A 72,089-nucleotide genomic window follows, 5' to 3' on the forward strand; every position below is an offset into this window, starting at 1 on the left:
AAAGAAACGGTCATAGCGCGGCGAAGTGTGAGGTCTACGGACCAGGGGTTAATAGAACGAAAGGAACAAATGGTGTCGAAACGAGTAATGGCGGAGCAAGTAGTGTCGGAGTAAGTTATGCCAATGTAGTTTGTTATAAATGTGGAAAACCGGGCCACATTATTAGAAATTGCCCGAACCAGGAGAACACGAATGGACAAGGCCGTGGAAGAGTTTTCAATATTAATGCGGCAGAGGCACAGGAAGACCCGGAGCTTGTTACGGGTACGTTTCTTATTGACAATAAATCTGCTTACGTTTTATTTGATTCGGGTGCGGATAGAAGCTATATGAGTAGAGATTTTTGTGCTAAATTAAGTTGTCCATTGACACCTTTGGATAGTAAATTTTTACTCGAATTAGCAAATGGTAAATTAATTTCAGCAGATAATATATGTCGGAATCGAGAAATTAAACTGGTTAGCGAAACATTTAAGATTGACTTGATACCAGTAGAGTTAGGGAGTTTTGATATGATAATCGGTATGGACTGGTTGAAAGAAGTGAAAGCAGAGATCGTTTGTTACAAAAATGCAATTCGCATTATACGAGAAAAAGGAAAACCCTTAATGGTGTACGGAGAAAAGGGCAACACGAAGCTACATCTTATTAGTAATTTGAAGGCACAAAAACTAATAAGAAAAGGTTGCTATGCTGTTCTAGCACACGTCGAGAAAGTACAAACTGAAGAAAAGAGCATCAATGATGTTCCAGTCGCAAAAGAATTTTCCGATGTATTTCCGAAAGAATTACCGGGATTACCCCCACATCGATCCGTTGAATTTCAAATAGATCTTGTACCAGGAGCTGCACCAATAGCTCGTGCTCCTTACAGACTCGCACCCAGCGAGATGAAAGAACTGCAAAGCCAATTACAAGAACTTTTATAGCATGGTTTCATTCGACCAAGCACATCACCGTGGGGAGCTCCTGTTTTGTTTGTCAAGAAGAAAGATGGTACATTCAGGTTGTGTATCGACTACCGAGAGTTGAACAAACTTACCATCAAGAACCGCTACCCACTACCGAGAATCGACGACTTATTTGACCAACTACAAGGCTCGTCTGTTTATTCAAAGATTGACTTACGTTCCGGGTATCATCAAATGCGGGTGAAAGAAGATGATATTCCAAAGACTGCTTTCAAAACACGTTACGGTCATTACGAGTTTATGGTCATGCCATTTAGTTTAACTAATGCACCAGCTGTGTTCATGGACCTTATGAACCGAGTGTGTGGACCATACCTTGACAAGTTTGTCATTGTTTTCATTGATGACATACTTATTTACTCAAAGAATGACCAAGAACACGGTGAACATTTGAGAAAGGTGTTAGAAGTATTGAGGAAGGAAGCATTGTACGCTAAATTTTCAAAGTGTGCATTTTGGTTGGAAGAAGTTCAATTCCTCGGTCACATAGTGAACAAAAAAGGTATTAAGGTAGATCCGGCAAAGATAGAAACTGTTGAAAAGTGGGAAACCCCGAAAACTCCGAAACACATATGCCAGTTTTTAGGACTAGCTGGTTACTACAGAAGGTTCATCCAAGACTTTTCCAGAATAGCAAAACCCGTGACTGCATTAACGCATAAAGGGAAGAAATTTGAATGGAAGGATGAACAAGAGAAAGTGTTTCAGTTATTGAAGAAAAAGCTAACTACGGCACCTATATTGTCATTGCCTGAAGGGAATGATGATTTTGTGATTTATTGTGACGCATCAAAGCAAGGACTCGGTTGTGTATTAATGCAATGAACGAAGGTGATTGCTTATGCGTCTAGACAATTGAAGATTCACGAGCAAAATTATACGACGCATGATTTGGAATTAGGCGCGGTTGTTTTTGCATTAAAGACTTGGAGGCACAACTTATATGGGGTCAAAAGTATTATATATACCGACCACAAAAGTCTTCAACACATATTTAATCAGAAACAACTGAATATGAGGCAGCGTAGGTGGATTGAATTATTGAATGATTACGACTTTGAGATTCGTTACCACCCGGGGAAGGCAAATGTGGTAGCCGATGCCTTGAGCAGGAAGGACAGAGAACCCATTCGAGTAAAATCTATGAATATAATGATTCATAATAACCTTACTACTCAAATAAAGGAGGCGCAACAAGGAGTTTTAAAAGAAGGAAATTTAAAGGATGAAATACCCAAAGGATCGGAGCAGCATCTTAATATTCGGGAAGACGGAATCCGGTATAGGGCTGAAAGGATTTGGGTACCAAAATTTGGAGATATGAGAGAAATGGTACTTAGAGAAGCTCATAAAACCAGATACTCAATACATCCTGGAACGGGGAAGATGTACAAGGATCTCAAGAAACATTTTTGGTGGCCGGGTATGAAAGCCGATGTTGCTAAATATGTAGGAGAATGTTTGACGTGTTCTAAGGTCAAAGCTGAGCATCAGAAACCATCAGGTCTACTTCAACAACCCGAAATCCCAGAATGGAAATGGGAAAACATTACCATGGATTTCATCACTAAATTGCCAAGGACTGCAAGTGGTTTTGATACTATTTGGGTAATAGTTGATCGTCTCACCAAATCAGCACACTTCTTGCCAATAAGAGAAGATGACAAGATGGAGAAGTTAGCACGACTGTATTTGAAGGAAGTCGTCTCCAGACATGGAATACCAATCTCTATTATCTCTGATAGGGATGGCAGATTTATTTCAAGATTCTGGCAGACATTACAGCAAGCATTAGGAACTCGTCTAGACATGAGTACTGCCTATCATTCACAAACTGATGGGCAGAGCGAAAGGACGATACAAACACTTGAAGACATGCTACGAGCATGTGTTATTGATTTCGGAAAACAGTTGGGATCGACATCTACCGTTAGCAGAATTTTCCTGCAACAACAGCTACCATTCAAGCATTGAGATGGTGCCGTTTGAAGCACTTTATGGTAGAAAGTGCAGGTCTCCGATTTGTTGGAGTGAAGTGGGGGATAGACAGATTACGGGTCCGGAGATTATACAAGAAACTACCGAGAAGATCATCCAAATTCAACAACGGTTGAAAACCGCCCAAAGTCGACAAAAGAGCTACGCTGACATTAAAAGAAAAGATATAGAATTTGAAATTGGAGAGATGGTCATGCTTAAAGTTGCACCTTGGAAAGGCGTTGTTCGATTTGGTAAACGAGGGAAATTAAATCCAAGGTATATTGGACCATTCAAGATTATTGATCGTGTCGGACCAGTAGCTTACCGACTTGAGTTACCTCAACAACTCGCGATTGTACATAACACTTTCCACGTCTCGAATTTGAAGAAATGTTTTGCTAAAGAAGATCTCACTATTCCGTTAGATGAAATCCAAATCAACAAAAAACTCCAATTTATCGAAGAACCCGTCGAAATAATGGATCGTGAGGTTAAAAGACTTAAGCAAAACAAGATACCAATTGTTAAGGTTCAATGGAATGCTCGTAGAGGACCCGAGTTCACCTGGGAGCGTGAAGATCAGATGAAGAAGAAATACCCACATCTATTTCCAGAAGATTCGTCAACACCTTCAACAGCTTAAAATTTCGGGACGAAATTTATTTAACGGGTAGGTACTGTAATGACCCGAACTTTTCCATGTTTATATATATTAATTGAGATTGATATTTACATGATTAAATGTTTCCAACATGTTAAGCAATCAAACTTGTTAAGACTTGATTAATTGAAATATGTTTCATATAGACAATTGACCACCCAAGTTGACCGGCGATTCACGAACGTTAAAACTTGTAAAAACGACATGACGATATATATATGGATATACATATGGTTAACATGAGATTATGATAAGTAATTATCTCCATAAGTATATTAACAATGAGTTATATACATATAAACAAGACTACTAACTTAAGGATTTCGAAACGAGACATATATGTAACGATTATCGTTGTAACGACATTTAAATGTATATATATCATATTAAGATATATTAATATATCATAATATCATGATAATATAATAATTTAACATCTCATTAGATATAATAAACAATGCGTTAACAACATTAATTGAGATCGTTAACTTAAAGGTTTCAAAACAACACTTACATGTAACGACTAACGATGACTTAACGACTCAGTTAAAATGTATATACATGTAGTGTATTTAGATGTATTAAAATACTTTTAGAAGACTTCAAGACATATATCAAAACACTCATACTTAACGAAAATGGTTACAGTTACTTTCCCATTCTTTTCTTTCATCAAGAATTCTAGTCGTATTCTTACCCGTATTATACACAGCTTCAAAACGTACTTACTATGGGTATATACCAATAAGAACTAGCATGGGATTCCACTCTTGATTATGTCATGTATGACTAATCAATTTTAACTTCTACCATGAGCTAGTCAACTAACTAGAACTCCTTTTAACCCCACTCACCACTCACCAATTACCACTCATCATTCACTCCATTTCACTTCCAATTCTCTTTCTAATTCTCTCTCAACACACACACACTATTATGAATGTATTTTTCCACTAGTTAATCATCATCTTCATCAAAAATCACTTCAAGAATCAAGCTATAATCATCATAGGAAGAACACTTCAAGAACACTTCAAAAATCCCTTCAAGTTTACTAATTTACTTCCAAGCTTTCTAATCCATTCCAAGTAATCATCTAAGATCAAGAAACCTTTGTTATATAAAGTAGGTTATCTTTCTTATTCAAGGTAATATTCATATTCAAACTTTGATTCAATTTCTATAACTATAAACTATCTTAATTCGAGTAAAAATCTTACTTGAACTTGTTTTTGTGTCATGATCCTACTTCAAGAACTTTCAAGCCATCCAAGATCCTTTGAAGCTAGATCATTTCTTGTCACTTCCAGTAGGTTTACCTACTAAACTTTAGGTAGTAATGATGTTCATAACATCATTCGATTCATATATATAAAACTATCTTATTCGAAGGTTTAAACTCGTAATCACTAGAACATAGTTTAGTTAATTCTAAACTTGTTCGCAAACAAAAGTTAATCCTTCTAACTTGACTTTTAAAATTAACTAAACACATGTTCTATATCTATATGATATGCTAACTTAATGATTTAAAACCTGAAAACACGAAAAACACTGTAAAACCGGATTTACGCCGTCGTAGTAACACCGCGGGCTGTTTTGGGTTAGTTAATTAAAAACTATGATAAACTTTGATTTAAAAGTTGTTATTCTGAGAAAATGATTTTTATTATGAACATGAAACTATATCCAAAAATTATGGTTAAACTCAAAGTGGAAGTATGTTTTCTAAAATGGTCATCTAGACGTCGTTCTTTCGACTGAAATGACTACCTTTACAAAAACGACTTGTAACTTGCTTTTCCAACTATAAACCTATACTTTTTCTGTTTAGATTCATAAAATAGAGTTCAATATGAAACCATAGCAATTTGATTCACTCAAAACGAATTTAAAATGAAGAAGTTATGGGTAAAACAAGATTGGATAATTTTTCTCATTTTAGCTACGTGAAAATTGGTAACAAATCTATTCCAACCATAACTTAATCAACTTGTATTGTATATTATATAATCTTGAGATACCATAGACACGTATACAATGTTTCGACCTATCATGTCGACACATCTATATATATTTCGGAACAACCATAGACACTCTATATGTGAATGTTGGAGTTAGCTATACAGGGTTGAGGTTGATTCCAAAATATATATAGTTTGAGTTGTGATCAATACTGAGATACGTATACACTAGGTCGTGGATTGATTCAAGATAATATTTATCGATTTATTTCTGTACATCTAACTGTGGACAACTAGTTGTAGGTTACTAACGAGGACAGCTGACTTAATAAACTTAAAACATCAAAATATATTAAAAGTGTTGTAAATATATTTTGAACATACTTTGATATATATATGTATATATTGTTATAGGTTCGTGAATCAACCAGTGGCCAAGTCTTACTTCCCGATGAAGTAAAAATCTGTGAAAGTGAGTTATAGTCCCACTTTTAAAATCTAATATTTTTGGGATGAGAATACATGCAGGTTTTATAAATGATTTACAAAATAGACACAAGTACGTGAAACTACATTCTATGGTTGAATGATCGAAATCGAATATGCCCCTTTTTATTAAGTCTGGTAATCTAAGAATTAGGGAATAGACACCCTAATTGACGTGAATCCTAAAGATAGATCTATTGGGCCTAACAAACCCCATCCAAAGTACCGGATGCTTTAGTACTTCGAAATTTATATCATATCCGAAGGGTGTCCCGGAATGATGGGGATATTCTTATATATATGCATCTTGTTAATGTCGGTTACCAGGTGTTCACCATATGAATGATTTTTATCTCTATGTATGGGATGTGTATTGAAATATGAAATCTTGTGGTCTATTGTTACGATTTGATATATATAGGTTAAACCTATAACTCACCAACATTTTTGTTGACGTTTAAAGCATGTTTATTCTCAGGTGAATATTAAGAGCTTCCGCTGTTGCATACTAAAATAAGGACAAGATTTGGAGTCCATGTGTGTATGATATTGTGTAAAAACTGCATTCAAGAAACTGATTTCGATGTAACATATTTGTATTGTAAACCATTATGTAATGGTCGTGTGTAAACAGGATATTTTAGATTATCATTATTTGATAATCTACGTAAAGCTTTTTAAATCTTCATTTATAAAATAAAGGTTATGGTTTGTTTTAAAAATGAAAGCAGTCTTTGAAAAACGTCTCATATAGAGGTCAAAACCACGCAACGAAATCAATTAATATGGAACGTTTTTAATCAATAAGAACGGGACATTTCAGTAGTGGCTATAAGTTTGCAATCGTTTCACCATTTTTGGCTTTTACTTCCTATCTTAAACAAGTAGTCCGATCTCAAAATTGAGAGCAGTTTAATTATTATTTTAAGATTAAGTTTAGTAAAAAGACAAAAGCTTGACTAAAAATTTATACTTCATAAAAAAAATTTAATTTGTACCCATTTTTGCAATTATTTCAAATTTTTGGGAAAAAATTGTAACCTTTATTTAAAACTTTCAAGTGATTCATCACTTCCCTCCCCACACTTAGATTATGCAATGTCCTCGTTGCATTTATAATCAAAATCAAGAATAAATGAAAGACATGATTGAAAAATAAGGGAAAGAGTGATGTTACTTGATTGTAAGATCATACAATGATTGCGGAACACTTTGCGGATTTCTTTGAATTCAATATAAACTACTTGACAAGATTTTGTTAAACAATGCAAGATATAACACAAACATAACATTTTATTAATAACTTCCATCACTTTATCACTTTAACACTTAGGAACTATATTGTTCTTACATTCATAAACAAATAATGAAACATTTATAAAAACATTATCCTAATAAACATATAGGGATATGTAGTTTTGATTATAGAGTCGACTGCGCGACTCATCCTTCCATCGGGATCACTCCTTAGGCTTATTCTCCCCACATTTGTTCTTCTCAATTTCATTTAACTTTTTAATTTGCTCTAAGAAACTCAATGTGGTATTAAGACCCTTACGAAATGACATTTCAAATTTAAAATTCAACTCACGGATTTGTTTCCTCACTTCTTCACTAATCTTATATTGTTCTTTTTTGAATTCCGTCACTATCTTATCAACGGTAAGCTCATCATCATCATCCTCTTTATCTATCTTAACCATCTTCACATTTAATCGCGAAACTCTAGATCTAGGCGTTAGCGGAATGGATTCGATAAGAGCACCATAACGAATGATTAAAGTATTATTTTCATAATTAATGGTAGCACGAGCGGTAGCTAAAAACGGTGATCCTAAATTTAAAGGAGTTATCGGATCTTCTTTCATGTCCATAACCACAAAATCAACCTTATAAAAAGCATAACCAACAATGATTTCAACTTCTTTAACAATCCCCAACGGCTTTTGTAAACGGCTATCGGCAAAGCAAACAATCCCTTGAATAGGTTCCAAAGATGGCAATCCTAAGCAATTGTAGACAGAAAATGGCATCACATTAATACTAAAACCAATATCGGCTAATCCAATGATAGGAATGGGATCACGTATCAAGCAAGGAATTTGGAATTCTCTAGAATCAGCTCCCTTAACAAGAAACTCGGGTGTTTCAGATGGTTCTAATGGCTCAAAAGTAAATGAATAAAGAGGGCGGAAACCTTCCTTTCTTCTTTCTTCTAATTGCTTTATAGTTTCAGCTAACCAATCATCTTTATTATCACACTTAAATTTTTCACTAGTAATCTCATCACTTTCATTAGCTTTCTCATTAACTTCTTCATCAAACAATTCATGCCAAAAAAATAACATCATCATGATCAAGACCTTGAACTTTAGCATCTTTTGACTTATCTTCTTCATCAGCAGTTAACTTCTTAATTTCTTGATCATAATCCTCTTCTTCCATTTCATACTCTCATAAGAATCTTAAACCAGGTTCATAAGATTCACCCCTTTTTACTTCTCTAACCATATTAACTTTCTCAAAACGAACCTCCTTAGAAATTTCAGATTCAGCTGAAACTTTTCCTTCGACAAGTTTTAATAATTTAGTAACATTGCGTTCTAAGTTTTGAATGTACGCTTGATGATTATTTTGCACTTGGGAAAATTGAGCTTTTATGTTATCATTAGCTTCATTTTGATTCTTGATAAAAGTTAGGATGCTTTCTTCAAGCTTGGACTTCTTTTTGGATTGAGCATTAGGAGACGAGTTTGGAATGAAGGGTGCTATAATAGGAAAGAAACCAGGTGAATTCTTATTATTATTAGGATAAGGTGCATTATAATTATTACGGTAGTTCGGATTTCCTTGATATTGATTCACATAAGAGACGTTTTCAACCTACTCCATAGTAAGACTAGCAACACAATCTTTCGTAGCATGAGGACCTTGGCATTTTTCACAACCTACCTTAATGATATGCATTTCTTTCGTAAGATTTTAAATTTACCTTCCTAAATTACCCAGCTACGCATTCATAGCTTTAATCATATCCTCCGAATCGTAACTAACATATTTTACAGAATGGGAAATGTCTAAGTCTTGGTGTCATTCATGGGAATGAGCAGCTAACTTATTAATTAATGTTTCAGCTTCTTCGGTAGTTTTACTCACGATATTCCCTCCAGCAGACGTATCAATCTCTTTCCTCTTAGCTATATCACAACCCTTGTAAAAAGTAGTTAACTTTTTAAACTTATCCAAACCATGTTGTGGACAACCCCTAAGCAAATGACCAAATCTAATCCAAGCATGGTAAAGTGTTTCATTGGATTTATGACGAAAATTAGCAATTTCAATTTGAAGGGTGACATTTATTGGATGCGAGAAAGAAACGAGTTAAAAAAATTTCAACCCTAGTATCCCAACTAGTGATATCTCCTTCGGGCAACGAATTTAACCACTCTTTAGCTTCATCTTTTAACGACCATGGAAACAAGCGAAGATAAATTACATTACTTTCAACATTAGAGATATTAAACAGGTTACAAATAAATATCCTTGAAGTTTAGAATGTGAGCATTAGCATCTTCTTTTTCAGTACCCCTAAATTGATTATCCTTAAGCAAGTGAAAGATAAGACCCTTAATGTCAAGATTTTCTTTTATAGTTAGCTGAGTAATAGCGTGACCTAATCCTTCTCGACCCGCTTTCATTAACGCTTCCATTGAACTTTCGGCATCCATTTCAATGTCTGAATCAAAAAGAGTTCTTAAATAATTAGAATTAGGACTAGATGGTGTACTAGACAGTGGACTATCATTAGTGTGAGAAGTAGTTCCTTCATCGAAATTTAATTTCCTAATAATATTCGGCTCTTTAGAATTTTAAATAGTATATCGGGATTTGGTAACATGTCTTCTAAGACGGATTTCTTGAATCGGGTATTCATGTGATCTAAAATTATAAAAAGAATTATTTTAGAAGGAAATGTTTTAAACTTAAAGGGATATATACAATTTAATTTTCAATTAATAATTCTTTTTCTTATTATAAATTTTATGTTTATGAGGATATTTCGGAAATATGTTAGTCTATTAATAAAATTTAAATTGATAAATATAATAATAAATATTAATGACATAATTATAATTTTAAATATTAAATAACAACTTTTATCGCATAACAACAAATAATCAAACATAAACGGCCTATTGAATCCTTCAATACTTAAATGACCTGTCAGCGTCTAGGTTCCGACAGAGCCCTTTAAATCGGAAGCCCATCAAACTTTCCCTAAAGGAAGACAGTCATCACATGTTTTAAGAAATATCAATAACCAAAATATATTCAATTTTCGTATTTACCGCGCTCCCCGACAGCGGCGCCAAAAAGTTGATGTGTCAAAAGTGTGTGCAATAATGTTTAATTTGAATTTCAACTTTTAAATTTATTAAACCTTTATTTAATATACTTTAACACCCTAACGAGTAGCAAGACCCGATCAGATGTAGTATTTTAGGTTATCGTCCCAAGAGAGCGTAGATGCGTTATAAGTTGTTTTATTCTTTAGTCTAACTCTTATTAAAGAATAAGAAATATATATTTATGTTTTTTGTTGTCGTTTAGATTTTGAATATTATCTCTTAGGAAAGAGATAATTGAAGGTACGTTATTAATGAATTGAATAACAAAATATAAAGCAAGAAATAAAGATTAAAATAAACAATTATAAATAAAAGTAGTTACATGGACAAATAACTTGCACGGGAATCATATTAGGCAAGTTTCATAACTTATATTAACACATGGCAAAATAATAATCATAGACCCATTATTATCCCTAATCAGGTTAAGGCAGGCATTGCATATTATTCAATAAGCAGGACTTAAAGCATATGCTAGATATGTGATGTACATAACTAACATCTCAATTTTTCATGTTTAATTCAATTATATGATACATATTAACCTTATGATGCGGATCAATATGCAAATTGTCTGAAAAATTATATAAGGTATTAAACATCAAGTAGATCAACTTAAGTTACTAGCTTAAAGTCAATTAATACTAAGTTTTCATTCAATCATTAACTAAACAAATCCAAACAAAGGATCTTCGATTAAGCCTAACAATATTAAACTCTATTATATAAGCGTATTTCAAATTAAACAAGTTTATCACTAGTATGTTGTTTAACATAATTGCATGTAATTCAATTTAACAAGTTTGATGGACTAGATCTAAACTGTAAGACCCTAATATTGATTGTACATAGATTATTAGTGATGTACGTATAGTGGGCGAAGCAGGATATTAAATTAATGCTGACAGACTGTTTTGGGCGTCATGTGCGCCGCGCACACTTGTGGGAGCGCGCCGCGCACGCCACCTGCAACAGAATTCCAGCCTTTTTCTATTTTGACTTAAATGATGGGCATTTTGGTCATTTCACTTGGGGTCGGTTTGGAGCCTTCAAAGCTGATCCATTGATTATCTTACCCCATTTCTACACCACAAACACTCTCATTTTCAATCCCTAGAGAGAGAAGAGTTTTAGAGAGAGGAAGCTTCATTTGGAGAAGAAGGAGTTGGATTCTCACCAAAGTTCAGGTTTTAAAGTTGTTCATCTCGTTCACGGCTACGTTGTAGTAGTATTGGTAAGTTTAAACTCCAAATTTCATTGTTTGATTTTGATATTTGAAGTTAGGGTTTGAACTTAAATTGTTGAGAAACCCATTTAAACTCTTGAAGTGAGTTCTTTGATGCTAATAATCGGGTTTATTGTTGTTGTTGGTGGGTTTTGGGTTGGAAACCAACTTGGCCATGATTTTGGACTTGGAATTGGGTTTAATCACTAGGTTTGGTGATTATGGAAGTGTTGGAACCCATTTTAGTGTATTTGAAAGACTAATTGTGAATTGAGTCAAAATTAGGATTTATGGGTGATTTTGAGAATGATAAGTGTTTAACACTTGTGTTTGGGTTTAATTAGCGTATTAGGACCATATTCACTTGTGTTAGTGATTATTGGTTAGGTTGGGCGTGGTTTGTGCTTGGAAGTGCAATTGGTCGAAATTGCACTAAGTGTCTTTTTAAGTTGGTTTGTAAATCCACTGTAAGTGTGTTACTTGTGTTGTGATATTGGAATAGGTACATTCCATCGGCGAGTTATGGATTATTCAGTAGCATTCATCAAGACGATAAGGTGAGTGTTAATATCCTATGTGCATATGTATGTGTAGAATGGGTGCGGGTCGGGTGAAGTGAGTCTCGTTTAGTTTGGATTCACAATGACGCATCTAGTTCGGTCATCTTATTGAGGTAGTGATCTCGTGTGGTTCCGGATTCACTAAGGCTCGTATAGTTCGGCCAACCTCAATGTTATTGTGGTAATGAAGATAGTAGTCTCGTCTGGATGCGGATTTACCATGGCTTGTGTAGTTCAGCCAATCTTCATTGTGGTAATTGACTTTTGGTATTGGGTTAAGGGGTTAACCTTGGGCGTTGTACGCTTTATTGTTATATATCGTTGTATCATTGTGATGTAGCTAACCCTCCAGGTGTAGCTTTTTGGAGTGGTTCATATCGTCGTTGGTGAACTTACTTGTTGATTATTAGCTTGTTATATAGCGGTGGAACGGTATGCTTAGTTTGCCTTATACGTGGATGCTCCGGTATGTGTTATTTGATAATTTGTGTGGCGTGTCATTTTATGCACATATATGTACGTAGTATATTCTCACTCACTAAGCATTAGCTTACCCTCTTGTTGTTTACATTTTTTTATAGATTTGCATGGAGGCGGTGGCTCGGGTAAGCGTGGGGACTAGTTGACTTGCGTAGTTGCTTTAGAAGACGTGCTTTTGGATTGATTAGGATTGGGTAGCATATCCCCAATCGCCATGCTCGGCTTTTATGTTGTGTTAAAAACATTTAGTCGAAAATTGTATTTCGTACTTAATTCGTAAAACGGGCCGATGTGGGCCCGGCATCGTAAAACTTGTTTTATTATAAAAACGTGTGAGTTTTACCTATTATAATGTGTTGCGAAAACCGTTTAGTCTAAAAGCGTCGGGAAGCGATAGATCTTTAACGCAAAAACGTAAAATCCGGACAGAAGCTGAATGGCCTTGTGCGCGCCGCGCACAAGGAGGGTTGCGCGCCGCGCACCCTATCTGTATAAAAAAATAAAAATTATTCTGCGTTTTTAGTTGGACAACGGGTTGGGTTGTTACAAGTGGTATCAGAGCATGGTCTAAGGGATTTAGGCGACTTGAGATAGGTGCCTAGACTTAGACTTTTGTGTGTGCTTATTTGTTGCGGGACTTGTAGGAGTACGGGTGGAATGGGAATTTGGTTAGTGCCTTAATTTGTAGGTGGACTAACGGTTATATTAATATGCGTATAATATTAATATATTATTACGTTATGTTTTGTTTACATTTGCGTTGCGAATATCATCGAGCAAGATAGTCTTTGTACTAACGAGTTGATACGGCGTGTGTGCGTAATAAGGACTTGCAAACCTTATTACGGGTGCAAATTGTGTCTAACAAGTGATGTACCACGAGCTTTGAGCAAGATGGGGTGGTGTTGTGCGTGTGAATTTATACATTCTTGGACTAATCATTTTTGCATTCTTTAGAATGACGATGTGAAATGAGATCGAGACGTACGACGTGGAGTTTAACACTAGAGTTGATGCCACCGTTGCGAAGCAAATGAGTGCGTTTCGAGAAGAAATGGATAGGAAGTATTCCGAACTTCAAAGTAGTGGGGAAATGGAGTGTTGTCTTAAGAGCTTCATGAGGACTAAACCCCCGATGTATGATGGGAAACCGGATCCTTTGGTTAGCACAACTTGGATCTCGGATGTCGAAGGGTGTTTTCGCACTATTGAATGCCCCTCCGAGAAGAGGACAAGACTCGCTACTAGTTTGTTGCGGGGTAGGGCGAAGGATTGGTTGGATGGTAAGATTGATCTTGTCGGTGGTGAACCGTTTATGGCGTTATCGTGGGACGAGTTTAAGAAGGAATTCTTCGAGGAGTTTCGGACGTCAGCTGATTTGTCAGAATTGCGTAATGAGTTGCGAAATTTGCAACAGAGTTCTATGGATTTGAATACTCTCAAGACGCCCTTTATGACGAAGGCTCATTTTTGCCCGGAGTATATGGGGAATGATCGTTTGTTGATGGAAGATTTCTATCGGACTTTGAATGATGACTTGAAGAATAAAATTAGCCGGGGTTACGTGAAGTCGTTTGCGGAGTTATTCACGGTGGCTAGGGGTTTCGAGTCATATTCGCTATCGAAGATTGGTGAACCTTCAAGTGAGAGAAGGGTTGTTTCGTATGGTGCTCCAAGTAAGAGGACTAAGGGTCCGAGTGTGAGCACGGGTGGTACACGGACGGGTATATCGGATTCTAGTGTGTCTAGGTGTTACAATTGTGGCGTGAGGGGTCACAAGTCTTGGAAATGTCCGGTGCCAAAGGGTGATGGCACGGTGTGCTTCAATTGCCAAGAGGAAGGACATCGTAAGTTGGAGTGTCCCAAGTTAGCGGGGACGGGTGCGGCAAGGAGACGTTAAGGTATGTTTCATTTTAATAAATATGTCCTTTGATTATTTATTTCGTGCCGATGAGTTCGGGTTTGTTAAATGCCTTGTGTTGTGCATAATATTGTTATGGGTGACATTCCTAATGGAATTACCCTACGGTGGCGTTTTGATTGATGGGCGAAGGGCATAAGACTTGGTGCAACCAAGCATTCCTTAGTGTTCGGGAAATGTTTCTACCAAGCCTTTGGAATGGGCTTTGGTGTTCGGTAGCTAAGAGCGTGTTCGCTTTCGTGTTGAAGTTGATGAACCATGAGGTTTGACGGGTGGATAGAACCCTAAAGATCGAGTGTTTGATCTCGATGTGTGTTGGTAATGGAGTCTACATGATGAGGTGTTAGGTGCCTCTTTCATACCTACTAGCTTGGTATTCGACTCCGATGGTATTGCGGTTACATTGTACTTAGGGTACCGGAGAGAAACCCTTAGGTACATGAGTGACTAGGTGAGAATTTGACAAGCTAGGACAATCGAAAGATTGCAAGAATTAAGTTTGTGTAATTGTGGCAAACTCTTCATTCGAAGTGTTTAAGGATAGGTTAAAATCCTTCGTGTGCTCGAGGTTGGAGCAAGGTATTGTGATGTGGTTATGGAATGGAGTTCTAAGTGGGGGAGTTTGAACTCTCGAACGAAGATATTCTAGTGTATTAATATTGGACGATGCTCTTATTGATTCGGAGCTAGTGTTGAGACCTACGTTGGTTGATTTTAGTAAAAGTACGATTTGGAATAAATTATACTTATGGTTTTGGATTTAAATTATCACCGAGGTGGTAATGTGATGAATCTCATTTAGAGATAATGGACGTGTTTGACGAGCAAGTGAGATCCCTCGGTTAAGGGATGTGCGTGTCGGATTCTCTTCTAGAGAATTTTTGTTTTGTGCCTATGTGCGTTATGGGCGGTTCTTTCTCGATTGTGTTGGCGTTGTGTACGCATACGTATGATACGAGTACGTGTATGATGGATTTTACTTGGGTGGGTTAGTCGCTGTGTTAAGACACCAGCTGGGAGTTAGTGTTACGCGGTGTTAAGTACTCTAATGGATATTCGTTCGGGGTGATAGTTAGTGAATTTCCGTTAGGATTCACTATGGTGTAGCGGTGCACAATGTTACACTGCTCGTTGTATGAGGCCAAAAGAGCGTACGTGATTGGTGGGTTATGACCGTTGACGTGGTCCGCTAACTTCACCTTGGGAGTAGTGTTATATCGGTATGGTATAACGATATCGGGAAATGCGAGTACCGATGGGGAATGGGAGTACCATTCTTGTGTTGAGATTTGGGAGGTGGATCACGTGTGGATGCGGATTTACGATGACACGTGTAGTTCGGTCATCTTATTGTGGAAGTGAGTCTCGTGTAGTTCGGATTCACAATGACACGTGTGGATGCGGTCATTATATTGAGGAAGTGAGTCTCGTGTAGTTCGGATTCACAATGACATGTGTGGATGCGGTCATTATATTGTGGAAGTGAGTCTCGTGTAGTTTAGATTCATAATGACACGTATGGATGCGGTCATTCTGTTGGGATAGTGACTCTCGTGTAGTTCAGATTCACTAGGGCGGGTGTAGTTCGGTCAATCCCGATTGTTAATGCGGTGGAGGTGGTGAGTCGCATGTAGTGTGGATTCACTAAGGCGCGTGTAGTTTCGGCCAGCCTTCATGTGGTTTTGTTGTGAACTATTGGTTGTTTATACACCAATGGTGGGGTCGTGAGGACCATGTTGTGTGATTAGTGATGCGATAGCCGTGTTTCGCTCACATGTTGTTGCGGGTGTGACAATAGTCGATTTTGTACACCTTGGGATTTACGTTGCCATAGTCGTTTGGGGCGCTAGCGGATTTAGTCGTTTGCTTACGACTTTATGATAGTTGCGTATTGGTCGTGTTGCGCACTACAAGTGATATTTAGTGTTAAGTGTTATCCGTAAGGATTCGTTTTTGTTCGGTCTTCATCGTTTCGGGTTGTTGACCTTAGATTGAGACTTGGTTGCTTTTAGCATTGTACTTGGTAAGGGTACGCTAAGGGATTGATATCTCGGTAAGAGATTGGTTGAGTTTTTCCCGATGTGAGGGATTAGGCAAGTTTTAGTGCTCGAATTTGCGGATTTGATAAATCGCAGATGACGATTTAGTGTTAAAGGCGATTCATTGAGGAGAATTTTCTAGAGAAGTTGGAAGGAATCATGATGGTTCCGCGTGTGTTAAGCGATTGTGGTAGATTTCGGGTGTTGTGTGCATTGCATGTTTCGGAATGCGTGCATGTGTGTAACGAGTATATGGAATAGTCTTCGAGTTTATGATAATTGTGGTATAAGTCGGATTGGAACGTATGTTTAAGGACCATTGAGTGTGGCTCTGATTGGTTAAGTGACGAGGATCACGAGGACGTGATCGATTCTAAGTGGGGGAGAGTTGTAAGACCCTAATATTGATTGTACATAGAGTATTAGTGATGTACGTATAGTGGACGAAGCAAGATATTAAATTAAAGCTGACAGACTGTTTTGGGCGTCATGCGCGCCGCGCACGCCACCTGCGACAGAATTCCAGCCTTTTTTTATTTTGAGTTAAATGATGGGAATTTTGGTCATTTCACTTGGGGTCGGTTTGGAGCCTTCAAAGGTGATCCACTGATCATCTTATCCTCATTTCTACACCACAAACACTCCCATCTTCAAACCCTAGAGAGAGAAGAGATTTAGAGAGAGGAAGCTTCATTTGGAGAAGAAGGAGTTGGATTCTCACCAAAGCTCGGGTTTTAAAGTTGTTCATCTCGTTCACGACTACGTTGTGGTAGTATTGGTAAGTTCAAACTCCGAATTTCATTGTTTGATTTTGATATTCAAGTTAGGGTTTGAACTTAAATTGTTGAGAAACCCATTTAAACTCTTGAAGTGAGTTCTTTGATGCTAGTAATCAGGTTTATTATTGTTGTTGGTGGGTTTTGGGTTGGAAACTGACTTGGCCATGATTTAGGACTTGAAATTGGGTTTAATCACTAGGTTTGCTGATTATGGAAGTGTTGGAACCCATTTTAGTGTATTTGAAAGAGTAATTTTGAATTGAGTCAAAATTAGGGTTTATGGGTGATTTTCAGAATGATAAGTGTTTAACACTTGTGTTTGGGTTTAATTAGCGTATTAGGACCATATTCACCTGTGTTAGAGATTATTGGTTAATTTGGGCGCGGTTTGTGCTTGGAAGTGCAATTGATCGAAATTGCACTAAGTGTCGTTTTGAGTTGGTTTGTAAATCCACTCTAAGTGTGTTACTTGTGTTATGATATTGGAATAGGTATATTCCATCGGCTAGCATTCATCAAGACGACAAGGTGAGTGTTAATATCCTATGTGCATATGTATGTGTAGGATGGGTGCGGGTCGGGTGAAGTGGTTCTCGGTTATAGAGCTCACTTCAAATATATAAGTGGATTTGGTGGACTTGTGTATAGGTCCAATTGGCATGGTTGTGCGTTTTGGTTGACCACCTTTGGCAAGGTGCACACTATGTGTGTACGTTATCATCATGTGCTTGTGATGTGGATTATATAACCCCAATGGCGAAGGGTTGATTTTGAGTTGTGTTTGGGAGAAGTGGGTCACTTGTGGATGCAGATTCATGATGACACGTATAGTTCGGTCATCTTATCGAGGAAGTGAGTCTCGTATAGTTCGGATTCACAATGACGCATGTAGTTCGGTCATCTTATTGAGGTAGTGATCTCGTGTAGTTGCGGATTCACTAAGGCTCGTGTAGTTCAGCCAACCTCGATGTTGTTGTGGAATGAAGATAGTAGTCTCGTGTGGATGCAGATTTACCATGGCTCGTGTAGTTCAGCCAATCTTCATTGTGGTAATTGACTTTTGGTATTGGGTTTAGGGGTTAACCTTGGGCGTTGTACGCTTTATTGTTATATATATCGTTATATCGTTGTGATGTAGCTAACCCTTCGGGTGTAGCTTGTTGGAGTGGTTCATATCGTCGTTGGTTAACTTAGTTGTTGATTATTAGCTTGTTATATAGCGGTTGAACGGTATGCTTAGTTTGCCTTATACGTGGATGCTCCGGTATGTGTTATTTGATAATTTGTGTGGCGTGTCCATTTTATGCATATATATGTACGTAGTATATTCTCACTCACTAAGCATTAGCTTACCCTCTCGTTGTTTACATTTTTTTTTATAGATTTGCATGGAGGTAGTGGCTCAGGTAAGCGTGGGGACTAGTGGACTTGCGTAGTTGCTTTAGAAGACATGCTTTTGGATTGATTAGGATTGGGTTGCGTATCCCCAATCACCATGCTTGACTTTTATGTTGTGTTAAAAACATGTAGTCGAAAATTGTATTTCGTACTTAATTCGTAAAATGGGCCGATATGGGCCCGGTGTCGTAAAACTTGTCTTATTATAAAAACGTGTGAGTTTTACCTATTATATTGTATTGCGAAAACCGTTTTGTCTAAAAGCGTCGGGAAGCGATAGATCTTTAACGCAAAAACGTAAAATCTGGACATAAGCTGAATAGCCTTGTGCGTGCCGCGCACAAGAAGGGTTGCGCGCCGCGCACCCTATCTGTATAAAAAATAAATTATTCCGCGTTTTGGTTATACAACGGGTTGGGTTGTTACATAAACAAGTAGCATGAATCGAATAATAGAACGTCAGATTATGTACTAATCAATCCAAAAATCATGTCTAATCATTAAGCATGGAAATCAAGTATATTAGAGCATAACAGATTCAAAACAGTTCAAATATCATTACGGAAACTCAACCATGCAAATTCAGAAAAAGACCAGGAACTGTACGGATTTAAGCACGAAGCTGGCGGCTTTGTCTCAGCAAAGACGGCTGCTTTAACTGAGGAAGCCAACGGCTTCTTCTGATTCCCAAAAAAAGTTTAGTTTTCATCCAAGTAACCACTACGAACATGTTGTGACAACCCGGAAATTTCCAACTAAATTTAAACTTTATCTTTATATTATTCCGACACGATAAGCAAAGTTTGTTAAGTTAAATCTCAAAAATTTTAAACTGTGTTCATGCATTCATTATATCCTCGACCAAATTCCGACGATTCATGAACCGTTATATATAAATAGATATGTATATATATGTATATATATATTATAACTTGAGAATATTAATAAAGTATTAAACGTATAATACTTTACACGAACGTATTTGTTTCAATATTTTTATCGATGGAATTAGAATATAATATCAAATGATTGATTTATCAGATACATTGTGATATGATTACGGGTCCATGTTATGAGGTCCACTGTGATTTAAGAAATCTATTCTTTTTGACAACATTCGGAAAATGGTAAAGGGATTTATAAGTAAGAATGTGAAGTGTAAATAACTTAGATGTTGGATATCGACAAGTTAAGTAACTCGACATTTTTCATTAAGATGATTTCATACGTCTATTTAACCTTTGGACTTTATCCCATGCTTCACCAACAGACTGTAATTTAAAAACTTGAAACCTATTATGAATATATATGATTCTACTTTTCTAAAACGTTTTATGATATAAAGATTTCCATTATTTTAACCTTTAAACAAAATGATTCTTAAATATATTTAGTTTTGGAAAACAAAATTATCATATTTATTTGATTTAATTTCAAACGTACAAAAACGTTTTCAGTTTAAAAAGAACTTTATTATTAAAACGTATATAACTTTTATAAATATCTAGAACCACTTTTGACAACTCATTACTTAACCAGTATGATGAAGATAACGATATTTATATTTTATTTTATTAAATATATATAATGATTTAAATTAATATTATATATATTTATACGCCTATTATACGTACATAGTTTTATACTTTTAATATACTTAAACTTTACATTTACTTTATTTTTACTTACTTTAACTTTAATAATTCACTTTAATAATTCATACTTTAATAATTCACTTTAATAATTTATACTTTAATAATTCACTTTAATAATTCATACTTTAATAATTCATACTTTAATAATTCACTCTAATAATTCAAAAATCTATTATAAATAGAATTCAATAGGTTTCATTATTTCATAGAAACTTGAAAAATATTTTCTCTAAACTCTCTCAATCGATTTACATATATATTTACTCCGTATTATTTCAAGATATTATTAGTATACATAAAATATTATGATGGAGTGCTGTCCGAGTGATTTCGAAATTGTTTTTCGAGCGGGATAGAGCTAAGGAAATTATGGGTTATAGCTATGGAGGTTATGGGTATGGTTCGGGAGTATTGTTCATGAGTCAAACTAGTATTTATCATCCCTGTTGCGTCTACGTACTTTTCTTGCAATATTGAATCTCAATATTGATACGTGGGCCCTCATAACTTAACTTTTATATATTATTAGTGTATCCCTGACTAGTGCTCGAGTATATAGGAATATGCATACTTATACGTTCGTTATTGTCGTTAGATAGGTTATGTCGAATCTTGAATTAAATACATATGCTATTAGGATAAGGTATATGATATGCATGTCGTTGGAAAGCTAGCGAAAAATTGAGAACTTTTCATTTAGATATCGAATGGTTTCGATGAACGGATTAGAAGTTATAGTCAATTGAATTTTTGTAAAAATGATTATTATTATCGTCGTTATTATCGTCGTTATAATCTTTTTATTATTAGTATTATTATTATTATTATTATTATTATTATTATTATTATTATTATTATTATTATTATTATTATTATTATTATTATTATTATTATTATCATTGTCGTTATTAATAAAAGATATTATTGTATTTTTATTATTATTATTATCGTTATTATCGTTAAGGTTATAATTATTATTATTATTATTATTATTATTATTATTATTATTATTATTATTATTATTATTATTATTATTATTATTATCATTCAAATAGTTATTAGTATTATCATTAATATTATTATTATTAGTATTATTATAATTAAAACTAATATTAGTAACATCTAATTATTATGATTACTATTATTATTATTATTAATATGAACGCGTTATAAAAGACGACTAAAAGCTATTAAACGAAGCGATTAGGAAATAATGAGTATGAGTATCATGATGAAATTAAGATATTGTAAGATATTGATTTAAAGGAAAAATATCGTTTTCATTATTTTACTATTATTGTTATTAAAAGTATTATTAATATTAAAACTATCATTTTTACTAAAATTATTATTTTTAATAAAAATATCATTGTTAATATGAAACATCATTATTATTATCATTTTAGTACTATTATTAATAAAAATTATCATTTTATCATTTTTAGAAAATATAATTATTGTTATTTATATTAGTAGAATAATAATAATTATTACAAAATAGTACAACTTTTACTTATTATTATTATCAATATTATTTTATCAAATAAATATGTGATACAAAGATATTTTACTATGTATAATATAATTACATTAATAATACCTATCATATTATTTTTATGATATTAAATGAACTTTATAAATTTTATTACTTAAGATATATAAAAGTATATTTTTATTATATAAATTTTAATATAAAATTTTATTTATTAATAAAAGAACTATATTATTTACTTTAATAAAATCTGTTAAAAATATTTAAATATATAAAACGACTATATTTAAACTATATAATAATCATGTATAAATTTTGGAAGTTATTTTGGTCAATATATCCTGTGTTGACTTTTACATATTTAGTCTCGAGCAATAGGATTGTTATACACTACGACTTGACCTAAAATGTTAGACAGATATTGATCAAACATATAAATATATATATATATATATATATATATATATATATATATATATATATATATATATATATATATATATATATATATATATATATATATATATATATATATAATATAGGTTCGTGAATCCAAGGCCAACCTTGCACTTGTTCAATGACGTCATATGTATTTTTACTACAAAATACAGTATTGTGAGTTTCATTTGGTCCTTTTTTAAATGCTTTTGCAATATATATTTTTGGGCTGAGAATACATGCACTGTTTTTATAAATGTTTGACGAAATAGACACAAGTACTTGAAACTACATTGTATGGTTGGATTACTATACCGAATATTGCCCCTTCAAGTCTGGTAACCTAAGAATTAGGGAAATGACCCCTAATTGACGCGAATCCTAAAGATAGGTCTATGGGCCTAACAAACCCCATTCTGGAATTTGGAATGCTTTAATACTTCGATTTAAATGGTGATTGCTGTAGTGACCCGAACTTTTCCATGTTTATATATATTAAATGAAATTGTTATTTACATGATTAAGTGTTTCCAACATGTTAAGCAATCAAACTTGTTAAGACTTGATTAATTGAAATATGTTTCATATAGACAATTGACCACCCAAGTTGACCGGTGATTCACGAACGTTAAAACTTGTAAAAACTATATGATGACATATATATGATTATATATATAGTTAACATGATATTATGATAAGTAAGTATCTCATTAGGTATTTTAACAATGAGTTATATACATAAAATTGAGTTTATTGAATTAAGAAACTCGAAACGATATATATAACGATTATCGTTATAACAACGTCTTACTAAATACATATGAATCATATTAAGATATTGATACACTATGTTTAATCATGATAAATTATAAGTAAACATGTCATTAAGTGTATTAACAGAGAACTACATATGTAAAAACAAGACTACTAACTTAATGATTTCGAAACGAGAAATATATGTAACGATTATCGTTGTAACAACATTTAACTGTATATATATCATATTAAGATATATTATTATATCATAATATCATGATAATGTAATAATTTAACATCTCTTTAGATATAATAAACAATGGGTTAACAACATTTAACAAGATCGTTAACCTAAAGGTTTCAAAACAACATTTACATGTAACGACTAACGATGACTTAACGACTCAGTTAAAATGTATATACATGTAGTGTTTTAATATATATTCATAAACTTTTGAAAGACTTCAAGACACTTATCAAAATACTTCTACTTAACAAAAATGCTTACAATTACATCCTCGTTCAGTTTCATCAACAATTCTACTTGTATGCACCCGTATTCGTACTCGTACAATACACAGCTTTTAGATGTATGTACTATTGGTATATACACTCCAATGATCAGCGCTTAGCAGCCCATTTGAGTCACCTAACACATGTAGGAACCATCATTTGGCAACTAGCATGAAATATCTCACAAAATTACAAAAATATTAGTAATTATTCATGACTTATTTACATGTAAACAAAATTACACATCCTTTTTATCTAATCCATATACCAACGACCAAAAACACCTACAAATACTTTCATTCTTCAATTTTCTTCATCTAATTGATCTCTCTCAAGTTCTATCTGATCATATACATGGTATTGTATATGTATATTTTATCTGCTAAATGCTAAAGGCAGAACTGCGCGAATTATAAGGCAAAGCTATGCAATATTTGCTGAAAATAGGTACAACGGTTATGTTTTCGCATTAATGCAAGACCGCGGTTTAATCCACTGAGTTTTCGCGGATAGTTAAGCAACTCGCAGACCGCGGATATTTCGAATCCTATAAATATGGAGCTTGGCCTCTCATTTATAGGTTGTTGATTCTCTGCCATTTTGCCTAAGCCTTTGTAATTTCCACTTGTGATCTTGTCCAAGGGATTTTTACACCGCGCAAAGGTGAATTAAGCTAATTAACAATCAAGACCGGGTCGGGGTGGTTGATCACTTGATAGTTAAAGTGAAAGACGATAATCGGGGCCCAAAATAATCATCAAACATTCCATCCTCCATTATAATCTTATTGCACTCAATCCGTAATTAAGTAACATCGCTAATTAAGGATTGATCAATTGGCGCCATCCGTGGGACACGTTTTACAAATTAACCTGAAAATTTTTTGTTTCGTGCCGTTAAACAAATAATTCGACGGTTTAATTTGCTGCTGAAAAAATGATTGCGTGAAGAAATTTGCTGAAAAATCGCAGTGAAATAACTGCTGATGGGAAGTGACCAAAAGCTTTGGCTGGAAAATCTAGTTTGAAGACTGACAAAATTGTTGGTACTTCAATCGAGCAAGCTAAGCGAGATGCTAAGCATAATTGCGAATCTCGCATACCGCGCACTTACTTATGGCCATTAAATGATTCAGGATCACAAGTTGGTCGTTTAGTTATTGAGCATAATGATAGCGATAGTGATAATGCAGAAGATCGCAATCATTTGAACTCTGCGTATAAATCAAAAATGGCAAAAACGCCAAGAGAAGAGAGCGAATTTTCTGATGATTCGGACAGCGTAGAAGAGTTTGTTAAAATCCACAAATTAAGCGAAAGCGACCACCAACACCTTTCCCTCGTTATGTAGAATAAGGTGACGCATCTGACGCTGCTCGCAGAGAAAATCCCCAGAATTTTTTGGCAGATGCTTTCAGAAGCATTGCGCCAAAGTCCATGCAACATAAGTTTGATCAGCCAAACTTTTTGAAAGACATGCTTACCAAGTTTTGTGCGGAGAATGCAGATACTCGCACAAAGAAGGCAATAGAAATTACTACTGCTGCGGACAAGTTTACCCAGCATATTTCTGACTATCCAATTGTTTCTCCGCCAATTGTGCCAGCAACTTTGGGAGTCTATTCGGGTCTAACTGATCCTTTGGATTTTCTACAACGCTTCGAAGGCATTGTGAGCACTTATAACTGGGATGAACCAGTCGCGTGTAGAGTATTCCCCATGGCCTTGCAAGGGTCAGCATGGGAATGGTTCCATAGTTTGCAATCTCGCAGTATCATTGGCTTTGTAGATTTGCGCGAAACATTTTTGCTGCAGTTTCAAAATCTATTACCGCAGAAAAAGACGCACATAGAATGTCACGATATTAAGCAAGGCAACAAGGAGACTTTGAACGCATTGCTTACGCGGTACATCTACGAATGTCAAAAGATTCCAAGCTTGCATGAAGATCAAAAATCTCTGGATTTTTGCATGCTATTAATCCACAGAGACATCCAACTCTGGTGCGAAGGCTGCGAAGAGATGTCCCGCACACTTTTGCTAAAGTTCAACAGGAAACAAATGATTACCTCCGTGGTGGAAAGGATAGCAGTATAACCCCTGCGTGTGGGTGGGGTAGGGACAAAAGTTGGCGAGATGATAATGACTCTTTTCGCGATGGTAACAGTGATAATTACCGCGGATCAGGTTTTCCGCGAAGAAATGGCGGCGGTGGATACCCGCGAAATGACAGGTTTCAAAGCCAAAATGATAACCATGGATATGGAAGCCGTGATCTCTATTCTACGCGAAAGTGGAGCAATGAATCATTCAACATCATTCAGACGCTAACAAAAATGCCCAAGGAAATTTTGTTGCAAGAAAGAGTTGCTAAGTCTTTTCCAGATCCGTAGCCTTTGGGAGAAAATAGCAGGCGCGATAGATCAAAATTTTATGTTTTCCATGAAGATTACGGTCATGACACCAATCGTTGTAGAGATTTGGCGGAATTCATTGCAGAAGCATACGAGCAAGGCAAGCTGGACCATTTAATCGCACAAAACACCACGAATGCGATTATAATGCCTACAGAAGCTAATACCTTGAATGCGTCAAACGCGGTTGAGCGAAAGGCTCCCGCAGTAAAAAATTTGGGAATAAAAATGGTGAGCAAAAAAGAAAATCAGCGCGGAATCCAGATAATCAACGTGGTAGAAGTGCAGGGCGACACGTCGATAATGCAAATTTCAGAACAGATTGTCAGTTGGAAATGTCCTTCTATTGCGTTTCCTCCTGCAAGTTTAACCGCGGATGATGATAAGCCTATAGTGGATTCATGTCGCATTGCAAATACTGGAATAATGATAATGAAGGTACATGTGGACACTGGTAGCAGTGTCGACGTCATGTACGAACAATGCTTTAGCAAGTTGCCCGCGAACATTCAAGCTTTGATGAAACCTACTGCGGTTTCACTTGTCGGGTTCTCAGGAGAGTCATCCTGGCCCGTTGGTCAGTTGGAATTACAGATGGAGTTAGTTGATGACAGCGATGAGTCACTAAGGTGCCAAGCTTTATTGAATCTGTACATAATGCGAAATCAATCGCGATTCAATATGATACTTGGGCGCACAGCTTTGCGCATGTTTGGCGCTATACCATCTACCATACACGGTATGCTAAAATTTTCTGCCAACAAAGGCATTGGCACGCTGATTTCTGCAGAAATGGAGCCATTCTGCGCTATGATTATGGCAAATGCGAATTTGGGTATTGAAGGACGATCAGTTAATCCTGAATAGTGCGAAAATTTAAAAAGTTGTAATAAGATGCTAAGGCAAAATTTATAAATGCATGATATTAAGATGCGAATTTGATAGTTGTGTTTATGTTTCGAATGCGAAATATTAATGAATAAAGCAAAGTTAATTTCAGTGTTAGTAATTGTTTCTTTACAAAGCGAAAACACTGCGTGTGGCCACGCGTAGTGTTTATTTCGTAGAAATCGATTACTTGTCTTTTACAACACTAAGTTAATGTTTGTTCTGCGGATATTTTAAGTAAGGTGGCATGATTTTCTTAAAGCATAGCCTACTTAAATGTTATAATAATGCAAGAATGCATTGTGACATAATTTGTTAAAAACAAAGTGATGAAATTGCCCACTTGTGTTAATTTGAAAATAATTGCTAAAGGATAACACTTCCTAAGTATTTGATCTTGCCAATACTTAGATGCTTTGCAATGCTAAATTTGCCTAAGGATCGTTATGGCGGACTTAGAAGATTCATAACGTATAAGTATATACGCATACAGATTGTTTCGCAAAAGTACACATTTATTATGTGCACAATAATAAAAGTTGGAAATTGCAAAGGACAAGTCCGTGTTATGAATATTGATAATAAAGTGCTATATAAATAAAAGAAGTTGCAACTGCGAACTGTGAAAAAAGTGATTAATATTAAGCGCGTACGCAACGCGGATTCTTACAACAAACGCAATTTGTATTTGCGAAAATACATTCAAAAACAAATTAGTTAAGGCAAAACTAAAGTTCTAATGCTTTAATATCTGCAAATGAAACGCCTTCCCGCTAACTGAGCTCCTCAAGAATAGGTATGCTAATCTTCTCAACCTCCTTCTTCGCCCTCTCGAGTATTTCGCGAGCATTATCGGTGGCGCATATTTCTTTCGCCATGTCAGAAGGAAGAGGTTGCGAAAGATCGCCAAGTTTGCATAATAAATCATACCACTCGCAGCGAGTGGCAAGCTTTGCTGCTTGAGCATATGTTTGAAATTTTTCAGTGACTGGCTCGGAGTCCATCACTTTATCCGCGAATGTTGGGAGATACTTGACTAGCTGTGCGAACTCATGTTCCGTGACTTCTGCCCTTCTTTTAAGTTTGGCGTTCTCTTCCATCACCTTTTCAAGACACGTCTCAGCCTTTCACGCCCTTCTCTCTTGTGCATTGGCAGCTTTCACTGCTTTATCATACTCGTCTGACATCTCGGTGAAGCGCTCCATGCTGTTGACTGTCAGATAAATTGCATTGTAGCAATTATGTAGTCGTTGTCTGGCAGCCTCGGGATAAGACAATTTGCGATATTGCTCCCTTGTTTCTTCAGAAACAAATTTATAAAGCCTTTGGTATAGTCTAAAGGCCCGATTTGCTGCGGCAGTTTCTTCCGCATCGGCTTCTCCTTCCTCTTCCTGGTTGGACGTTTCTGTGTCAGATGGAAGAGATAAGTCTTCATTACCGGGTTCATTAAGAACATTTGTAGGGATTCTCCCTCTAATGTTGTAAAGCGGTGTAGCTTCAGCGGATGACCCTGGAAGAATAGCTATAAACAGATAAGCAAATATAGCAAGCTTATGCTAAAACAAACAATGCGTAATCAAATAAATACTGCAAAATAGCATTTGGTTACTTGCTTCTTGTTCAGAATGAGAGTGTAGATGTTTCTTGTGTGGATTGGGGGTAGTTTCTACAACCTTACGCTTGCCGCGGTCCTCACCTCCAGCAATATAACATGTATTGATGATCGGTTCATCAATAAGAATAATGTCGCCTTCGCCATTCTTTAGGCGACGGGCAGGGCTAATCCTGCTTATATTAGCGGACCTCATGATAAGGTCAAGTGGAACCACTGTAAAAATAAAAGCGCATAGTGTTATGCAAAGCGAAAATATTGCGAAAAATGTAAGTGTATTATGTTAATATACTGCAAAAAATTTCAGCGGCATACCATTTTTTGATTGGTCAACCAAAAGCGCATTATGGTCGCTCCACGGCCATTGAATTGACACTCTGCCAATGTACAGTGGTACATTCGAGTAAGGTCGTAGAAATATGCCTGCGTTTTTTAGTGTCTTGAGAGTGTCATTCTCAAGATCATCGAGTACAGGCGTCTCATTGAGCTCGGGATTAAGCTCTGTACACCAAGCTTTAGGAATAGCACTATCCAAATAGGCGGTGTCGTTGATGTAAAAGAACGAACTGCGCCAATTGCCTATTGAGTCCTTGGGTGAAGTCATTACGCCAAGTTTACTGCGGAAAGAAAACCACCCAACATCGTATAGCACTAGGCTATTGCACATACGAAAAACGTTCAGCAGTAGTGGTTGGCCGGTGGCATTGCAGTACATCTCGAACAGCACAATTTTGTTAATCATGTTAGGATGCAACTGTGCCATAGCGATATTATAGTATTTGCAAACACTTCGGAAAAACCTGGTAAGTGGAAATCGAAGGTTGCCTTGAGAAATGGCAGCCTCGTAAACAGAAATCATCCCTTTAGGGGGAGTATCGGCTCGCTGTTCTGCCGCAGGCGCGGTAAGAACAAATTGAGCAAGTGGCGGATACCATTCTTGCAGGGTTTGAAGTTTTGTTTCCGTCATATAGGAAACATAACCTCCGGGAGTATGCATAGAAGAAGACGACGCCATTTGCAATAAGGAAAATAAATTGGATGATAAAATTAAAGGAATTAAAGGTTGGAATTGTTAATTGCACGGTACGATTGTGATTCGACGAATTTGATTGCAGATGAAATTGAAAGAGAAAGAGTAAAGTTTTTATGCGGATTATTGCGTTATTTATAATTGGAAGTAGGGCGAGTAAGATGGAAAGGTAATGATTACATTTAAACGGCTAAAATTACCCCAACGTGTAAACGGTAACTTTGTAGCCGTCACAGCGTATTGATTTGACAGAATGGCAAAAAATTACCGTTGTAATTACGTGTTGAGCCTAACAAAAACAACGGTAATAAATGGGTAGTAAAAAATATTAAATATTGTTTGCGAAATATTTTAAGAAACACTTCTTTATTTTTAGAGTTTATCATGATGTATTGGCTTCGCAAAAATGTATCATAATAAACTGGGGGGACTTGATCATATACATGGCATTGTATATGTATATTTTATCTGCTAAAAGCTAAAGGCAGAACTGCGCGAATTATAAGGCAAAGCTATGCAATATTCACTGAAAATAGGTACAACGGTTATGTTTTCGCATTAATGCAAGACCGCGGTTTAATCCGCTGAGTTTTCGCGGATAGTTAAGCAACTCGCAGACCGCGGATATTTCGAATCCTATAAATAGGGAGCTTGGCCTCTCATTTATAGGTTGTTGATTCTATGCCATTTTGCCTAAGCCTTTGTAATTTCCACTTGTGATCTTGCCCAAGGGATTTTTACACCGCGCAAAGGTGAATTAAGCTAATTAACAATCAAGACCGGGTCGGGGTGGTTGATCACTTGATAGTTAAAGTGAAAGACGATCATCGGGGCCCAAAATAATCATCAAACATTCCATCCTCCATTATAATCTTATTGCACTCAATCTGTAATTAAGTAACATCGCTAATTAAGGATTGATCACTATCTTCAAGTTCTAAGTGTTCTTCATAAATTCTATAAGTTCTAGTTTCATAAAATCAAGAATACTTCCAAGTTTGCTAGCTTACTTCCAATCTTGTAAAGTGATCGTCCAACCTCAAGAAATTGTTCTTATTTACAGTAAGATATCTTTCTAATACAAGGTAATACTAATATTCAAACTTTGATTCAATTTCTATAACTATAACAATCTTATTTCGAGTGGAAATCTTACTTGAACTTGTTTTCGTGTCATGATTCTGCTTCAAGAACTTTCAAGCCATCCAAGGATCCTTTGAAGCTAGATCTATTTTTCTCATTTCCAGTAGGTTTATCCATAAAACCTGAGGTAGTAATGATGTTCATAACATCATTCGATTCATATATATAAAACTACCTTATTCGAAGGTTTAAACTTGAAATCACTAGAACATAGTTTAGTTAATTCTAAACTTGTTCGCAAACAAAAGTTAATCCTTCTAATTTGACTTTTAAAATCAACTAAACACATTTTCTATATCTATATGATATGCTAACTTAATTATTTAAAACCTGGAAACACGAAAAACACCGTAAAATCGGACATACGCCTTCGTAGTAACACCGCGGGCTGTTTTGGGTTTGATAATTAAAAACTATGATAAACTTTGATTTAAAAGTTGTTCTTCTGGGAAAATGATTTTTCTTATGAACATGAAACTATATCCAAAAATCATGGTTAAACTCAAAGTGGAAGTATGTTTTTCAAAATGGTCATCAAGACGTCGTTCTTTTGACTGAAATGACTACCTCTTCCAAAAATGACTTGTAACTTATATTTCCGACTATAAACCTATACTTTTTCTGTTTATATTCATAAAATAGAGTTCAATATGAAACCATAGAAATTTGATTCACTCAAAATGGATTTAAAATGAAGAAGTTATGGGTAAAACAAGATTGGATATTTTTTTATTGTTGTAGCTACGGGAAATATTGTAACAATTCTATACAAATCATATCCTAGCTAACTTATATAATATTATACATGTATTCTAATATATTATGTAATCTTGGAATACCATAGACACATATGCAAATGTTTTTACATATCATATCGACCCATGTATATATATTATTTGGAACAACCATAGACACTCTATATGCAGTAATGTTTGAGTTACCTATACAAGGTTGGGGTTGATTCCAAAAATATATATACATTGAGTTGTGATCTAGCCTGAGACATGTATACACTGGGTCATGGATTGATTCAAGATAATATATATCAATTTATTTCTGTACATCTAACTATGGACAACTAGTTGTAGGTTACTAACGAGGACAGCTGACTTAATAAACTTAAAACATCAAAATGTATTAAAAGTGTTGTAAATATATTTTGAACATACTTTGATATATATGTGTATATATTTGTTATAGGTTCGTGAATTGACCAGTGGCCAAGTCTTACTCCCGACGAAGTAAAAATCTGTGAAAGTGAGTTATAGTCCCACTTTTAAAATCTAATATTTTGGGATGAGAATACATGCAGTTTTGAAACTACATTATATGGGTGAATGATCGAAGCCGAATATGCCCCTTTTGCTTGGTAGCCTAAGAATTAGTAAACCGATCTACTAATTGACGCGAATCCTAAAGATAGATCTGTTGGGCCTAACGAACCCCATCCAAAGTACTGGATGCTTTAGTACTTCGAATTAGTTTTTATCATGTCCGAAGGATTTTCCGGAATGATAGGGGATATTCTTATATGCATCTTGTTAAATGTCGGTTACCTGGTGTTCACCATATGAATGATTTTTATCTCTATGTATGGGATGTATATTGAAATATGAAATCTTGTGGTCTATTATTATGATTTGATAATATATAGGTTAAACCTATAACTCACCAACATTTTTGTTGACGTTTTAAGCATGTTTATTCTCAAGTGATTATTAAAAGCTTCTGCTATTGCATAATAAAATAAGAACAAGATTTGGAGTCCATGCTTGTATGATATTATGTAAAAACTGCATTCAAGAAACTTATTTTTGAGGTAATATATATTCATATTGTAAATCATTATGTAATGGTCGTGTGTAAACAGTATATTTTAGATTATCATTATTTGATAATCTAGGTAATGCTTTTTAAACCTTTATAGATAAAATAAAGGTTATGGTTGTTTTAAAAATGAATGCAGTCTTTGAAAAATGTCTCATATAGAGGTCAAAACCTCGCGACGAAATCAATTAATATGGAACGTTTATAATCAATATGAACGGGACATTTCAGTTGGTATCCGAGCTTTGGTCTTAGAGAACCAGAAATTTGCATTAGTGTGTCTTATCGAGTTTGTTAGGATACATTAGTGAGTCTGGACTTCGACCGTGTTTTCTTTAAAAATGATTTCTTAACACTTTTGTTGGAAACTATATATTATTAACATGTAAATATTATGTGATATATTAACCTCTTAATGTGTTTGATATTGTGTGATAGATGTCTACCACTAGTACAAATCCCATCGATTCACCTAATAATAATGAAGAGTCGAATATATTTTGAGAAGATTCACAAATTCCCGAAGAGGAACCGGAAGAAGAGGAACCGGAAGAGGAGGAACCGAAAAAAGAAGAGGTTCCGGAGAAAGAAATATTGATACCTATAGTAAATCGATTAAATAAAAGAAAATCCTCAACCAACGGACCAAAGTTAATAATGGTCAATGGTGTTTCCGCCGAGGAAGCAAAATATTGGGAAGATTACCAATTTTCCGATGAATCGGATCCCGATGAGGATTCCGATGATGTTATAGAAATTACCTCGACCCAATTTAATAAAGCGAAAGAAAATAATTAGGGAAAAGGTATAAAAATCGAGAAACTCGATTCCAACCCCGATGAACTTTATATGTATCGGCAACATCCATATTTCCTAAAATGTAACAATGACCCGGGAACCTCTAAACCACCAGGTTTTTCTAAACCATTGTTGAAAAGGACGGCTCGTATTAGAGGAACACCATATATTCCTAGAAAATTAGGAAAACGAACCAAGTCCGAAGAAGAAGAAACCAGCGATTCAGATTAGAGGGTTGTAATCATATTGTGTATTATATGTATTGTAGTGTGCTTGTACTTTTATGTTCTATGTAAAAATTGCTTGTATTGTTTGTTAATTATCTTTTACGAATCTAATCCTTGTCTATTTTACAGTATATATACAAAATGGACGTTAAGGATAGACAACCAAATATTTTAGAAGATCTACCAGAGGATATGATTGAGGAAATCTTGTCTAGAGTTAGTCAGAATTCATCAGCACAATTAATTATGGCAAAATTAACTTGTCAAACATTTGAAAGATTTTCCAGAAATGCCTTAGTTTATAAAAGGCTTTCCTTTGATAGGTGGGGTATATCACATTGGGGAGACCGTAAGTTACGCCGTGTTTTCTTTAAAGCGTTAAATGCGGTGAACCCAAATGCAATTTTACGCTACGGGTTAAGAACCTATTTTGAATCAACATATCCCAACATAGGATTTTGTGAATTAGAAAGAGCTTCTAACATGAAACATAAAGAAGCATGTTATGCTTAGGGGTTAGTGATGTTCGCTTCTTACAAAAGTGAGAAAAAGAACATCGGATTGCAACTTTTAAATAAAACCTTCCCACAAGTGACGGATTCAGTAGTTGGGGTGAGAAACAAGGTTTTTGGATTATTACGGTGCTGTTGGACATTACGAAACCCTCGTCCTTTTGACGACATTACAACATGCTGCCTAGCCAATGGTCATAACAGTTATTTTCCACAAGACCAAGGATGGGAAATTGTCTTAGTAAAACCAGAATGCATGACTTGTTTCTGGACTTATGAATTACGTGTCTTTATTTCCTTTGCTGAACAACTTGCGTATTAACTAGATTTATCTTCAAAACTGTCCTGTATCAAAGTGTACTATATTTCATGTTATATGTAATATAGCGATGTTGTAAGTTTGAAAAATATTTGTATGTGATATATTATTATAATCAGTTTTTCATATGAAATTGTAGTAGTTGAATTGTATATTAGCTACTAAGTATGAACTTAACGGGTAGGTAGTACCCGAATTTAAACTTATAAAACGCTAATATGAAGAAAAAGCTTTTATAAATGAGTTCATATTATGCTATGAAATACTATTGACTACTATTAATATTCTGTATGATTAACTCGATTCAGTTGGCTATTTTGAAGGAAATGGCACCGACTACTCGACACACCATGAATATGAGCGAAGAGGAATTTCGTACCTTTCTTGCTGCAAACATAGCCGCAGTACAGGCTGCGCTACATACCAACAATAACTCTGAATCTAGAAATGCAGCTAACGGTGCAAGAAATCATGTAGGATGCTCCTACAAAGAATTCACTGCCTGCAAACCTTTGGAATTTGATGGAACCGAAGGACCAATTGGATTGAAACGGTGGACCGAGAAAGTCGAATCTGTGTTTGCCATAAGTAAGTGTACTGAAGAGGATAAAGTTAAGTACGCTACGCATACCTTAACAGGTACTGCGTTAACGTGGTGGAACACCTATCTTGAACAGGTAGGACAAAATGCTGCTTACGCACTAAGGTGGTCGGCATTTAAGCAATTGATGAACAAGCAGTACCGTCCTAGAAATGAAGTCAATAAGCTCAAGGTAGAGCTTAGAGAGTTACGAACACAAGGGTTCGACATTACCACGTATGAACAATGATTCACAGAGTTGTGCCTATTGTGTCTGGGAGCGTTCGAAGATGAAGAAGAGAAGATCGACGCGTTTATAAAAGGGTTACCAGTAAGGATTCAAGAAGATGTGAGTTCACACAAGCCCGCTTCCATACAAAAGGCAAGTCGAATGGCTCATAAACTCATAAATCAGATTGAGGGAAGAATTAAAGAGCAGGCGGCCGAAGCAGCCAACACGAAACAACTCAAGAGGAAGTGGGAGGAAAACGGTGACAAGAGTCACCAGTACAACAACAATAACAATTACAACCACAATCGCAACAACTATCCCAACAACCGCAACAACAATCGCAACAATAACCGCAATCCTAACAATAACTACAACAAACATCCCAACAACAACAACAACTACAACAACCGTTTCAACAACAATAACAATCCCAACAACAACCTCAATAACAACAACAGCAACAAAAACCAAAAACAACCATGTCATAGGTGTGAAGAAAATCATCAGGAGTTTTGCACGACATTTTGCAACAGGTGTAAAAGAAATGGTCATAGCGCGACAAAGTGTGAGGTCTACGGACCAAAGTTTAATAGAACTAAAGGAACAAAGAGTGTTGGAACATGTAATGTCGGAACAAATAGTGTCGGAGCAAGTAATACCAACGCTGTTTGTTATAAATGTGGAAAACCAGGCCACATTATTAGAAATTGCCCGAATCAGGGGAATACTAATGGGCAGGGCCGTGGAAGAGTTTTCAATATTAATGCGGCAGAAGCACAGGAAGACTTGGAGCTTGTTACGGGTACGTTTCTTATTGACGATAAATCTACTTATGTTTTATTTGATTCAGGTGCGGATAGAAGCTATATGAGTAGAGAATTTTGTGCTAAATTAAGTTTTCCATTGACGCCTTTGGATAATAAATTTTTACTCGAATTAGCAAATGGTAAATTAATTTCAGCAGATAATATATGTCGGGATAGAGAAATTAAACTAGGTGATGAAATGTTTAAGATTGATTTAATACCAGTCGAGTTAGGGAGTTTTGATGTAATAATTGGCATGGACTGGTTGAAGAAGGTAAGAGCAGAGGTTGTTTGTTACAAAAATGCGATTCACATTATGCGTGAAAAAGGAAAACCTTTAATGGTGTACGGAGAAAAGAACAACGCGAAGTTAAATCTTATTAGTAGTTTGAAGGCGTAAAAACTGTGACAACCGGGAAATTTTTGACCAAATTTAAACTTTATCTTTAAATGATTTAACGTTTCCGACACGATAAGCAAAGTCTATGAAGTTGAATCTCAAAATTTTAGAATTGTTTCATTACATTTGACTGCTCTCGACGATTCATGAACAATTATATGTATGTATATATATATATATATATATATATATATATATATATATATATATATATATATATATGTACAAGTAAACACGACTTTCCTACAGTAAAACACTATTTGCTACACTAAAATGACTTGGTACAGTAAAATACTATTTTCTACAGTAAAACACTATTTACTACAGTGAAACCGTATTTTGCTACAGTGCAACAGTGAAACACTATTTGCTACAGTAAAACACTATTGCTACAGTAGCAGTATTTGCTACAGTAACACACTATTTGATGTCGACGAACTAGCAAACAAAAACGGATAAGGCGGCCATGCGATCGCATGGCAAAAACACTGAAAACTCATGCGATCGCATGAGGTACTGTAGCAGGCCACATACTATAAAAGCTCGGTTCATTCCTCCGAATTATTATTTTTTATATTATTATTATTATTATTATTATTAAGATTAATATTATTATTATTAATCTTATTATAATATTATTATTAGTAGTATATATACCTAAAATACTACGACGAGGTTATGAGCGTGTCACCTTCAAAATGGGTTTTTGAGCGGGATAGAGCTAAGGAAATTATGGGTTATTGCCAAGGAGGATATGGGTAATGTTCGGGGGTATATTTGTGAATCAAATATAGTGTTTATCATCTCCGTTACGTCTACGTACTTTCCTACAATATTGAATCTCAATATTTATACGTAAGCACTCATATTTTATCTTTTATATATTAATTGTGTATCCATGTCTAGTGCTCGAGTATATATATTTATATATGCTTGTATGCTAAATTTCGTCGTTAAACAGTTATAATGAATCACGAATTAAATACATATATTACTGGTAAAAAGTATATGATATACATGTTTTTGGAAAGCTGGCGAAAAATCAATAACTTTTCATTTAGATATCGAATAATTTCGATGAACGGATTAAAAGATATGATCAACTGAATTATGATTGACGTTAATTGAAATTAATTTTCAATGTACAATTAAGATTTAAACAACTCATTTACGAGATTGATAATTTGGATTTTTGAATATTACCAACCGAGTAAATGAATCCTTATATAAGGTACGTCTCGTTTTGTTAAACAACTGTCAAAATTGACTTTTTGAAACGACATTGGATAACTTTTGTATGTTGATCTCGAGCATTAGGATTGTGATACACTATGACCTGACCTAGCTTGATAGATGTTTATTGACCAACATATGTTCTCTAGGTTGGGAATACGATTATTTGGTAATTCGAGTTTCGATCACATTTTGGTGAACGACTTTATATGCTGCTAAGGTGAGTTTCATTGATCCCTTTTTAATTGCTTTTGCAATCTATATTTTTGGGCTGAGAATACATGCACTTTATTTTAAACGTAATGGATACAAGTACATACTAAATTCTACACCGAGTTTGAACCGAAAATCCCTTAGCTTTGGTAACTGTTAACTGCCAGTTATAAGAACTGGTGGGCGCGAGTAGTAGTATATGGATCCATAGGGCTTGATATCCCCGTCCGAGCTAGAGCACTAGCCTTTTAACGGATGTATACTATTTGAGAAGCGTACACGTTGGTTTGCATGTATTATTAAGATGATTATACAAAGGGTACAAATTATATATACGTTAAGTTTAGTTACCAGGGTGCTCAATTTCGTAGAATATTTTGATAAACGTTTCTGGATGAAACAACTGAAATCTTGTGATCCACCTTTATATACAGATTATACGAAACATTAAAACTATGAACTCACCAACCTTTGTGTTGACACTTGTTAGCATGTTTATTCTCAGGTTCCCTAGAAGTCTTCCGCTGTTTGATTATATGTTACACAAGCTATGTGCATGGAGTCTTACATGGCATATGTTTTCAAGGAAACGTTGCATTCACCAAATCATCACCATGTATCTTATTTTGACTGCATTGTCAACGAAAGTACTATTGTAAACTATTATTTATGGTGATTGTCTATATGTAGAAATCATCAGATGTCGAAAACCTTTGATTTAAATATTCATTTATGGTGTGCCTTTTCAAAAGAATGCAATGTTTACAAAACGTATCATATAGAGGTCAAATACCTCGCAATGAAATCGATGAATGACGTGTTCGTCCATATGGATTTGGAGCGATCGTCACAAAAACTAATAAGAAAAGGTTGTTACGTCATTCTAGCACACATCGAGGAAGTTAAACCTGGAGAAAAGAACATCAGTGATGTTCCCGTCGCAAAAGAATTTTCTGATGTATTTCCCAAAGAATTACCTGGATTACCCTCACATCGATCCGTTGAATTTCAAATAGACCTTGTACCAGGAGCTGCACCAATAGCTCGTGCTCCATACAGACTCGCACCCAGCGAAATGAAAGAATTACAAAGTTAGTTACAGGAACTTTTAGAGCGTGGTTTCATTCGACCAAGTATATCACCATGGGGAGCTCCTGTTCTGTTTGACAAGATGAAAGATGGTACATTTAGGTTGTGTATCGACTACCGAAAGTTGAACAAACTTAACTTCAAGAACCGTTACCCATTACCGAGAATCGACAACTTATTTGATCAACTACAAGGCTCGTCGGTTTATTCAAAGATCGATTTACGTTCTGGATATCACCAAATGCGGGTGAAAGAGGATGACATTCCGAAGACTGCTTTTAAGACGCGTTACGGTCATTACGAGTTTATGGTTATGTCGTTTGGATTGACTAACGCACCAGCTGTGTTCATGGACCTCATGAACCGAGTGTGTGGGCCATATCTTGACAAGTATGTCATTGTTTTCATCGATGACATACTTATTTACTCGAAGAATGATCAAGAGCATGAAGCACATTTGAGAAAAGTGCTAGAGTTGCTGAGAAAAGAAAACCTGTACGCTAAGTTTTCAAAGTGTGCATTTTGGTTGGAAGAAGTTCAATTCCTCGGTCATATAGTGAACAAAGAAGGTATTCAGGTGGATCCAGCAAAGATTGAAACCGTTGAAAAGTGGGAAACCACGAAAACTCCGAAACACATACGCCAATTTTTAGGGCTAGCTGGTTATTACAGGAGATTCATCCAAGATTTTTCCAAAATAGCAAAACCCTTGACTGCATTAACGCATAAAGGGAGGAAATTTGAATGGAAGAATGAACAAGAAAAAGCGTTTCAATTGTTGAAGAAAAAGTTAACTACGGAACCTATATTATCATTACCTGAAGGGAATGATGATTTTGTGATATATTGTGACACCTCAAAGAAAGGTCTCGGTTGTGTATTAATGCAACGAACGAAAGTAATTGCTTATGCATCTAGACAATTGAAGATTCACAAGCAGAATTATACGACGCATGATTTGGAATAAGGCGCAGTTGTTTTTGCATTAAAGACTTGGAGGCACTACTTATATGGGGTCAAAAGTATTATATATACCGACCACAAAAGTCTTCAACACATATTTAATCAGAAACAACTGAACATGAGGCAGCGCATATGGATTGATGTTGAATGATTACGACTTTGAGATTCGTTATCACCCGGGGAAGGCAAATGTGGTAGCCGACGCCTTGAGCAGAAAGGACAGAGAACCCATTCGAGTAAATGCTATGAATATAATGATTCACACTAACCTTACTACTCAAATAAAGGAGGCGCAACAAGGAGTTTTAAAAGAGGGAAATTTAAAGGATGAAATACCCAAAGGATCGGAGAAGCATCTTAATATTCGGGAAGACGGAACCCGGTATAGGGCTGAAAGGATTTGGGTACCAAAATTTGGAGATATGAGAGAAATGGTAGTTAGAGAAGCTCATAAAACCAGATACTCAATGCATCCTGGAACGTGTTCTAAGGTCAAAGCTGAGCATCAGAATCCATCAGGTCTACTTTAACAACCTAAAATCCCAGAATGGAAATGGGAAAACATTACCATGGATTTCATCACTAAATTGCCAAGGACTGCAAGTGGTTTTGATACTTATTGGGTAATAGTTGATCGTCTCACCAAATCAGCACACTTCCTGCCAATAAGAGAAGATGACAAGATGGAGAAGTTAGCACGATTGTATTTGAAGGAAGTCATCTCCAGACATGGAATACCAATCTCTATTATCTCTGATAGGGATGGCAGATTTATTTTAAGATTCTGGCAGACATTACAGCAAGCATTAGGAACTCGTCTAGACATGAGTACTGCCTATCATCCAAAAACTGATGGGCAGAGCGAAAGGACGATACAAATGCTTGAAGACATGCTACGAGCATGTGTTATTGATTTCAGAAACAATTGGGATCGACATCTACCGTTAGCAGAATTTTCCTACAACAACTGCTACCATTCAAGCATTGAGATGGCGCCGTTTGAAGCACTTTATGGTAGAAAGTGCAGGTCTTCGATTTGTTGGAGTGAAGTGGGGGATAGACATATTACGGGTCCGGAGATAATACAAGAAACTACCGAGAAGATCATCCAAATTCAACAACGGTTAAAAACCGCCCAAAGTCGACAAATGAGCTACGCCGACATTAAAAGAAAAGATATAGAATTTGAAATTGGAGAGATGGTCATGCTTAAGGTTGCACCTTGGAAAGGCGTTGTTCGATTTGGTAAACGAGGAAAATTAAATCCAAGGTATATAGGACCATTCAAGATTATTGATCGTGTCGGACCAGTAGCTTACCGACTTGAATTACCACAACAACTCGCGGCTGTACATAACACATTCTACGTCTCAAATTTGAAGAAATGTTTTGCTAAAGAAGATCTCACTATTCCGTTAGACGAAATCCAAATCAACGAAAAACTTCAATTCGTCGAAGAACCCGTCGAATTAATGGATCGTGAGGTTAAAAGACTTAAGCAAAACAAGATACCAATGTTAAAGTTAGATGGAATGCTTGTAGAGGACCCGAGTTCACCTGAGAATGAGAAGATTAGATGAAGAAGAAATACCCGCACTTATTTCCAGAAGATACGTCAACACCTCCAACTACTTAAAATTTCGGAACGAAATTTATTTAACGGGTAGGTACTGTAGTGACCCGAACTTTTCCATGTTTATATATATTAAATGAAATTGTTTTTACATGATTAAGTGTTTCCAACATGTTAATCAATCAAACTTGTTAAGACTTGATTAATTGAAATAGGTTTCATATAGACAATTGACCACCCAAGTTGACCGGTGATTCACGAACGTTAAAACTTGTAAAAACTATATGATGACATATATATGATTATATATATAGTTAACATGATATTATGATAAGTAAGTATCTCATTAGGTATTTTAACAATGAGTTATATACGTAAAATTGAGTTTATTGAATTAAGAAACTCGAAACGATATATATAACGATTATCGTTATAACAACATCTTAATAAATACATATGAATCATATTAAGATATTGATACACTATGTTTAGTCATGATAAATGATAAGTAAATATGTTATTAAGTGTATTAACAATGAACTACATATGTAAAAACAGGACTACTAATTTAATGATTTTGAAACGAGACATATATGTAACGATTATCGTTGTAACAACATTTAACTATATATATATCATACTAAGATATATTAATATATCATAATATCATGATAATGTAATAATTTAACATCTCTTTAGATATAATAAACAATAGGTTAACAACATTTAACAAGATCGTTAACCTAAAGGTTTCAAAACAACATTTACATGTAACGACTAACGATGACTTAACGACTCAGTTAAAATGTATATACATGTAGTATTTTAATATGTATTCATACACTTTTGAAAGACTTCAAGACACTTATCAAAATACTTCTACTTAACAAAATGCTTACAATTACATCCTCGTTCAGTTTCATCAACAATTCTACTCGTATGCACCCGTATTCGTACTTGTACAATTCACAGCTTTTAGATGTATGTACTATTGGTATATACACTCCAATGATCAGCTATTAGCAGCCCATGTGAGTCACCTAACACATGTAGGAACCATCATTTAACAACTAGTATGAAATATCTCATAAAATTACAAAAAAATTAGTAATTATTCATGACTTATTTACATGTAAACAAAATTACACATCCTTTATATCTAATCCATATACCAACGACCAAAAACACCTACAAACACTTTCATTCTTCAATTTTCTTCATCTAATTGATGTCTCTCAAGTTCTATCTTCAAGTTCTAAGTGTTCTTCATAAATTTTATAAGTTCTAGTTTCATAAAATCAAGAATACTTCCAAGTTTGCTAGCTTACTTCCAATCTTGTAAAGTGATCGTCCAACCTCAAGAAATCTTTCTTATTTACAGCAAGATATATTTCTAATATAAGGTAATACTCATATTCAAACTTTGATTCAATTTCTATAATTATAACAATCTTATTTCGAGTGGAAATCTTACTTGAACTTGTTTTCGTGTCATGATTATGCTTCAAGAACTTTCAAGCCATCCAAGGATCCTTTGAAGCTAGATCTATTTTTATTATTTCTAGTAGGTTTATCCACAAAACCTGAGGTAGTAATGATGTTCATAACATCATTCGATTCATATATATAAAACTACCTTATTCGAAGGTTTAAACTTGAAATTACTAGAACATAGTTTAGTTAATTCTAAACTTGTTCGCAAACAAAAGTTAATCCTTCTAACTTGACATTTAAAATCAACTAAATACATGTTCTATATCTATATGATATGCTAACTTAATGATTTAAAACCTGGAAACACGAAAAACACCGTAAAACTGGACATACACCGTCGTAGTAACACCGCGGGCTGTTTTGGGTTTGACAATTAAAAACTATGATAAACTTAGATTTTAAAGTTGTTCTTCTGGAAAAATGATTTTTCTTATGAACATGAAATTATATCCAAAAATCATGGTTAAACTCAAAGTGGAAGTATGTTTTTCAAAATGGTCATCAAGACGTCGTTCTTTTGACTGAAATGACTACCTCTTACAAAAACGACTTGTAACTTATATTTCCAACTATAAACCTATACTTTTTCTGTTTCGATTCATAAAATAGAGTTCAATATGAAACCATAGCAATTTCATTCACTCAAAACGGATTTAAATCGAAGAAGTTATGGATAAACCAAGATTGTATATTTTTTGATTGTTGTAGCTACGGAAAATATTGTAACAATTCTATACAAATCATATCCTAGCTAACTTATATTGTATTATACATGTATTCTAATATATTATGTAATCTTGGGATACCATAGACACGTATGCAAATGTTTTGACATATCATATCGACCCATGTATATATATTATTTGGAACAACCATAGACACTCTATATGCAGTAATGTTTGAGTTAGCTATACAGGGTTGAGGTTGATTCCAAAAATATATATACTTTGAGTTATGATCTAGCCTGAGACGTGTATACACTGGGTCTTGGATTGATTCAAGATAATATATATCAATTTATTTCTGTACATCTAACTATGGACAACTAGTTGTAGGTTACTAACGAGGACAGCTGACTTAATAAACTTAAAACATCAAAATGTATTAAAAATATTGTAAATATATTTTGAACATACTTTGATATATATATATATATATATATATATATATATATATATATATATATATATATATATATATATATATGTGTGTGTGTGTGTGTGTGTGTGTGTGTGTGTGTGTGTGTGTGTGTATATGTATATATTTGTTATAGGTTCGTGATTCGACCAGTGGCCAAGTCTTACTCCCGACGAAGTAAAAATATGTGAAAGTGAGTTATAGTCTCACTTTTAAAATCTAATATTTTGGGATGAGAATACATGCAATTTTATAAATGTTTTACGAAATAGACACAAGTAAATGAAACTATATTATATGGGTGAATGGTCGAAGTCGAATACGCCCCTTTTGCTTGGTAGCCTAAGAATTAGTAAACTGATCTACTAATTGACGCGAATCCTAAAGATAGATCTGTTGGGCCTAACGAACCCCATCCAAAGTACTAGATGCTTTAGTACTTCGAATTCGTTTTTATCATGTCCGAAGGATTTCCCAGAATGATAGGGGATATTCTTATATGCATCTTGTTAATGTCGGTAACCAGGTGTTCACCATATGAATGATTTTTATCTCTGTGTATGGGATGTATATTGAAATATGAAATCTTGTTGTCTATTATTATGATTTGATAATATATAGGTTAAACCTATAACTCACGAACATTTTTGTTGACGTTTTAAGCATGTTTATTCTCAGGCGATTATTAAGAGCTTCCGCTGTTGCATACTAAAATAAGTACAAGATTTAGAGTCCATGCTTGTATGATATTATGTAAAAACTGCATTCAAGAAACTTATTTTTGATGTAATATATTCTTATTGTAAATCATTATGTAATGGTCGTGTGTAAACGATATATTTTAGATTATCATTATTTGATAATCTACGTAATGCTTTTTAAACCTTTATAGATAAAATAAAGGTTATGGTTGTTTTAATAATGAATGCAGTCTTTGAAAAACGTCTCTTATAGAGGTCAAAACCTCGCGACGAAATCAATTAATATGGAACGTTTATAATCAATATGAACGGGACATTTCAATTGCGATTGCCAATATTATGGCATACTTGCGAGTATGCGGGGGATATTCTATATGCATTATGTTAATGTCGGTTACCAGGTGTTCATCATACCAATGGATTTTATACACTTGCGAGTGTATTGATATTTATGAGAAATAAGGATCTTGTGATCTATAAAAATTATGGAATTGATGGATTATGATAACTAATGAACTCACCAACCTTTTGGTTGACACTTTAAAGCATGTTTATTCTTAGGTATTAAAGAAATCTTCCGCTGTGCATTAGCTCATTTTAAGGATTTTACTTGGAGTCATTCATGGCATATTTTGAAAGACGTTGCATTCGAGTCATTGAGTTCATCAAGATTATTATTAAGTCAATTATAGTTGGATGTATTATGAAATGGTATGTGATGTGGTAGCAGAATAATATATAAAATAGCTTATTTTTACAGAAAATACTATTAAATACGATACAATTTTACACAAGATATTTATTTATTTATAGAATGGATATACTTAAACCTTGCTACAACACTTATAGGCAGTGTACCTAATCGTACAGTAGTGTAGTTTTTAGTAAGTCTGGTTCGTTCCACAGGGAATCTTTTTTAAACAAAGCTCAACGCTATATTGGTTTACTTTTATAAAAGTAGAAATATATATATATAAATAATATTATTATTATAAAGGGGGGTTTTTACCGTTTAATGACTGGTTTGTCGATTTTAAAACTTTAGTCGCAGTTAAAACCAAATAAATACAAGACTTTAAATTAAAGCATAAAGTAAATAACGATAATGAAATTGCGAATAATAAAAGTGCGATAAAATAAACTTGCGATAATTAAAAAGTACGATAATTAAAAGTGCAATTAAATACAATAACAATAAAAATGCGATAATTAGAAGTGCAATTAAATATAAAATAAAAGAAATTAAATATGAAATAAAAGAATTATGCTTATTTAAACTTCCGTAATAATGATGTTTGACGTGTTGATTTTAGTTTTATGCCCATGGGTTAATTGTCCTTTGTCCTGGATTATTTAATATGTCCATCTGGTTTTTGTCCATAACAGTCCATCAGTCATAAATATAAAGTGCGAGTGTCCTCGTCAAATTATTCTTATACCCGAAGTTAAATATTCCAACTAATTGGGGACTTAAACTGTAACAAGATTTTAATACTTTGTTTAATAATTACACCAGGATGTCGACTGAGTGTAACCCAAGGTTTTAATATTTTGTTATCAATTATACCAAGTGTCCTTGTACATAATTTCACCCCTGTTTTAATTATTCTAGTGGCTATTAATCCATTCCCGTGTCCGGTTAAATGAACGATTATTCGTACATATAAATACCCCGCCCATCGTGTCCGATTGAGTGTATATGGTAATTTATAGGGACGCCTAATTGTAAATCTTTATATTAACATTAACAAACTATCATTTAGTTAAATAAATATAAAGCCCATTAATAGCTCATAGTCTAATTTCTACAAGTGTCGTTCTTTTGTCCAAACCCCAATTATGGTACAAAGCCCAATTACCCAATTTTAATAATTAGCCCAACATCATGATGACTTCGTTTTAAATAAGCATAATAATAACTTAGCTACGAGACATTAATGTAAAAAGGTTGAACATAACTTACAATGATTAAAAATAGCTTAGCGTTACACGGACAGAATTTCGACTTACACCCTTACAACATTCGCTAACATACCCTTATTATTAGAATTATAATTAAAATTAAAATATAAATTATAAATATATATATATATATATATATATATATATATATATATATATTTTACGTATGAATGAGGAGAAGAAAAAGAAGATGAAAAATGCTCAGAATTCGGTTGCTTTTATAGGGACTTTCAAAACTTGGGGCTCCGCGACTCGCGGCATTTTTGGCCTTCAAACTCCGCGAGTCGCGGAGATTGAAATTACAGCTCAGTCCAGTTTGGAGTCTTTCTTGCCGAAGGTTTTTATTATTTATTATAATATATAAATAATTATAAGAATTATTTAAATATTATATTTTATTTATGTGCATAGTTGACTTGTAATTTTTAGTCCGTTGCGTCGAGCGTTGAGAGTTGACTCTGGTCCTGGTTCCGGATTTTCGAACGTCCTTGCGTACAATTTAATATCTTGTACTTTGCATTTTGAATCTTGTACTCTTGTAATTTCGAGACGTTTCTTATCAATAATTGGAACCTCTTTGATTGTAATTTGTACTTTTGAGCTTTTTGGTCGTTTGCGTCTTCAATTTGTCGAATCTGTCTTTTGTCTTCACCTTTTATTATTTAAACGAATATCACTTGTAAATAGAACAATTGCAACTAAAAGCTTGTCTTTCTTGAGGAATAATGCTATGAAATATATGTTCGTTTTTAGCATTATCAAATATTCCCACACTTGAGCGTTGCTTGTCCTCAAGCAATATCATCTTGAAATACTAGAATCACTTCTTTATTCTTCACACTTTGTACATCAGTGATTTCTATACAGCGGTATAAACAATGGTAGTAACGATATGGTTTACAGTCCCACATGACTATAATAATTTAGATCCATTAAGGAAATTGGATCTTTATGAAAACATTTGATCTTTTGAAAATTAAATCTAGTTTTTACCCTAGATAAGTTTTTCGGAATAACCCTTTACCGGTGTTTGCAAAATATTTTTGTGGGTTTGGTGGGTTTCAGATTTGAAAATTTTAGCTCAAAACTTATGGTTTTGTGTCACCCACTTGCTAACCTTGTATTTGGAAAGCAACACGTCCAGTTCACTTGTCCCGTATATTACCTTTCAGTAAACTACCGTCCGGTTGTAAAGGAAAGCGTTGAATAAGCAACTGTTAAGGCAATGTCCCCTGACATGCTTTTAATTATGGTCTATAACGTGTCGGACGCAATTACTATCCTTGGTAGGAGCAATAGTAAAGCTCACCCTTATAATTTTTCGGTATGGCACAACGTCCTATCTTTGACCACTATGCAACCACCGTTCTTAAGGTTGATACCCGATTTGGTTCAGGTGACCTAATGAATTCCAGGTGAATTCCTAGGATTTTACGTTCAATGGTAATGAACGCATTGAAAATAGGGTTTTCAGAAAACAAATCGGTTTGTAATTTTTGATCAAAATATTTTCTCGTTCAAGCTCGAGTTTAGATATCATTGAATTCCATGAGTTTGTAATTCTCAATCTTTAAGGTCAATCTCAAGGATTGAGTAATATCAGTCTTAAAAGCTGATTTTTAATCTTTAAGGAGATTATCCTTTCTGGAGATCTGATTCATTAGTCTTATCCAGCTAATTTGCATGGTGCCCCCCCATTGTACAAGATAAATCCTTCTCATGGTTAGGATAAATCTGACCACTTGGCGACCCTGTTTAATGCTGAGGTCCGTGGATTTCCTGCTGATTTTAGTGATGACTTTTCTGGATTTTTCGTTAACCTACAGCTGGTCTGGACGACAACTTCATGACCTAAATCAAGAAGCGCGTGTTTTTTTCGGAAGACTTTACTTCCTTTTAATGATGGAATTGATTCATCGTGTAGATCCATCTTTCTTACAGTAAATCAGGTAAAACTTTTTAGTTTAGTCCAAAGCAAAAGTATTTTCAGTTATTTGTTATAGATATATGTGACATATGTTTAAGATAACTTGGTAAATTTTCCCACACTTGGCTTTTATTTTCCTTTTTATCGTCCTCTATTCCATTTTAAATGAATTTTAACATTTTGGTTTGTTTCTTAATTTATGTCCTTTCTGAGGTAACAATAATTTCGGTGTTAAAACCTAGTTTTATCGTTCATAAATATTTATAAACATGATTTTGAGTTCATTTAATTGAAAATTTTGAAAAATTTTACTAGATTTGGGTAGTCAGTATATAAGACTAGGGCTGTTCTTTATTATCAGAGAGCACTAGATTCTAATACAACTACTGCTTTACTAGTATTTTTAATGGTAACCCAGTGTTTAAAGTAAAAATTTTAAAATCCGAAAGAATTTAACTCCTTCCCACACTTAAGATCTTGCAATGCCCTCATTTGCAAGAAATTAGTAACAATTTAAATTATTGAGGGTGATTTGTGTGAAAATGATTAAATTTTTACCAAAGTTTCCAAATATATTGGCGTTTGTTTGCTGAATGATAAATGGTGCACATTATTTGTTCATTCCGTCTTGTTGTTATTTCACATATATTTTGCATCTTGTCGTCAAAATTAGTTGCTTTTGCTGAACTTAATGCCAGTCTTTGAAAATGCGTTGTTTTACCCTGTTGTGTACATAAGATAAACTGCAAACATATATACATATTTTTGAAGTTTGGTATATTACCCCACATTCAAAAATTATTAAAATCTAAGAATGAAAGTTAGACAATTATAAAAACTATTACAATATTAACAAAAGTATTAAACGTATCCATCATTACAAATTACAAAATAAATAAAACTAAGTATACTAGGGATGATACTGGTACCAATAGGGGTTCCAAGCATAACCATAGGTGCTATAGAATACTTCGGCAGGGTTATACGTAGGATACGGTGGTTGCATCTCTATAGACCAGGGAGGGAAGATGGGTTTCGGTGTAGGAATATAGTTTCTACCTATATGTTGGCAATGAGCTATGATTTGGTTCTGATGAACTTGCCAATCTTCAAATGCTCTCTGTCTAGCATTTTCGTACTCCTGTGAAGTTATAAACCTTTGCATTTCTTGCATCTCATTTCCCCCTCCTACATTACCTTGCTGTTGGTTTCTCTCAACCTGTGGATGTCTACCATGGTATGGTACTGCGGCGTTATTTCGCCTCTTCAAAACTTTCGCACCATGGTATACATTTAAACCTATAGTATCTCGGGGTTCTGGTTCTTCTACTAATAATCCCCCCCGACTTATATCCACACCGAGATATTCACCAATCAAAGTAATAAAAATACCACCTCCTATTATGCTATGCGGTCTCATCCACCGAACCATAGCTGATAAATAATAACCCACACAATACGGTATACTTACAGCGCTTTGTGGGTCTCGAATACACATATGGTAAAACAAATCCTGTTCATTTACCTTTTCCTTGTTCTTACCCCTTTGTGTAATCGAATTAGCTAAAAACCTATGAATTACTCTTAATTCAGCTCTATCTATATCCAAATAAGAGTAATTTCCCCCTTTGAAATGGTGATGGCTTGTCATTTGACTCCACACACCGTGTGTATCAAAATTTTCATCTATCTTTCTACCATTTAGTATCAATCCTCTACAATCGGCAGATGCTAACTCCTCAGGCGTATATATACGTAAAGCCTGAGCCATGTCTAGTAAAGACATGTGATGCATCGAACCGCCTAACAAAAATCTAATAAAAGAACGATCGGTTAAACTAGCTACCCGATCATTCAACTCTATACTACACAACAATTCTTCACACCATACTTTATATACAGGTCTACGCATGGTGAATAAACGTACCCAGTCATTAAAAGTAGAATTACCATACCTCTGTACAAGTAATTCCCTAATTGGCCAATTCTACAGCTTCTAAGGGTCCCCATTCTATGACCCTCGGTACCTCAACAACCTTAGAATGAAGAGTATGCAAACCCCTTTGATATTTTGGATAATCTATCCAAAGTCTGTCAAATCTCAGGTTCGGGTGCAACTCTTCCAAGTGCATATCAGAAAAGGTCATGACTGGATGAGGTATATCCTGCTTGTAGTAGTTATCCACCTCCTGTTGTTCCGCATTCTCAGCAGGAGCATTGCGGGCTTGGGATGAAGATTCACCCCTTTCAGTCTGCAAAACACATCAAACACAATTTTTGTGCATCCAAATATGCATTAGTGTCAGCAAAATCATCAATCAAAATAATTACAATGACATGATCAATTTATATCAAACTTAAGCTCATTTTCACATTTTTATCAAATCTACACTTTTTCAAATAAGCATATACGAAAATGTTCGCCAAGTTCATAAGCATTCAACTCAAATAACATGTCAAAATAATCATTACTAGCAATTAAACAAGTTTCAAATGGCATTATCTCTCAAAAATCAAGTTCATGAATTTTAGACTTTAAAAAAGTCCACTTTAATTCTCAAAATCATGTTTAGGCTCAAAGTTTGGATCATTTAACTACCTAGACATGTTACACTACTTAATTTAGCAACAATTCATGACAAAAATCGGCCATAACCTGTTTATATCAAAAAGCCCCAAATTTGCTCAAGAACACAAACCCTAGATTACTCTAAATTTGAAGTTTAAGGCTTCTAATCATGTTAAATAGCATCAATCTAGGTTATACAAGCATAATACATAAACAATTTAAGCATAATTACACTAAAAAGCATCAAAATCAAATTGGGGGAAAAAATGGCTCAAGAACACCAAATTTCGGATTAAATGGTGTTTAGATGTAGAAATTTACCGTTTTTCTTGAGTAATTCCTAGATAGCATCCTTCTCAACATGATTTTAGTAAAAGATTTGGTGATTAACGGTTAAAAATTGTGATTTTGGGGGTGTTTTTGCGTGTATTTTCGGAGTGTTTTTCGCTGTGTTTTTGAGTTTTGGGTTGTGTGGACTGAGACTGATCGTTCAGCTCGTTTTATTTTTTTCTGATTTTCGGTCCTCCCGCGACTCACGGTGTTTGGACACTTCAAACTCCGCGAGTCGCGGAGTTTGCTAATTTTTTTTTTTTTATAATCTTTAACTTATAAAACAATTAAGTAATTAATTTTAAAATTTTGTTTCCCTTGTTATTTAGGACGAGGTCGTTTCGCAGTGATGTAATAAATTTTTGTATGATATCAATAATTTCGGTCGCCAAACCTAATTTTATTTAATACCAATTTAATACTTTTTAGCGAACAAATTAGCGTTTATTATCAAAAGGTTAAAAAAAAAAAAAAAAAAACTGTACAGACATACCTGTGAAATAGATTTCTTAGTTATATGATCTATCCCATTCATAAGATAGTCGGTTTAATTGGTTTTCCATTGCTACATAGGCGTAACCTCGAGCATTCAGTGTCTTTTCTTCTAAACATATGAACGGTCCGTCTCTGCATAAAGTAACAAATTCGGTATTTGAATAGGTTTGATTATTTGAACATTTACCTCCATGTGACCATTTTCCGCATTTGTGACATCGTTCTAGGTGTCGTGCTCTTCTTTTTGCTGCGGATTTTGATTTTCCTTTACCAAATTGTAACTTATTATCTTCGCATCTGGATTCTTTTCTAACTTCATCCATTCTTTCTCTGATTACTGATACTAATTCACTCGGTAGTATGTCATTATTACGTTTAGTGATCAAAGCGTGTAGCATTAGACCTTGGTTTAGTTCACAGGCAGTCTTCATTTCGTAAAAACCTAAAAAAAAATAAAAGTTCAGAATGGGGGGAGAAGACTAGTTCTTTAGGGTCTGCTAGGGAAAGACCATTCGGGTTCCATTTTCAAGAACTACACGAAAACAGACAATCTAACTCTAACAGAAATACATATTATCCTTTAAAGACTTGATTCTCCCCACACTTAGTTAGCTGTGGTGTCGAAATTGTGATTAACTTCGTTGTCGACTTCCATCGGACCATGTATGTAATGTTTAACTCTGTGACCATTAACTTTAAATTCAATCCCATTTGAATTTATTAATTCTATCGTTCCGTATGGGAAAACTCTTTTGACTATGAATGGTCCAGACCATCTTGATTTCAATTTTCCAGGAAATAGCTTGAATCGTGAATTGAAAAGAAGAACTCTGTCTCCTTCTTTAAATTCTTTTGAACTTCTGATTCTTTTATCATGCCATTTCTTCGTTCTTTCTTTATAGATTAACGAATTATCGTATGCTTCATGTCTTAATTCTTCTAATTCGTTTAGTTGACTTAATCGTAGACGTCCGGCTTCATGTAAATCAAGATTACATGTCTTCAAAGCCCAAAATGCTTTGTGTTCAATTTCTACTGGAAGATGACATGCTTTTCCATAAACAAGTCTAAAAGGTGTGGTTCCAATTGGAGTTTTGTAGGCTGTTCTAAAAGCCCAGAGTGCATCCTCCAATTTAATGGACCATTCCTTCGGATTTGATCCTACGGTTTTCTCTAGAATACGTTTTAAGGCTCGGTTGGTATTTTCAACTTGTCTACTTGTTTGTGGATGATATGCGGTGGAGATTTTATGCGTTACTCCATATCTTTTAAGAACTTTCTCAAGTTGATTATTACAGAAATGAGTACCCCGATCACTTATTAAAGTTTTCGGTGTTCCAAACCTTGCAAAAAGACGTTTTAAAAAGTAGACTACAACTCGTGCATCGTTAGTTGGGAGAGCTTGTGCTTCCGCCCATTTAGATAAATAATCAATGGCTACAAGTATATATAGATTATTATGAGATTTTGGAAATGGACCCATAAAGTCAATACCCCAAATGTCAAATACTTCACATACTTGGATGACATTTTGTGGCATTTCATCACGTTGACTTATTTTTCCGGCCCTTTGACAAGCATCACAGGATTTGCAAAGAAGGTGTGCGTCTTTGTAAATTGTAGGCCAATAGAATCCAGCATCATAAACTTTTCTTGCTGTTAGTTGAGGCCCATAATGCCCTCCTGTTGGTCCTGTGTGACAATGGTTTAATATTTTACTAGCTTCATCTACAAATACACATCGGCGTATTATTCCATCTGGACAACTTTTAAACAGATGTGGATCTTCCCAGAAATAGTGTTTTATATCACTGAAGAATTTCTTTCGTCTTTGGTACGATAATCCTTTTTCAAGGAATCCACATACTACATAGTTTGCATAGTCTGCAAACCATGGTATTTCTTTATAATCTATCTTCAATCGATATTCATCAGGAAAGTTGTCTTGTATGGCTGATTCATTTAGAACTTCTAATTCGGGATTTTCAAGACGAGAAAGATGATCAGCGGCGAGATTTTCTGCTCCTCTTTTATCTCGGATTTCAATATCAAACTCTTGCAAGAGTAAGATCCAACGGATTAATCTTGGTTTAGCATCTTGTTTCGAAAATAGGTATCTAAGAGCAGAATGGTCGGTATAGACCACCGTTTTTGCTAGAACGAGATATGATCCAAATTTGTCAAAAGCAAAGACAATAGCAAGGAGTTCTTTTTCAGTAGTTGTATAGTTTGTTTGTGCTCCTTGTAACGTCTTACTAGCATAATATATAGGTTGAAATCGTTTTTCAATCATTTGTCCTAAAACGGCTCCCATTGCAAAATCACTTGCATCGCACATTAGTTCAAATGGTAGATTCCAATTTGGTGTGATCATGATCGGCGCATTAGTGAGTTTTTCTTTAAGAATATTAAAAGATTTGATACACTCATCTGAAAAGATGAATGGAGCATCCTTTTCTAGGAGTTTATTCATAGGAGTGGCAATTTTTGAAAAATCTTTTATGAAACGTCGGTAAAAACCGGCATGCCCTAGAAAACTCCTAACTCCTCTAACATTGGTGGGATGTGGAATTTTAGCAATTACATCTACTTTAGCTCTATCCACTTCAATTCCTTCTTTTGAAATTTTATGACCAAGAACGATGCCTTCTTTAACCATGAAATGGCATTTTTCCTAATTAAGTACTAGATTTGATTTTTCGCATCTAATTAGCATTCGTTCAAGATTAACTAGACATGATTCAAATGTATCACCGAAGACTGAAAAGTCATCCATGAATACTTCCATGCATTCTTCTATCATGTCGTGAAAAATTGCCATCATACACCTTTGAAAGGTTGCAGGGGCGTTGCAAAGTCCAAATGGCATGCGTTTGTAAGCAAAAGTACCATAAGGGCACGTGAATGTGGTTTTCTCTTGATCTTCGGGTGCTATTGGAATTTGAAAATATCCGGAAAATCCATCTAGAAAACAATAGTAACTGTTTCCGGCTAATCTTTCCAACATTTGATCTATGAAAGGTAAGGGAAAGTGATCTTTTCTGGTTGCGTCATTTAATTTTCTATAATCAATACATACACGCCATCCTGTTACAGTCCTAGTAGGAATAAGCTCATTTTTCTCATTTGTAATGACAGTCATGCCACCCTTCTTAGGCACGCATTGAACTGGGCTTACCCATGGACTATCAGAAATTGGATAAATTAAACCTGCGTCTAGCAGTTTAATAATCTCTTTCTTAACTACATTTTGCATATTAGGATTTAGTCTTCGTTGGCGTTGCACATACGTTTTATGACCTTCTTCCATAAGGATTTTATGCGTGCAATACGAAGAACTTATTCCTTTAATATCATGAATCTTCCATGCAATGGCTGGTTTATGAGCTTTCAACACAGAAATGAGTTGTGATTTCTCATTTTCAGTAAGAGAAGACGATATTATTACAGGTAATTCAGATTCACCATGTAAATAAGCGTATTCCAAATGGTTTGGAAGTGACTTTAACTCTAATTTCGGAGGTTCTTCTTTCGATGATTTATATCGATATCTGTCTTCTTCTTTTAGCATTTGAATTTCTTCTGTTGTTGGTTCATATCCATTAGCTATAAGTGTAGCTAACATTTCAGCTTCATCAATTGGTTCATTACCTTCTCCTAAAGAACATTCTCCTGTTCCTTGTAATTCTGGAAATTCTTCTAATAATTCTGCATGTGCATCTATAGTTTGAATATAATAACATGTATCGTCTGCAGATTGTGGTTGTTGCATTGCTCTATCAACTAAAAAGGTAACACTCTCATCCTCTATACTTAGGGTCAGTTTCTTAACGAACACGTCTATCATTGCTTTAGCCGTGTTTAAGAATGGTCTTCCTAATATGAGAGGAACTTGAGAATCTTCTTCCATGTCCAGGACAACAAAATCTACTGGAAATACTAAAGTACCAACTTTAACTAGCATGTTCTCCATTATCCCTCTAGGATATTTTATTGATCTATCGGCTAGTTGTATGCTTATTCTGGTTGGTTTCAATTCTTCAAGGTCTAGTTTAGTGTATAGTGAATATGGCATTAGATTTATACTAGCACCTAAGTCTGCCAATGCTTCTATTGAACTAAGACTACCCAGAAAACATGGAATTGTGAAACTTCCTGGATCAGATAGTTTTTCTGGTATCTTATTCAACAGTACTGCTGAACAATTAGCATTCATAGTAACAGCCGAGAGTTCTTCCATTTTCTTTCTATTTGAGATTAGATCTTTCAAGAATTTAGCATATCTAGGCATTCCTGAAATCACATCAGTGAAAGGAAGATTTACATTTATCTGTTTAAACATATCCAAGAATTTGGATTGCTCGGCTTCAAGTTTCTCTTTCTTCATTTTACTCGGGTAAGGAAGTGGTGGTTGGTATGGTTTAACATAAGGTTTATCCTTAACTGTGTTATCTTCATTAACCTTTTCAACTACCGGTTCTTTTTCCTTATCTTGATCAGGTTGTGGTTCTTGTGGAGTAGGAATAGTTTCATCAGAAGTTACAGGTATTTCAGGTGGTTTAAGTGTTGTACCACTTCTTGTGGTAATGGCTTTAGCTGTTTCATTCCGGGGGTTAGCATTTGTATCACTAGGTAGACTTCCTGGTTTTCTTTCACCTATTAACCTTGCTAGGTTACTCACTTCTTGTTCCAGATTTTGAATAGAAGCTTGTTGATTTCTAAATGCTTGAGCATTTTGTTCATTGGTTTGTTTTTGAGATGTGAAAAACTGCGTTTGAGTTTCAACTAGCTTTGTCATCATATCTTCTAAATTCGGCTTTTTATCATCGGTTTGTTGTGGTGGTTTGTTTTGAAAATTAGGTCTTTGCTGATTGTAAGTATTATTGGATACTTGTTGATTGCTAGGACCTTGTTGGTTGTTGTATGGAATATTTTGGTTATAATTCTGGTTTTGATTGTAAATCGGTCTTGGCGGTTGATAATTATTTTGATAATTATTTCCAGGCCTTTGGTTTATGTATGAAATATTCTCTCTTTGTTCCATTGTTAATTCAATACTGAGACAATCTTTTGTCCAATGTGGTCCTCCACACTGCTCACAACTAATTCGTATTGAGTGAATATCCTTAGTCATCTTTTCCATTCGTCTTTCCACAGCATCTATCTTTGCGGAAATGGAATCTAAGTCATGGCTAGAATCGGCTCTAGCTGCTTTAGATGATCTAACGATATCTTTTTCTTGGTGCCATTCATGTGAGTGGGAAGCAGTGTTATCAATAATTTTGTAAGCATCAGTTTCGGTTTTCTTCCTAATAGAACCACCAGCTGCTATATCTATGTCTTTCCTTGTAGTGATGTCGCATCCTTGGTAGAATATTTGTACTATTTGACAGGTGTCTAAACCATGTTGCGGACATCCTCTTAATAACTTTCCATATCTAGTCCACGCCTCATATAGAGTTTCATTTGGTTTCTGTGTAAACGTAACAATTTCTGCTTGAAGTCTTACGGCTTTAGATGCAGGAAAGAATTGTTTAAGAAATTTGTCAACTATGTATCAATCGCCCCTTCAGGTAACGATTCCAACCAATCTTTGGCTTCTCCCTTTAAAGTCCAGGGAAATAACATGAGATATATCTGTTCATCCTCCACTTCTCGGATTTTAAATAGTGTGCAGATCCTATTAAAGGTACGTAAATGTTCATTTGGATCTTCCTTCGGCGCACCACTAAATTGGCATTGATTAGTTACCATGTGTAGAATTTGTCCTTTGATTTCATAATCTGGCGCATTAATGTCTGGATGAGTAATTGCGTGACCTTGGCCAGTGCGTTTAGCTCTCATTCGGTCTTCCATACTTAAAGGTTCCAGATTCTCCATAATTGAATTTGTTGAATCGGAATCACTAGAGGATTCTGATTTAATGGTTCCTTCCTCAACAATCTCTGTTTGAATGATTGGTGGTTCCGGAGGAAAGTTTAGGGGTTCAGGATGTAGCGACCCGACCAAATCGTCATTGACGGCGCCGTCTACTTAGGTCCCGTTACGTGGTCATAAGTCTTTAAAACAACGTTTGACCAAAAGATATGTCGCATTCATTTCAAATGTAAAGGTTGTTCAAGTTTACAAGAATAGTTCCACCACAAGTTACGATACAAAGTTTTAAGTACAAATGAAAATTATGCGACACAATTTAAAAGTATCCAAAAGACGCTCCATGTATGCATATATACTCGACATCCAATGCAAGTATCAAAATAATGAGCGGAAGCATGTATCATGTATCGTTCAAGGACCTGAGAAAAACATAGAAATCTGTCAACGAAAACGTTGGTGAAATCATAGGTTTAAGTAAGTAAGTACAAGTGAACCACAAGATTTGCAACAATGAGATAATAGTAATACATTCCAAAAGTTTGTTTCACGAGCACCCAATTATCAATGCTTAACATTTCCTTCCATTGAACCCCATCACTTAGTGCTAGAACATACACTGTTTCTCGAAAATATATTTCATTCGTAAACGGTAGCGAACCGTTTGAATGAAGGTTTGTCAAACCCATATGGATCCATACAACATAAGTTCTCGCTTACACCCGGCAAGTGTAACTAATGATAATCGAATTGAGGATTTTGTTCTAAACTCGTATGTAGAATGTTTGTTTTCCTGTACTTGTGTTCACTTAGTAAAAGAAATGTTTATGTTTTCTCATCCCAAATGTAAGTTCAAAAAGAGTAAAAGTGGGACTATGATCTCACCTTGAGTGCACGAGTAGTAAAGTACTTCGACAAGTAAACGTGTGCAAAGAACAATGCTAGTCTTGACCTAAACAAATAGGTCGTATCAATAACGGTAAACACGATAGGTCAAAGATGTTCAATTAGTCCTATGGCTCGTTACGACTCGATTATTTAGCATGTGAAATCAAATTGTCAAGTTTCATGCAAGATACAAGTATATAAACAAGTTAGGAAGGTTGCAAAATCATTTGGTTAAGTTTGACAAAAAGTCAAACTTTGGTCGGTCAAAGTCAACGAAAAGTCAACACGTTCGGGTCGTGTCCCGAACTATTTTTCTGAGGTTTTTAATCATGTATGAGCATGTTAGGACAAGTTACATGTGAATCGGAGGTGCGTAGCATAGCAAACATTATTCGAAAATTGACCAAGTTGGACAGACCCAAACGGCGCGCCGCGCGGGTATATGGCGCGCCGCGCCAATACCTGTGCAGAGAATTCTGGCAGTTTTTTAAGTTTTATGCACGAACCTAACTTCAAACAATCACCATTTATGATCCGCAAACAATCAAGACAAGTATCTTATACCGTTGGGAAGGTAATTTGACGAGGAAAACAACTAAACACATTTCATCAATCAATCTACCTATTACAATAACCAAAACCGCATCTAATGCTTAACATTAACCGCATACAAGTTCATAAATGCAATTCAATGATTCGGGCAACCAATTTACATGAATAATATGCCGTTTCGAAGGTAATCAAGCATACAATCCAACTAAACACTTACCAATAATAATCCATGGCATTCAATGCATCAAAGGTCCATTTCAAGTTCATCAAACCCTAACCCAAATTCACCAAAATCAATAATCAAGTTCATGAAGTTTTCTAAGGCAACCTACACATCAAATTGAAGCTAGTGATGCTAGTAACACAATTAAAACATCAACTTTTAACATCTAACAACATATGATCATCCAAAATTCAAGAACAACACACCAAAATTCAAGTTCATGCTAGTTACACTAAAACAACGAGATCGAGCATATAAATCATATATTCATGTTAGACTTGAGCCATAGACACTAATTAACACTTTTATAAGTTAAAAACATCAAGAACACAAAATCTAGTGATTTTAGAAAGTTACCCAAATTTGATGAAATCGGTATGGAATCGAAGAGGAGATCACGAGGAGTTCAAATATGTAATTTGTTTGGCAAGATGACCGCTAGCTCGATTTTGGATGATGAATCTTTGTATGGAAGTTGAGAGAAAAGTTGAAGTAGTAAGAGTGAAAGAGATGAGATTGAATGGATGAGGATGAGGGTTGACTCTTTGACCTAGTCAAAAGTTTCAACCCTTGGCAAGTTTGGTCCCTTAACTTTGAATCGGGTGCGTTAAATTACCAACACAAGATATTTTGAAACGCGTATTAACGGGAGATGTTATAAACATATAACGGAGTTTGAAATAGTATAAAGGAAAAATAAACGGAAAAAGGCGGGATGTTACATTACCTACACCTTAAAAGAAATTTCGTCCCGAAATTTAAGTAGGCGTAGTAGTCGTTGTTTCTTCCTCGAGATCTTGCGTTTCCGAATTCACGAATAGATGAGGATACTTCCTTTGCATTTGATCTTGTCTTTCCCAAGTAAACTCGGGTCCTCTTTTGGCATTCCAACGAACCTTGACAATCGGAATTCGGCTTTGTTTCAATGTCTTGACGGAGGTGTCCACAATTTCAACCGGTTCCTCCACAAAATGAAGTTTGTCATCAATAGTAAGTTCTTCGAGAGGGATGACGATATCGGGTTCGGCAAGACACTTTTTCAAGTTAGATACATGGAAGGTAGGATGAACGGAGTTCAATTGAGGCGGAAGATCTAAACGATAAGCAACGGTTCCAATACGCTCCAAGATTTCGAAAGGACCAATATACCGCGGATTTAGCTTCCCGCGTTTCCCAAAACGGATTACACCCTTCCAAGGTGCGACTTTTAACATTACTCGGTCACCGACTTGAAATTCAAGATCGTTGCGTCGTTTGTCGGTATAGCTCTTTTGACGACTTCGGGCCGTCCTAAGCCTATCTCGGATTTGAACGATTTTCTCGGTGGTTTCGTGAATGAGTTCGGGTCCGGTGATTTGCACGTCGCCTACCTCGGCCCAACAAAGAGGTGAACGACATTTGCGGCCATATAGCGCTTCAAAAGGTGCGGCTTTAATACTCGCGTGATAACTATTGTTGTAAGAGAACTCGGCGAGAGGTAAGTGCTTGTCCCAAGCTTTTCCGAAATCAACCACGCAAGCTCGTAACATGTCCTCTAAGGTTTGAATTGTACGTTCGCTTTGTCCATCGGTTTGAGGATGATATGCGGTGCTCATGTCTAAACGCGTTCCCAACGCTTCTTGCAATGTACGCCAAAATCTAGAAACGAAACGGCCATCTCGGTCGGAGATAATCGATAAAGGTACACCGTGTCGGGCTACGATCTCCTTAATGTAAAGTTGTGCAAGTTTCTCCATTTTGTCCGTTTCTTTCATGGCAAGGAAGTGTGCGGATTTGGTGAGACGGTCAACAATAACCCAAATGGTATCATAACCGCCCGTCGTTTTTGGTAGCTTGGTGATAAAATCCATCGTTATCCTTTCCCACTTCCATTGCGGGATCTCGGGTTGTTGAAGTAGTCCGGACGGTCTTTGGTGTTCGGCTTTGACTTTGGAACATGTCAAACACTTGGAAACATACGTAGCTACGTCCCTTTTGATGTTCGGCCACCAATATAGTTGTTTAAGGTCGTGGTACATCTTATTGGCACCGGGGTGAATCGAGTATCGTGACTTATGGGCTTCATCTAAAATAAGGCTTCGTAGATCCCCATAACTAGGCACCCAAATTCTTCCGGCGAAATATCGGAGTCCGGTTTCTTTAACTTCGAATCGAGAGGTGAGGACGTTCAAGTGTTCGAGAGAGATGTTTTCATCCTTGAGAGCCTCATCTTGGGCTACCCGAATTTGGCTATTAAGGTTTGTGTGTATGGTGATGTTTAAGGCTCGGACACGAAGAGGCACCGCTCTTTCTTTTCGACTTAAGGCATCGGCTACTACGTTTGCCTTCCCGGGATGGTAACGAAGCTCGCAATCGTAATCGTTTAAGGTTTCAATCCACCTTCGTTGTCTCATGTTTAGTTGCTTTTGATCGAAAATGTGTTGAAGGCTTTTGTGATCGGTGAAGATAGTACTCTTGGTTCCATAAAGATAGTGTCTCCACATTTTAAGTGCAAAGACAACGGCTCCGAGTTCGAGATCATGTGTCGTATAGTTTCGTTCATGAATTTTGAGTTGTCGAGAAGCATAAGCAATGACTTTCGTTCGTTGCATCAATACACACCCAATACCATGTTTCGAGGCATCGCAATATACAACAAAGTCATCATTGCCTTCGGGAAGTGACAAGATAGGAGCGGTGGTTAGCTTCGTTTTCAAGATTTGAAACGCGGATTCTTGTTCGGTCACCCAAATGAATTTCTTTCCCTTGTGAGTCAATGCGGTTAGAGGACGTGCAACCAAAGAGAAATTTTCGATGAATCTACGATAGTACCCGGCGAGACCCAAGAATTGACGAATGTGAGTAGGAGTAGTAGGAGTCTCCCATTTACTAATGGCTTCGATCTTCGTGGGATCGACTTTAATGCCTTGATCACTTACAACATGACCAAGAAATTGAACTTCCTTCAACCAAAATTCACACTTGGAGAATTTGGCATAAAGTCATTCTTGTCTCAAGAGTTCAAGCACAAGTCGGAGATGTTGTTCGTGCTCTTCTTCATTTTTAGAATAGATCAATATATCATCGATGAACACAATAACGAATTTATCGAGATACGGTTTGCACACGCGGTTCATAAGATCCATGAACACCGCCGGTGCGTTAGTGAGACCAAATGGCATGACGAGGAATTCATAACTACCGTAACGAGTCCGAAATGCGGTTTTGGAGACATCTTCCCCCTTAACCCTTAATTGATGATAACCCGAGCGGAGATCGATTTTCAAATATACACAAGACCCTTGTAGTTGATCAAAGAGGTCATCGATGCGAGGAAGAGGATATCGGTTCTTAACCGTCAATTTATTTAGTTCACGATAATCAATGCACATTCGTAGGGATCCGTCTTTCTTTTTAACAAACAAAATCGGAGCGCCCCAAGGTGAATGGCTAGGTTGGATAAAACCACGATCAAGTAGTTCTTGGATTTGACTTTGCAATTCTTGCATTTCAGATGGAGCGAGTCTATATGGTGCACGCGCTACGGGTGCGGCTCCCGGAATAAGATCGATTTGGAATTCAACCGGTCGATGAGGCGGAAGACCCGGCAATTCGTCGGGAAATACATCGGAATAGTCACTAACCATTGGCACATCATAGATGTGCTTCTCATCGGACTCGACTTTCTTAACGTGAGCAAGGATCGCAAAACAACCCTTACGGAGTAGTTTTCTAACTTTAATACACGAAACGAGGTTGAGTCCGGTGCAACTCTTATCGCCATAGACAATCAAAGGTTCACCATTCTCGATAGGAATTCGGATTGCGTTAAGATCACAAAGAATGTGAGATTTCGTTTTGACTAACCAATTCATACCGATTATTACATCAAAGCTTCCTAGTTCCATGGGTATCAAGTCAATTTCAAATTCCTTACCCAAAATTTTTAACGCACACCCCCGGTAATTTGTGTCGGAACTTAATAGTTTCCCGTTAGCCACTTCAATGGTATAAGGGGTATCTAATGGAAGAGGTGGAGTGCTAAAAGAATGAGTCAAAGTCTTGGATACAAAGCATTTATCGGCACCCGAATCGAATAAGCAAGAGACATAAGAATTGTTGAGAAGAAACGTACCCGTGACTAGTTCAGTGTCATCCCGGGCTTCCTCGGTGTTGATGTTGAAAGCTCGGCCGCGCGTGTTGGGGTTATCTTTCTTCTTTGGGCATGCATTTCTATAATGGCCTGTTTGACCACATTCGTAACAAGTGCCCGTCTTTGGTGCATTGGGCCACTTTCGAGCAACGGAAGTGGCACTTTTACAATCGTTGGCCTTATGACCCACTCCTTGGCACCGGTGGCAAATTAACTTGCCACATTCACCAAAGTGATGTTTGTTGCATTTGTTGCAAAGAGGTAGGTTCCCGGCATAACCCCTCTTGCCGTCGGAGGTGTAAGGCTTCTTAGCAAAGTTGTTGTTGCTTGATTGGGAGGGTTCCCACTTTCTTTTGTTGCCGCCCGATTTATCCTCGGCCTTAGGTGCCGGAACTACGATTTTGTCAACCGTTTCAATTAGTTGACGAGCCATGTTCATAGCGGCTTGATGAGTAGTGGGTTTGGATGACATCACCCCTTGTTTGATGCTTTTTGGAAGATCGAGCATGTAGAGCTCAATCCTTTGAGATTCGGGGTTAACAAGATTAGGACACATCAAGGATAGTTCGGCGAAGCGTTGATTATAAGCTTTAAGATCGTTTCCGACCGCTTTCAAAGCTCTTAGTTCTTCCTCAAGCTTTCGGGTTTCTTCGCGCGGAAAGTATTCAACAATCATCTTTTCCTTTAGATCGGCCCAAGAGAGGGCATGAGCTTCATCGGTACCCACCGATTGAACATAGGTGTTCCACCATGTTAGAGCAATTCCGGAGAAAGTGTGAGTGGAGTATTTGACCTTGTCTTGGTCCCGACAACCGCTTATGCTAAAGACGGCTTCCGTTTGCTCAAACCATCGGGTGAGCACGACCGGTCCCCCGGTTCCATCAAAAGTGTGAGGTTTGCACCCCATGAAAGCTTTATAGGAGCATCCCTCGTTTGAGTTTCCGGCTCCATTGTTGTTGTTGTTGTTGTTGTTGTTGTGGTTGTTATTATTATTGTTGTTGGATGAGTGACCGGCCATGGCCGCATCTACGGCGGTAGCTATCATCCGTTCGAGAGCTTGTTCGGGAGTTTCATTGCGGCGTACACGACGAGGAGCCATTGTTCCTTCAAGACACAAGAATATCATTGATTAGTGTTCTCAATAATACTAACCGTGATATAGAATAAAGATAAAGAGAAGTTTTTCCTCGACTCGCCTTAAATTCTTTATGTCATAATGTCGGAACGTTCATATGAGTCACCGTAATATAATCCCGGAAATTATATTACCCTGATTCATATGTGCATTCGACATCATTTCATATAGTCAAGGTGGCGCGTCAATCAAATTAAACAACGTGAGATTAAGATGAACTAAGAGTAGATATGAGTAGAAACGTTCGAGTATAAATGCACAAGTAGTCAAGTAATTCCTACTTCAAGTCTATATGCCGGTTGTAGTCTAGACTCACCAATGTACCCTATGACTCGGGGTTGACACTAATGAACTCTAAATCCCTACAACCAACGCTCTGATACCATCTGTAGCGACCCGACCAAATCGTCATTGACGGCGCCGTCTACTTAGGTCCCGTTACGTGGTCATAAGTCTTTAAAGCAACGTTTGACCAAAAGATATGTCGCATTCATTTCAAATGTAAAGGTTGTTCAAGTTTACAAGAATAGTTCCACCACAAGTTACGATACAAAGTTTTAAGTACAGATGAAAATTATGCGACACAATTTAAAAGTATCCAAAAGACGCTCCATGTATGCATATATACTCGACATCCAATGCAAGTATCAAAATAATGAGCGGAAGCATGTATCATGTATCGTTCAAGGACCTGAGAAAAACATAGAAATCTGTCAACGAAAACGTTGGTGAAATCATAGGTTTAAGTAAGTAAGTACAAGTGAACCACAAGATTTGCAACAATGAGATAATAGTAATACATTCCAAAAGTTTGTTTCACGAGCACCCAATTATCAATGCTTAACATTTCCTTCCATTGAACCCCATCACTTAGTGCTAGAACATACACTGTTTCTCGAAAATATATTTCATTCGTAAACGGTAGCGAACCGTTTGAATGAGGGTTTGTCAAACCCATATGGATCCATACAACATAAGTTCTCGCTTACACCCGGCAAGTGTAACTAATGATAATCGAATTGAGGATTTTGTTCTAAACTCGTATGTAGAATGTTTGTTTTCCTGTACTTGTGTTCACTTAGTTAAAGAAATGTTTATGTTTTCTCATCCCAAATGTAAGTTCAAAAAGAGTAAAAGTGGGACTATGATCTCACCTTGAGTGCACGAGTAGTAAAGTACTTCGACAAGTAAACGTGTGCAAAGAACAATGCTAGTCTTGACCTAAACAAATAGGTCGTATCAATAACGGTAAACACGATAGGTCAAAGATGTTCAATTAGTCCTATGGCTCGTTACGACTCGATTATTTAGCATGTGAAATCAAATTTTCAAGTTTCATGCAAGATACAAGTATATAAACAAGTTAGGAAGGTTGCAAAATCATTTAGTTAAGTTTGACAAAAAGTCAAACTTTGGTCGGTCAAAGTCAACGAAAAGTCAACACGTTCGGGTCGTGTCCCGAACTATTTTTCTGAGGTTTTTAATCATGTATGAGCATGTTAGGACAAGTTACATGTGAATCGGAGGTGCGTAGCATAGCAAACATTATTCGAAAATTGACCAAGTTGGACAGACCCAAACGGCGCGCCGCGCGGGTATATGGCGCGCCGCGCCAATACCTGTGCAGAGAATTCTGGCAGTTTTTTAAGTTTTATGCACGAACCTAACTTCAAACAATCACCATTTATGATCCGCAAACAATCAAGACAAGTATCTTATACCGTTGGGAAGGTAATTTGACGAGGAAAATAACTAAACACATTTCATCAATCAATCTACCTATTACAATAACCAAAACCGCATCTAATGCTTAACATTAACCGCATACAAGTTCATAAATGCAATTCAATGATTCGGGCAACCAATTTACATGAATAATATGCCGTTTCGAAGGTAATCAAGCATACAATCCAACTAAACACTTACCAATAATAATCCATGGCATTCAATGCATCAAAGGTCCATTTCAAGTTCATCAAACCCTAACCCAAATTCACCAAAATCAATAATCAAGTTCATGAAGTTTTCTAAGGCAACCTACACATCAAATTGAAGCTAGTGATGCTAGTAACACAATTAAAACATCAACTTTTAACATCTAACAACATATGATCATCCAAAATTCAAGAACAACACACCAAAATTCAAGTTCATGCTAGTTACACTAAAACAACGAGATCGAGCATATAAATCATATATTCATGTTAGACTTGAGCCATAGACACTAATTAACACTTTTATAAGTTAAAAACATCAAGAACACAAAATCTAGTGATTTTAGAAAGTTACCCAAATTTGATGAAATCGGTATGGAATCGAAGAGGAGATCACGAGGAGTTCAAATATGTATTTTGTTTGGCAAGATGACTGCTAGCTCGATTTTGGATGATGAATCTTTGTATGGAAGTTGAGAGAAAAGTTGAAGTAGTAAGAGTGAAAGAGATGAGATTGAATGGATGAGGATGAGGGTTGACTCTTTGACCTAGTCAAAAGTTTCAACCCTTGGCAAGTTTGGTCCCTTAACTTTGAATCGGGTGCGTTAAATTACCTACACAAGATATTTTGAAACGCGTATTAACGGGAGATGTTATAAACATATAACGGAGTTTGAAATAGTATAAAGGAAAAATAAACGGAAAAAGGCGGGATGTTACACAGGATCTACGAACCGTTCCTGAATATTCTCCGGATTCTCAATTGTGAGGTCGGGTTCAAAAAATGGGTTATCGGAAATTTGAACTGAAGTACTTGGTCGACTGGATGGCGATTCTAAAGAAAAATCAACGGCGGTAATATTTGCTAAATGTCTTGATCTAGTTACAGGTGGTGAACGTACAAAAGGTGGTGAACGTCTTGCTCGGTGCATTCACTGAATATCCTATTAGTTTTTAAAAGGAAAGAAAAATTATAATAAGTTATCCAATTAATAGACTTTTCTGATTTTGCCCACGTTTCGAATAGCCAAAAGATGCAGCAGAGGGGCAGGATTCGTTTGGTCTCAATATAATTGAGGACTGTTTGGCTCCAATAACCCGGTCCACGTACAAATCCAACTATTACTACGAACCAGAAAATTTTGATGTCTATCAATTTAACCACTTAAAATAAATTTTCGTAATTTTTAAGAAATTTAGATAAGAAGTAGAATAAAAATCTATGTCCTAAAACTAGAATAGCGAGAAATAAGAAAGAAAAAGAGTTCGTCGGAAAAAGGTTGAAAAAGAAAAATGGTTGAAAAATAAAAGGTGACGGAAAAATAAAAGAAACTTATAAAAATTAAAAATACTTGACTAACCTAACCTTATTACTACAACTAACTTAAAATTATAATCGCAAATTGAGATTTCTAATTGGAATGATAATTGGTACATAGTAAAAGGTGTCTAAAAATATTAAAGCTTACAGGAAAAACTATATCCCAAATGGAAATAACTTAAAAAGAAACTAAAATTTAAAAAGGCGTCGCAAAATTCTAAAGCACCTAAATCTTAGTCTAAAGAAAAAGCACTTAAGGAATTCTACGGCAAAACCTAAAAATCTAGAAGTAAAAATAACTATGGCAAAAACTATGAATTAAAATTAAATACGAGCGAAAAATACAAAAATTACGCTAAAACGATTAAAAAGGGACGAAATATAAAAATATTCAAAAAGTTGTAAAAAGTAAAATTTTTATAAAAATATTATTTTTATATTATTTATTTATTAAAACTACTAATTTTACAAATTAATTAAACTAATTAAACAAAATATTAATAAAAACTAAAATAATTAATTAATTAAAACCTAATTAGGGTTTTATATTAATAATTATAATAATTATTCGTAATTAATGCCTGATTAGGGTTCTGTCGGCGTGTCAGGTTATCTCCGCGACTTGCGGTATTCAAAGCATCAAATCCCGCGAGTCGCGGGGTTCAGAAATTCAAACCTGGAACAGTTTAAAACTGACGCGTTTTTTTTATTTTTTTTATTTTTTTTTTTTCTGTTTTTAATTTTTTCTGTTTATAAAAAAAAATATGTGTATAATAAAAACTTATTTTTAAAACTTAAATAAAAATAGAATCACTTTATAATTTTATAAATAAAAATCTTAAAACTAGATTTATATATATATTTTTTATATGTTTTTAAATAAAAACAAAATACTTAAATAAAACTTATATAAAAATAAAGAAACTTTATAAAACTTAAATATTTAACAAAATCTTAAAAACACATAAATTTTTTTTTTGTTTTTCTTTTTATATTTTCGAATATTTAAAACGTACTTTTATAAAAACGAATTTTAATAAAAGTAAAATAAAAATCTTTTTTTTATGTAGCGTTGCGCTTCCGGCTTTTAAGAGACTCCCCGGCAGCGGCGCCAAAAATACTTGATGTGGTAGCAGAGTAGTATATAAAATAGCTTATTTTTACAGAAAATACTATTAAATACGATACAATTTTACACAAGATATTTATTTATTTATAGAATGGATATACTTAAACCTTGCTACAACACTTATAGGCAGTGTACCTAATCGTACAGTAGTGTAGTTTTTAGTAAGTCCGGTTCGTTCCACAGGGAATCTTTTTTAAACAAAGCTCAACGCTATATTGGTTTACTTTTATAAAAGTACAAATATATATATATATATAAATAATATTATTATTATAAAGGGGGGTTTTTACCGTTTAATGACCGATTTGTCGATTTTAAAACTTTAGTCGCAGTTAAAACCAAATAAATACAAGACTTTAAATTAAAGCATAAAGTAAATAACGATAATGAAATTGCGAATAATAAAAGTGCGATAAAATAAACTTGCGATAATTAAAAAGTACGATAATTAAAAGTGCAATTAAATACAATAACAATAAAAATGCGATAATTAGAAGTGCAATTAAATATAAAATAAAGGAAATTAAATATGAAATAAAAGAATTATGCTTATTTAAACTTCCGTAATCATGATGTTTGACGTGTTGATTTTAGTTTTATGCCCATGGGTTAATTGTCCTTTGTCCTGGATTATTTAATATGTCCGTCTGGTTTTTGTCCATAACAGTCCATCAGTCATAAATATAAAGTGCGAGTGTCCTCGTCAAATTATTCTTATAACCGAAGTTAAATATTCCAACTAATTGGGGACTTAAACTGTAACAAGATTTTAATACTTTGTTTAATAATTACACCAGGATGTCGACTGAGTGTAACCCAAGGTTTTAATATTTTGTTATCAATTATACCAAGTGTCCTTGTACATAATTTCACCCCTATTTTAATTATTCTAGTGGCTATTAATCCATTCCCGTGCCCGGTTAAATGAACGATTATTCGTACATATAAATACCCCGCCCATCGTGTCCGATTGAGTGTATATGGTAATTTATAGGGACGCCCAATTGTAAATCTTTTTATTAACATTAACAAACTATCATTTAGTTAAACAAATATAAAGCCCATTAATAGCTCATAGTCTAATTTCCACAAGTGTCGTTCTTTTGTCCAAACCCCAATTATGGTACAAAGCCCAATTACCCAATTTTAATAATTAGCCCAACATCATGATTACTTCATTTTAACGTAGCGTTACACGGACAGAATTTCGACATACACCCTTACAACATTCGCTAACATACCCTTATTATTAGAATTATAATTAAAATTAAAATATAAATTATAAATATATATATATATATTTTACGTATGAATGAGGAGAAGAAAAAGAAGATGAAAAATGCTCAGAATTCGGTTGCTTTTATAGGGACTTTCAAAACTTGGGGCTCCGCGACTCACGGCATTTTTGGCCTTCAAACTCCGCGAGTCGTGGAGATTGAAATTACAGCTCAGTCCAGTTTGGAGTCTTTCTTGCCGACGGTTTTTATTATTTATTATAATATATAAATAATTATAAGAATTATTTAAATATTATATTTTATTTATGTGCATAGTTGACTTGTAATTTTTAGTCCGTTGCGTCGAGCGTTGAGAGTTGACTCTGGTCCTGGTTCCGGATTTTCGAACGTCCTTGCGTACAATTTAATATCTTGTACTTTGCGTTTTGAATCTTGTACTCTTGTAATTTCGAGACGTTTCTTATCAATAATTGGAACCTCTTTGATTGTATTTTGTACTTTTGAGCTTTTTGGTCGTTTGCGTCTTCAATTCGTCGAATCTGTCTTTTGTCCTCACCTTTTATTATTTAAATGAATATCACTTGTAAATAGAACAAATGCAACTAAAAGCTTGTCTTTCTTGAGGAATAATGCTATGAAATAAATGTTCGTTTTTAGCATTATCAGTATGCATGCCGTCAACTTTAGATGAAAAGAAAGTTTGTCTTTTAAAAACGAATGCAATGTTTGTAAAATATATCATATAGAGGTCAAATACCTCGCGATGTAATCAACTATTGTGAATCGTTTATAATGTATATGAACGGGTCATTTCACATTTAGTTCATAATGGTAGACGAACAGAAATAATTAAAGTAAATATAACAGAATAAACGATAAAATACAGATAGAATCATACCTTAAAAAGGTAGATGAAAGAAACTTGGATTAAAAACTTGAATAATCTTGATTACAATGAAAGTAAGACCTAATCTAAGGGTTTTAGAGAAAACCGTAAAGAAAAACGAAAACTGCTATTTAGGTATTGAAGGTACATTGAAAACTAAAGCAGGAGACCCTATTTACACTTTTCAACTTCGGTGGCCAAGCCGGCAGCTTCAGTGGTAAACCGACAGCTTCCGGTGGTCGGTGACTCCTTTTACAAGTTTAACTTGATCCGCAAGAAGATAAACGCGTAACTGTCTTAGACAAGTCGGCGGCTTTGGTGGCAGGCCGGCGGCGTCAAAGATCCGTCTTACCTGTTTTTGATCCTGTTGATACACAACTTCAATAAAATCATTAGAATTACCTTTTTCCCCTTTTTATCCTAAAATCATTAGAAATAAAATATCTTTAAAATGCTAAGATAAATCAGTAAAATGTTATCAAAATCTTGTATAATTTAGGAGTTATCAGCGAGTCGATTAGCACCAAGATGTGATGCACTTGAAAGTACCGCCTTAACCTCCTTGTGGTATGAACCA

This window comes from Rutidosis leptorrhynchoides, chromosome 2 (assembly GCF_046630445.1).
Source record: "Rutidosis leptorrhynchoides isolate AG116_Rl617_1_P2 chromosome 2, CSIRO_AGI_Rlap_v1, whole genome shotgun sequence".
NCBI lineage: Eukaryota > Viridiplantae > Streptophyta > Magnoliopsida > Asterales > Asteraceae > Rutidosis > Rutidosis leptorrhynchoides.